The sequence below is a fragment of the Mesocricetus auratus genome, unplaced genomic scaffold (genome assembly GCF_017639785.1).
Source record: "Mesocricetus auratus isolate SY011 unplaced genomic scaffold, BCM_Maur_2.0 Super-Scaffold_6730, whole genome shotgun sequence".
In the NCBI taxonomy this organism is placed as follows: domain Eukaryota; kingdom Metazoa; phylum Chordata; class Mammalia; order Rodentia; family Cricetidae; genus Mesocricetus; species Mesocricetus auratus.
This window is the reverse complement of record NW_024429184.1, coordinates 108,321,966-108,394,054: the sequence shown is the minus strand read 5'-3', so window position 1 is coordinate 108,394,054 and position 72,089 is coordinate 108,321,966. Positions and strand designations below refer to the sequence as shown.

The 72,089-nt window shown below is 41.4% G+C and overlaps 1 protein-coding gene across 2 annotated transcripts; it reads left to right on the top strand.

The window, feature by feature from the left end:
• Window positions 1–12,353: 12,353 nt before the first annotated feature.
• Lvrn (laeverin) lies at window positions 12,354–67,532 on the top strand. 2 transcript variants are annotated; one of them, XM_040741840.1, is made up of 21 exons: window positions 12,354–13,192; window positions 24,223–24,365; window positions 26,010–26,149; window positions 32,640–32,766; window positions 35,472–35,626; window positions 36,402–36,515; window positions 38,488–38,631; window positions 39,481–39,546; window positions 39,636–39,701; window positions 40,402–40,574; window positions 42,334–42,410; window positions 43,215–43,354; window positions 45,287–45,342; window positions 47,471–47,624; window positions 48,945–49,039; window positions 51,177–51,284; window positions 52,111–52,290; window positions 52,699–52,836; window positions 59,888–59,902; window positions 60,453–60,528; window positions 64,957–67,532. In XM_040741840.1, exons 1-21 carry the CDS (start codon window positions 12,492–12,494, stop codon window positions 65,095–65,097), a joined length of 3,009 nt encoding a protein of 1,002 aa, XP_040597774.1. In that variant the 5' UTR covers window positions 12,354–12,491; the 3' UTR covers window positions 65,098–67,532. The 2 variants fall into 2 exon arrangements, with proteins under 2 accessions (XP_040597774.1, XP_005069193.1); XM_005069136.3 differs by lacking the exon at window positions 59,888–59,902.
• The last annotated feature ends 4,557 nt before the right edge of the window (window positions 67,533–72,089 follow it).

Genomic DNA, 72,089 nt, shown 5'->3' with positions numbered 1-72,089 from the left:
TTAGCAGTGCCCCAGCAGAGAGTCTCATTAATTTATGAGAATGCCAAAGGGGCTGTTGGTCCTGCTCAAGGCTTGTTGCCTTGAACACCATTCATCTAACTTAGATGAGCCAGAATACCAGGCTGTTTAATGCGGAGACGGAAAGGTCATACATTTCAAAGAAAATCAAGCTGTGGGCAAGTGGTTTAATCAGTAAGAGTTTGTCCTGATGTAATATTTGAAGGCTTCCTTCGCTTCTCAGAAAAGTCTATCTGTGACATAGTATTGAGCTACTTAAATATCATTTGTAACATGAAGTAGCTGCCATAGCTGAGGGCAATATTGCTTTTCCGATAGAAATATTCAAATTTCCAGCTTCTAAATGAGGTTAGCCGAATGACTTCAGCATTTGAACAAACTCTGAAAGCCCCTTCAATAAAACTCCTGCCATAGTATCTGCCTTTGGTCTTATTGTCTGAATTATGTCAGGATCTACAAATGCTGGCTGTTGCTCCCAACAATCTGTACTTAGGCACTATGGTATTTTAATTTAGGAACCATGAAAAGATGTAAATTTGACCGCCAGCTGGGAGTGATACAGATAGGAAAGAAAGGAGTGAAAGTATCTTTATTTGAAGGATGATATAATTTCATACATAAGACCTTAAAGAGTCCACCAGAAACTTCCCACAGCTGATAAACTCATTCAGCAAAGAAGCAGGATACAAAATTCACACACAAAAATCAGTAGCCTTCTGATATGCAAGCAGGAAACATACTGAGAAAGAAATCAAGGAGATGATAGCCTCAAAAAAAAAAACCCTTGGAATACACATATAAATTCAAAGAAGCCGTGACAGCATTCCCAGGACCTGTACAAGAGCAAACCAGACAAAATCCCAACACAGAGGAGAGGAAGTAGACACCACGTCCCATGTCTAGCCAACAAGCTGTTTGCAATTGCTACCTACTGGGAAAGGTTAAATCAGTTTTCTCCAGTGGAATGTCACTAGGTGTATTAACCACATTCCAGGGCAGGCACTGTGCCCAGGAGTAGTGGCCAACAGAAAATAGACTTCATGGTTAATGGTGTGTGTGTGTGTGTGTGTGTGTGTGTGTGTGTGTGTGTGTGTGTGTGTGTGTGTGTGTGATTTTAGTATCGTTTGTCTTACTGGATTTTGCTTCTAAAGCAACAGTATCAATACACATATGAACTCACAGAGAATGAGGCAGCATGCACAAGGACTGCGTGGGTCCACACCAGATAGGGGTCTAGAGCTGAGGAAGTGAGCATATGCTCTCATCATTAACCCAGAGCTATCTCCAATTGATAGCCACTTGCAAATGATCACTGAGTTCCTCCAAGGGAGTCTCACAGGGTAAACTGCATGCCCAGCAGAAAACAAACTCAATGGCATTTTTGGAAGTTCCTTCTCTTATAACATTGTATCAGGGATTTTCCTTTGTCTTTTAATTTTATCTTATTTTTAATTTAAAAATAATTGTATTTATATTTTTCTTCTCTTTTTTTTAACCCTACAGGTTCTTTGTGTATGTGTTGTGGCTTCCGTTTAGTGTTTTTATGGGGTTCCTGAGTGTGCAAAGAAGTGGGTCTCTGCATCTGTATCTGTTTCTTGTGCCTTTTCTTGGGTTCTTTTCCTTCATTTTTGTTTGTTTTGTCCTATTGTGATGTGTTAGTTTTTGTTTTGTCTTATTATATTTTATTTGATTATTATCCCTTAAGAATCTGTTTGTTTTGTAATGAGGGACAGAAAGGGACTGTATCCTAATGGGAATAGAGATGAGAAGATATGAGAGTAGGGAGAGGAGTAATTGTAATCAGGGTATATTGTGGGAGAAAAAAATCTATTTGAAAAACAGGAAAAATATAAAACAATGAAAAACCCCAATGAACACTGCTACTGAGTAAAGGCATACAATGTCCCACACCAAAAGCACAGCAGAAAGGAATAAACGATCCCTGTGGGTATAAATACTCTGTTCCACAACACCTACTGCCTTGTTTGTCATTCTATCAAAGGAACAGAAAAAAGGACCATCTCAAGAGACCCAGTCACAACCACGACATAAGTGTCAAAACTCAAGTGTCACAAATCTGGCGTCTTCAGCTGTGATTAATATGTTTGTTGATGGACCCAGGGAAGTCAGACAACAGGTTCAAAGAAAGTTTCCCTTTTAGCAGAGATGGCAGACATAGAAGAGAGGTCAGTGTGTGCTTCATCATGTTAAATAGGCACCCAGGTTAGCCATTTGTCCTGGGTTTCCTTGAGACCAAACACAGCTATACACAGCCATAGCCATGTTTGAGAGTCTATTTCCCAGAACAATTCCTGATGAAATTACTGTGTCAGGTCCCAACAGAAAATGAGTGACAGATTCATGGCTTAATTGAATAAAATTTAGTAAATGGACTAATCCTGAAAGCATGAACAGAATTAAGGGAACAGAAAAAGAAAACAGTGCAAAGCAGGGACTAGCAGCAGCATTGAGAAATCACTATCCCACTCAGACCTTAAGGAGTAAGAAGAAATAGGATTGCCAGAGCCTGGAGGAGGCTGGATGTGTAAGGCAGCTACTCAGCCTGAGCGGTGGCCACAGGAGGATGCTGCACTCACAGACTCACTGTAGGAGGTGTGGGGGAGCCAGGAAGGGGGGGGGCTCAATTGGCTTCTCTTTGACCATCTGCCTTCTCACAGTGATAACCAGCTACTAAGCATGGAGGCAAGGTTCTTAGAGCCTAGCTAGTGCAATTGTATTTCTCAGTGTTCAGACTCCCGGCTGGAAAGTGCCAGTGGGGTTTGGGGAGGTTTAGTGGGGAGCACAGGGGAGTGATTACTGTGGGAACTTGAGTAATTAGCAACCAAAAAAGGTGCTTGGAGTAGGCAATGACACCTACTTGTAGCCCCTGTTTGTGTGGATCTACCTATGACAGCTGGTGGGATGCTGGTGATTGTGAGAGCTAAAACACACAAACACTAGATCAACCCTTTTTCATTATTGATCTTGTTTTGATTCTTAAAAAAGTCACAGAAAAGCTCGTTAGTGAGGGGATAATAAAACCAGGAAGAAACACATCTACTTGTTGGCCATTCTCTCCTTTCTCTACTTGGATGCCAGAACCTTTCCACTTTTATTTTTGCATTGTCTTGATTTACAGAATTTCTGAAATGTCCCTTGGTGCAGACTGGGTGAGGTGCCTCCCACAGCACCTCCTCAAAACACTGGGAGCTGGGTTGATTGGTAACCTCAGAGCAGGAGCTGAAACTGCACCGGGCAAGTTTGATACCCTTGTAGGCCAAAATTATTTTCTTATGGTGCATATCCTGTGTGACTAACAATAGTGACCCAGAGTGTTCTGTACATCTCTAGAGAAAAAGAGTATTCAGCACTACAGCATGTTCTCTGAGGTTTGTTGTAGATTGCTCTCTCTCTCTCTCTCTCTGTCTGTCTCTCTCTCCCTCCCTCCCCCCCTCAAATTCCAAGACAAGAATGATGGTATCGCTCGCTATTCCTTCAAGCATGGTGAAGATATAATTTATTATGGTGTCTGCCTTTCCCTTCTCCCTTCACTGATACGCCTTCCACACAACAGTGGAGGCATGTAAACATGCAGCTCACCCCAGAGTTTCTTTAGAGCAACAGTCCTATACCATTGGAATAGGAGCAAGAGAGACTTGCACAACAGTGTCACTTCCCTAGTGGAAAATATGCATCCCACACTTTCTTTCTCTTTCTTCCTTTCCCGGGACCAAGCTGCAGGTGTGATACTGGGGTGTGCATGTTGGCGCGTTTGATTGATGGTGGCTATGCAAGAGCCTGCCTGCATCTTAGGTATGCCGCGTACCTCTGGATTATTGCTTACAATATAACCTTCTGCCTAGGTTTGAGCCACTGTTTACTGGGGCTCTTTATGGCTGAATCTTAACCAAAAGGCAAGTGGCAGCAAGAGCAGATCAGGCAGCTTTGTCTGAGGTGTCCTGCTGCATTAATCTCTCATCTGAATAATCAGGTGACCAAACAGGATATTTAATTGAAATAAAGTTTTACTTGATCTTGTGTAGTAACATGGAGAGCTAAAAGGAATGAGTGCATATTTAAATACGACGTTGGCATTGTTACCTACGGTGTTTACTTTTTCATGTGTTTTCTTTTTCTGGTTTTAGAGGGTTTTTCATATTTGTGGTTAGCATACCAGATTGTGTGCAAGATATTACAGAGAAGAAAACAATTATGATTATATCATCTCTTTAGAAATAATATTTGAGCTGCCAAAGCCAGACTGTATATTTTCCAGTTAAGTAAACAGTATTGATTAATGCAGAATTCATCTTCATTTTAAGTACATTAATTCAGTAGCACTAAAATTTCATATCAATGTTGTGTTGTAGGAAATAAACTCCTTGATCACTTGAATTCCATTGTTCTTTCTATAAATCATTATTTAACTTGTTCCGCTGCTGCAGTGTTATGTATGGTGCTGAATCCACACTTAGGCCATGGTTTCTGTGCTAGATGCCTTTAAATATGTCCCTTGATGCTGACTGGGGGTGGCTGGACTATGGGCAGACTGGGTGAGGTGTCGCTCACAGCACCTCCTCAAACCACGAGGAACTGGGTTGAACTATATGCATGTTTTGTGAAACATAAGACCTTCAACTTGTTGCTAAAATATCAAATCAACTTAGGAGCCAGGGAAGATGAGTCTGTGAGGAAATTCATTTTCTGTAGAAGCCTGATGATCTGAGTTTAAGTAGATGGCCAGATGTGGTAGCATGTATCTGTAATCCCAACACTCCTATGGTGAGATGGGAAAAGGATACCTAGCAATGGCATTAGGTAACCTGAATTTAGTTTGAGTCTTCCATCACAATAAACCCAATCTAGATCCATCCTCATAGACACAGTCAGAAGTTTGTCTCTTACATGCTACCAAGTTGATGATTAGTATTACTGCTACACTTGCATATCCATCCTATAATAGAATGAATTGTTGGATATGAGTGCATTAGAGAACTACATAGGGTTAAAATAAATTCAAAATTGAACACAGCATTATGCATGAATTTTACTAATGTCACAGCTAAAAGAGTCAGCCATTACATAGTACACCCTAGGTTCTATTCTAATTAAAGTTCAAAAACAGCAAAAGTGCCATAAATACCCATATATATGGAAGGAAAATAAAGATCAGAGAGCAGGTGAATATCATCAAATTAGATAATTGTATTTGGGGGGAATATTGTTTATAATTCAGAAGTAGATACTGGGAGTTTCTGAAGCACTAAGTACCTACATCAAAAAATTGAGAGCTATCAACTAAACAATTTAATGATGCAATTAAGACCTTAGAAAAACAATAACAAAAAGCACCCTCCAAAATAGATAAGAAGAGATAATAAAAATCAGGGCTAAGGTCGGGTGGTGGTGGCACACGCCTTTAATCCCAGCACTCGGGAGGCAGAGGCAGGCGGATCTCTGTGAGTTCGAGGCCGGGCTGGACCTACAGCCTCCAAAACAATACAGAGAAACCCTGTCTCATAAAAACTAAAAAAAAAAAATCAGGGCTAAGATTAATTAAATATAAAAAAACAATGAATCAATGAAATGAAGAGTTGTTTTTTGGGAAAGATTAACAAGATTGACTAACCTTTAACCAAACTAACCAAAAGAAAGAGATGCTCAAAATTAATAATATTAGAGATGAAAAATGAGAAATTACAGGAGATATTTAGAAAATTCAGGCAATAATAAAAATCTATGTTCCAACCAGGCGTGGTGGTACATGCCTTTAATTCAAGCACTTGGAAGATAGAGGCAGGCAGATCTCTGTGAGTTCAAGACTAGCCTCATTTGCAAATTGAGTTTCAGGACTGCCAGGGATGTTACACAGAGAAACCCTGTCTCAAAAAAGAAGATAGAGGAGGAGGAGGAGGAGGGAGAGGAAGAGGAAGAGGAGAAGGAGGAGGAGAAGAAAAAGAAGAAGGAGGAGAAGAAGAAGAAGAAGAAGAAGAAGAAGAAGAAGAAGAAGAAGAAGAAGAAGAAGAAGAAGAAGAAGAAGAAGAAGAAGAAGAAGAAGAAGAAGAAGAAGAAGAGGAAGAGGAAGAAGAAGAAGAAGAAGAAAGAAGAAGAATCTATCTTCCACTAAACTGGAAAATTTTAAAGATATGAATAAATTTCTAGCTATATGTGGTCAGTCAAAATTAACTCAAGATGAAGTAAATAATTTAAATAGACCCATAATATCCAGGAAAATAGAAGCTGTAATTAAAAATATCCCAATAACAGCATCCAAGGGCAAATGGATTCAGCACAGATTTCTACTAGACCTTCAAAGAAGATCTAACATCAATACTCCTCAAGTTATTCCACAAAGTAGAAAACAAAGGAACATATCTGAATTCTTTTTACAAAGCCAGTATAACTCTGATGCCAAACCAAAGACCCAAAAAAGGAAATAATAGGTTGTCCTAGTTAGGGTTACTATTGCCATTATGAAACACCGTGACCAAAATTACTTGGGGAGGTAAGGGTTTATTTTGCTTACACTTCCTCAGCACTGTTCATCATTGAAGAAAGTCAGGACAGGAACTCAAATGGGAACCTGGAGGCAGGAGCTGATACAGAGCTGTGGGGGATTCTGTTTAACAGTTGTAAAAGATAAAAGTTCTGGAGACAAAGCAGATACAGGGGTTTATTTCAACATAATATAGGTAATATACAACAAACTTATAGCCAACATTTTGTAAAATTGAGAAGAAAATCAAAGCATTTGCACTAAAATTAGGAGCATGATAAGATGTTCACTCTATTCTTGCTCACTATAGTGTTTGAAATCTTATCTAGAGCAGTAAGACAACTGAATGAGATAGGAAGGGAAGAAATTCTATACCATATATCATATCTATATGATTCTATATGATATCTGGAGATGCCACCAGAAATCCTCCACAGTGATAAACACATTCACTAAAGTAGCAGGATACAAAATTAAAACACACACACACATCAATAGCTTTCTGATGACAAATAACACTGAGGAAGAAACTGGGGAACCAAGCCAATTCACCATACTGTCAAAAACAACTTGGGATATATCAAACGAAAGAGGTGAAAAACTTGTGTAACAAAAAATTTAAGACACTTAAAAATGAAATTAAAGAATATATTAGATGAAAGACATTCCATGCTCATGAACTAATAATAGTAATATTGTGAAAATGGATATCTTAACTAAAGAAATCAACAGATTCAGTGTAATCCCCATCAAATTTCCAACACAATTCTTCAGAAAAACTGAAAACATAATCTTAAATTTTATAAGGAAATACAACAAACTAGGATAGCCAAAGAAATCCCGAACAATTAAAAAACAAACAAACCTAATTGAAGTGGGACTAACCCCGATTTCAATCTCTACTGTGGATCTATTGTAATAAAAACAGCACAGTACTGCCATAAAGGCAGGCACATCGGGCAATAATTGAGGATCTATACATGAGCCCTGATCTTTTCTTGAAAGACACCAACAATTTAGATGGGGAAAAAAAGCCATCATCTTTAATAAATGATGCTGATCAAACTGGATAGCTATGTGTAGAAGAATGAAAATAAATGCTTTTCTCTTTCCCTGAACAACACTCAACTCCAAATGGACCTTCATAGGGCTTATGAACTCTTCACCAAAGGACTTTCTGATTAGGTCTGCAATCCAGGTTCCCTCCTGTGGAGCAAGCTTCAAATCCAATTGTAAAACAGCTGGTTACCCACACAACAGTCATGGTACTATTGTGCCAGTGGGCACATTTTGCCTGTATCGCAACTCGCAGGGATCACCACTGTAAGACCATTGATGACGTTTCTCCCCCAGTGGCCTGTGTGGCACCTCCAGGCTCTATGAAGGCTTTATTTTTCTTTGTCCTGTAAGGTGTATGATATTTTCAGCAACAGAATCTTACCATCTAGTTCTGATGGGCAACGTAGAGCAATGTAATAGCATGTATTGTTTTGGGGGAGCCGCTGGAATTAAACTGCCCAGTAATTCACAAGGAGAAAACATAGATTCTTAATTCAAAATTTCTAATATCCCCAACAAAGTCTTTAAGGGACTCTCAAATTTGCCTCTGAAACGTCACGAGCCAGGCTTCCACCATATGCAATACGTTCAGCATTAATTTTCCATGTTTCCACAACCATCCCCCCAACATAGTCAGGTGGTATCCCATAGTAACATTCCACAAGCCTGGGACCAGTATGTGTCATTAGGGTTTCTATTGCTCTGATAAACGCCATGACAAAAAGCAACTTGGAGAGCAAATGGTTTATTTCATCTTACATTCAATTCCTGGAGGCAGGAATTGAAGCAGAAGTCATGGAGGGGTGCTGCTTACTGGCTTGCTCAGCCTGCCATTTCATAGTAGCCGGGACCAGCTGCCCAAGGGTGACACCATCCACAGTGAGCTGAATTATCTCATATCAACCATCAATCAAAAAAGTGCCCACACGTCTGTCTGATGGGGAGTTTTCTCAACTGCGGCTCCTTCTCCCTAGACGACTCTAGCTTGTATCCAGTTTACAAAAACTGACCAGGACAGATGGATAACTAGCAATTCCCCTCTCCCATTCTTTACTCAACAGCATCCATTGCAGTAATAGAAGACTTGCAATTTCCTGAAGTCCCATCTGTTGATTATTGGTCTTGTTTGCTGAGCAGTCAAAGCCCTGTTTAGGAAGTCCTTATTTATGTCTGTGTTGAAGGTACTCTTTACTTTTTCCTAAAATGGTTCAGATCCTATACTGAAGTTCTTAATCTATTTTGAGTTGATTTCTGTGTAGAGTGCGAGATATAAGGGTATAGTTTCATTCTTGTACACGCAGATACCCCGTTTCCCTAGAAAAATTTGTTGAAGTGGATATCTTTTCCAATGTGTAATTTTGATGTCTGTGTCAAAAACTCAGATGACTTTAGTTGTGTTGTCACATGTCTGGGTCCTCTCTTCAATTCTATTGATCTACGTGTCTGTTTTTGTCCCAGTAAAATGCTGTTTTCATTGGTATGGCTGAATAGCAGAACTTGAAATCGGGCCACAGAGCATGCCTTTAATTCCAGCACTTGGAGGTACAGGCCAAGTGGATCTCTGTGAATTTAGGGACAGCCGGGTCTACAAAGTGAATACCAGGCCAATTGAGACACAATAATGCCTGAGGCTAGAGAAATGTCTCAGCCAGTAGGTTAGGTTCACAACCAAAAGAATCAGAAAGCAGTCACCGGACCCTCCTCTTACAGCCTTCATCTATGAGTTCCTACTCTGGGGAATGTGCCTTCTTTGCTCTGTGGACAAGATTTTTCTGTCTACATTTTCTGATGTTCCCTCCCATCTGCCTTCCCTCCCTTTCTTTATTCTTTTCTTCCTTCCACAACTTTTTGAAATATGGCATAAAAATGTACTTGCGTTTAGCCATATATGGAGGTATAACCTGTAACCATAAAAGACTCAGGCAGGGGTGGGGTGGAAATCATGATCTGGAAGAATGACTAGTCTTATCATGAGTCACTACAATGGAAGCATTAGATTCAGGCTGTTGGACATCACAACTGGCTTTCTCCCTCCAACAGGCAGTGGCTCAGTCATCTTATTCGTGTAGCTACAAAAATATATGTATCTCCTATTGGCTTTGTAAGGGTGATAAGAGAATGATGACATAAATGTGTTATGATATACTAAGTAAAAAAAAAAAAGAACTTGAAATAGGATATGGTGACATCTCCCCTAGTATTCCTTTTGCTCAAGATTGGTTTATCTACCCAGATTCTTTGTACATTTGTATTGATTTTAAGACTTATCTATTTCTTTGAAGAATTTTGTTTATAATTACACTGAATCTGTATTTTGAGTCCTCTTACACAATTTGTAACATTTATTGATTGATACATATTGAACTTTCTCTAGACCTCTGAGATAAAATGAACATGATTTTATCTCAGTGAGTGGGGTCTTTTTGATGTGTTCTTGAGTTCAGACTGTGAGTATTTCGTTGAGAATTTTTGCATCTATGTTGATCAGGGAGATTGGACTGCAACTTTATTTCCTTTTATTTTGCCCTTTTGTCCAGTTTTGGTGTTGGGGGTAGCTAACTTCACAAAAGGATTCTGGGAATGGTCTTCCTTTTCTTAATTTACACAGTCATTTGAGATACTCTGCTGTTAGCTGTTCTTTGAGATGCTGGTCAGATCCCCCAGTGAATCCATATGAAACAGAATGTTTTCAGTTGGGAGATTTTAAATTATTGCTTCAGTTTCACTGGTTTTTATGAAGTTTTGTATCATTTTACACACATAAAGGTGTAATCTATGACATTAATAGAAGGAATAGACAGAGTTAACTAGGACCAGAATCTTTGTGTTCTCTGAAATTAAATGAATATAAATTGAAAATAGTTATATCACCTAGAAACATCAAACATAAAGTGCATAATAACCTCAAAAAATACCTGCAGATATGTATATACAAATGAGAAGGAATGGCCATTGTGTCTATGCCTGTAATCCTAGGATTCTCTCTCTCTCTCTCTCTCCCTCTCCCTCTCCCTCTCTCTCTCTCCTTCCCTCCCTTCCTCCCTTCCTCCCTCCCCCCTCCTCTCCCCACATATCATTTAAGCAACTTCTCAAAACTTTCCCAGGCACACTTGGCAGTTATGCCTTAGCCATCACGTTAAGCCGCAGAAGTGCCTCAGGTGAGAGCTCAGGGCTGTTGCGGGAATCATAGCCCCGAACGTTTGAGTACCCTAGGAACACACATTTTCTAGTAGTTTCCTATGCACAATGGAGGAGGCCCCCTCCAGTGTTTTTTGACTCCTCCCTCTACTCCCTTCTTTGCTTTTACCTTTCCTGGGCCCCCAACAATATGTCCTGGGAATGTAGTGCAGTGGTGTGGTACTCTTGTTCAGTCCGGGCGGTGGGTGGGTGGGTGGGAGGGAGAAATGGGGAAGGTAAAGCCAGTATAATTAATTAGCTTAGTCACAAGTTCCGTCTGGTGACCTAAGCCCAGAAAGCCTGTTGTGACCTTAGGTCACAATTCCAGTGGCATAACTGAAGGTTCAGGGGAGCTTCTCCTCACTGCCACCCAGATCTTCTGAATATCAAGCACATGGTCACAATTATTTTTAACAGGACTTTTCCTTTTCTGAAGAAGCACACCCAAGCAAGGGGGGGAAAGGGGGCTGGCCCACAGATGACAGGACACCCTTCTGAGCTTCCTGTTAAATTGGCTTCCACCTCTCTTTCTTAGTGGTGTTGATGTGATTGGTTTCCGTGGGAGGAGAGAGGAAACACACATTTCCCGCGAGGTTCACCATCGTCCACCCTCATCTGGAAGGATTTTATCACTGGAAAAATTAGGGCACCACAGGATGCTAATTCTCTTCTATAGCTACCAGGCAACAGCCTTTTCCCCAACGGGCTCTGGAGGGGAAAAGAAGAGACTGGATACTCTGAAGTGAATCTTCAGCCTTCAACAGATCTTTAACCATGTTTTGTTTGTTTGTTTGTTTGTTTTTCCAATTGGCCCACCAGCTTTGTGCCTGCCGACCCAGGATTGGACAGGACTCACGAGCAGTGAACCCACCCAGGCGGACAGGACTCACGAGCAGTGAACCCACCCAGGCACACAGGCTAAATAGCAAACAGATGCCTGACGTGCCAAAGAGCTCACTAATCTGGGCTCCGCCAAAAAACAGTTCAGCCTCTCGGTTTCTGGGTGGAGAGATGGCTTTATCTTCTTTGTTTGTGGGATCGGATTTTACAAGCAGGAGTTCCTTTTCTCTTGAGGGGAAGCAGAGATCCAGATTCTGCTCCAGGCAAAGTTGCGGACCTAAGGTGTTGGAGGCTGTCATCAACTTGCCTCCCTCCTATAGCTCCCTGCTCCCTAGTTTCGTTTGTTTGATTTGCTTCGATTTTGGTCCCCAGAGCCAGCAAAACTTCCAAGCTCACGCTTGCTGTCTGAGCACGTGCGTTCGCTGTTTAATCTAATAGGGACTTGGGGACTTCAGCTTTGGTTCAGATGTTACTACGCCTACTACGCCGTGGTTGCTCTTTACAGTTCAGAGAACATCATCAAAACCCCATCCCAGCCCCTCACTCACGAACCTGATCCTTTCCTACACCTGCAAGTGACAGCTCACACTCCAGCCGGTTCCTTAATCCCCAAAACGTGTCGACGGTTTGATGGTGCCTCCCCCGCAAGGACCAAAGAGGCGTGCGCCCTGGTGAGGGTCCGCCCTTCCTCCCTGTCTCTGGTGGGGCGGGGGTAGGTAGGCAGGGATCTGGATCTGGTTAGAGGAGGGGAAAACCATGGTCCTAGCCGCCTTCTTCAGTCCCAGTCTTCCCGAGGAGGAGGAGGGACTAGGAAGGGGTCCCATTGCTGCACATCCCGTCCTGGGTTTGACCTGCTGCCGCCGCCTCAAGTCTCCCATCTCGCCCACCCCAGACTCCCGACATGAGCCCCCCTTCCAGCTCGGGCATCTATGTGAGCCGCGGGGTGGCTCTCCTGCTGGCCGGGCTGACGGCTGCGCTCTTGCTGGTGCTGGTGGCTCTGGCTGCCCTGTATGGCAACTGCGCACGCGTCCAGCCTTTGGAGCAGCATAGCCCGGGGGTGAAGGACACTGAGTTAATCACTTTTGGCGGCCAGGAGCAGGCGCCACCAACCCCAACACCAGATGCTGCGCGTGAGCCAGCGGTGGCCACCACCTCGAAAGACTGGAGACCCCCATCGGGGCCCTGGGAACATCTGCGCCTGCCTCCCTGGCTTGTCCCGCTTCACTATGATCTGGAGCTGTGGCCCCGGCTACGGCCGGATGACCTGTCCACGTCGAGTTTGACTTTCACAGGTCGCGTGAACATCACTGTACGCTGCACAGTGGCCACCTCGAGACTGTTGCTGCACAGCTTCTTACTGGAATACAAGCGAGTGGAAGTGTGGGGTCCCCTGGCCTTAGGCACTAGGAACGCCGGTGCAGGTCGAGTGCCTGTGGACAATGTGTGGTTCGCTCTGGACACGCAGTACATGGTGCTGGACTTGGGCCGGGCCTTGCAGCCAGGGAGCAGATATGAGCTGGACCTCTCTTTCTCTGGCCGAGTGCTTCAGCACGCTTCAGAGGGGCTCTTCCTGAACTTCTACTTCGACCAGGGCGAGCACAGGTAAGGGTTTGTGGCACAGTCCCGCATGCATCCCCACCCAGCAGTGTTCATCTGTGTGATGCACCTTCTGCCCCGAGAAAAGACGTTTTCTCCTCTCCCAGAGCCCAAGGCAAAGGGTTCCTTGTTCCTCTTCCTCTGCAACTGCTAGGAATAAAGATGGTTGAGAACCCGCTCTTCTCTTGTTACTTCCCAGCCCATCCACACTGAGGTTGTTTTCACCTCCGGAGTTTATCACTTTGTTGTTGTTTTAAGAGAGCCTTTATCAGGCCGGGCGGTGGTGGCGCACGCCTTTAATACCAGCACTCGGGAGGCAGAGACAGGCGGATCTCTGTGAGTTCGAGACCAGCCTGGTCTACAAGAGCTAGTTCCAGGACAGTCTCCAAAGCCACAGAGAAACCCTGTCTCCAAAAACAAAAAGCAAAAACAAAACAAAAAGCCTTTGTAACTACCTAGAAAATTCTAGCTGTCTAAACACATTCTTCCCCTTTTAAGGATTAGTACTTTGACCAACAACTGTTAATCCCTGAGAACTGCCTAGAAACACAACTGTTGGAACCCATGCCCCACCAAAGGGTGAAACTGCCTTCTGGCCTTAGAGCTGGAGGAGCTAGAAGGAGCTAGAAGCATCCCTCTTCCGTGTAAGATTCTCTGCTCCCTGAGCCCTGGGCACTAAGCTTTGCTCTGCCTCGCTCCATCTAACCAGGCTAGCCGTGGCTCTACAAACACAGCCACAGCAGGTTGCCTGTCCCCGTATCCTATCCTGTTTGTTGTTGGTTTTACTAAGGTTTCCCCAAAACTTCAGAATAACAATTCATTTATCTGTTCCACGACTGCCAGGCCCTCATTTCCTTTTGCTGGCCATGTGTGGCAGCTGGTGCATTCTGCCAAACTTCAGAGCCCGGCACTTCTGGAATTCCTCTGTTGGGATTTGCCAGCCCATGTAACTGTAAATATGTTCTTATACTCACTCGCTTGTGAGAATGTCTCCGACAGGGGGCGTTTCCAGACACTCCCCGAGAAGCTTCTCTTGGCGCCCTGAGGTCACACTAGGAAACCCTGCCAATGTTGTGAAAATGAACGATAACTTCCTCCCTTCACCCATTGGAGGGTTGATCATTTGCTGTCCTCACACCTTCCTGCACTTGACCCTTTATTAGAGAAAAACGTTCTTAGATGCTGGGGGCGGGAACCACACGGAAGTACATGCTAATCCGCCTCTTACACATGCTTCAAAGCTTCAAAGGTCTTAAATAAAGTCAATGAGTTGCCTAAGTGGATATGCGGTCTTAACTTTGAAAGGACAATGTGTTTGGTTTTCCGTTTTCAGTGCATCAATTTTTGAAAAACAACTTGAGATTGCCTCTTAAGAATGACAGGTCTGCTTCACTGAGAACAGTCTGACACAACTTTGCCTTAATCCCATAGAAGAAAGAGCTGAAATGCAGGGCACGGTTGGTAGGGGTTCTATTATCCACAAATCTTGGCTTGCTTCCTTCTCTCTGTCCCGGTGGGCCATGCCCAGACAAGCTAACCTAGGAGTCCCTGTCCATTTTCCTATTGTGCCAGTCAAGAGAAGCCAGATTTTTCAGAACATCGAAGCCCAGAGAGAGTTCTAGAATTGGGGTTTCTGAAGAGATATCACCAGCAAGTTGTTATTCTTCTACGTCTAGACAAAAAAAAAAATGCTTGAAGCCAGTGTCACAAAGAACCTGGACACAATGATGGCTGGTGGCGCAGAGAACTGTGGGAGCTGACCAGGCACTGTGGTTGAAAATGAGCTGTGTCAGCTGAACTTGTCACTGCACCCCAAGTCTGTTCCTCCATCTCTGGAATAGACATGATCACAGTCAACTTTAGAACATTGTGACAATGAGATGAGACAGGGAGACCTATCAGTGCCTGGCACAGGACTTGAGCTGTGTGTGGTGCCTGCAGGAGGCAGGTCAGCTTAACCCTTTCAGGGGTTACACTCCTTGTTATCCAAACACAGAAATTGGTACAAAGGAGCCTAAGAAGTCTGCGGAGGAAAACACAAGGGGCTGGAGAGTGGGGAGTTTCCAGTGAAGAGGTATGGAGTTTTAGTATAGACGCTTATATAACTGTATTTGTTATATAAGTTATCAAAGTGAGGATATTCTGTTCTGCTCTGATTTTTGTATGATATGTTTTTGTATGAATGGACGTTGAATTTTATGCAATGCTTTTTCTGCTTAAATTTTTTGTGATTATATGATTTTACTTCTTTGGACTCTAAATATAGCATATTATATTGATTGACTTTTAATAATGACCCAGCCTTAATGTCTTACCCTTTGTATTAAGAGGTTACTGAATGATGAGGTTGGTGAGCACCTTTACTGCAGGGAGGAAGGCTTAGAGGAGGGGGGGATGGAGAGAGCAAGTATCTTTACTCTCCAATCTCCTATGCTTGACAAGGACATGACCCTCAGACAAATTTCCCTGTGAAACTAATTTCTTTTATGTGTAGCATGTTTAAAATAAGCTTATTTTCTTTTATGTGTATGCATGTTTTGCCTGCACATGTCTGTGCACTATGTGCTTACCTGGTGCCCACGGAAGCCAGAAGAGGGCATCTGGTCTCCGAGGACTGGAGTTATAAATGCTGACCACCTGGGCGCCTGGAATCAAACCCAGGTCCTCTGGAAAAGCAGCCTGCTGCTCAGTCCTTTATCACTCCTGTCCCCCGATGGTAGTTTCTTTTTTTTTGGTTTTTCGAGACAGGGTTTCTCTGTAGCTTTGGAGGCTGTCCTGGAACTCACTCTGTAGACCAGGCTGGCCTCAAACTCACAGAGCGATGGTAGTTTCTTAGAAAGTGTTTCCAGGCAATGAACCAACACAGACTGGGGGAGTCTGAGTAGGAAGACAGTCACAATATGAAAATAAATGAAGGCCTGAGCCACACCTCAGAACATGTTTGCTTCCTCCATGTTGACTGTAGACGAACCTTGAGGTCAGAGTAATCCAGAACTATGTACGAGTACAGGCAAAGCAGTTCCAACGGAGCCTTGTTAGCCTGGTGCTACCAGAGTGGCTTCTCATTCACAGAATAGAAGTGTGGTAGGTCATGGGCCGTAAACAATGCAAATGGTTCCTGTGGTTCCTTAGACGTCTGAAGGGTCTAGAATTTCTCATGTGGGTGGAGGGTACTGGCTGGATAGTTACACTGTGCCAAGAATGAAAACAACCATTGTGGCAGACACTATAGAAGTCATTGTCAAAGATAGCTTCAAAGGCAGTTTATCTAGGCTTAGGGGATGGGCTGAACACATAGGAGCCCAGAAGAGGGTCTTAGCACTGTTGGGAACCACTGAGCCTTGATCATTGTGAAGGAATGATACTCAAGTCACACCAGTCCAGAAAATGCAATCATATCAATCTGGTAGTATGAGAATTCTTCACGTTTTGAGAATTCTCCTCTTTCTTTTTCTTTTTCACTGTGACATCTGGGAGTAGAAAGATGGAGCTTAGATTTCTTATCCTAAAGAACTGGTAAGTCCTTGAAAAGAAGTTTGGGTTTGGAATTGACTTTTCGCAGGAAGAAGGTTGATTTACACAGTAGCAACAAAGATCCTCTAATTGATGAGCTTGCATTCTTTTCTGTGTCATGAGTGAAAATACAGATTCCAGACTCTGAAGAAATTGGTTTCAGACAGTTTGTTTTATACTTTTGAGTTCTGGAAAGTAAATTTTGGTGACAGCCTACCAGTATCTAACCACCCAGCATGAAACCTGAGTGATAGCAGTCTGTTTCAACACAGCTTCTAAGCAATTATCGAGAACTCCATAAAACAATCCTGCTACCAACTCTGCATTGTACACATGCTGCTGACCTTTGGAGCCCATTGAAGAGGATGTATATTATGTCTGTATATGGAAAGACATTGGTTCAGTTGGTGATGGTCACTTCATCATAAAAATCTGTTTTTTGTTTGTTTTTGTATGTACTACATGTGTCAACCAAACATTCTAAACCTATTCTAAAGAACAGAATAGGTACAACGTGACTCTGGTCATTTGAAAGAAGAAACCCTTTATGAAGTAAGTTCCTGCAGATAAAATCCCACCAGTCAAACAATACTGGGAATCCTTTCTGCTCCTTGAAGATGACCTTGCCCCACACTTGTTTGTATCACGAAGTAAACCCTTGTTTGTATCACTAATTCCTGGTGGACCAGCGGGAGCCATTGAAGTAACTTTGGTAGGGTGATACTGTAACAATATTTGTTATGACAGTCTTTGTAGCTGCTTCTGTACTGATGGTTTGCAAGGCATATGTAAGGCAAGAATGGATGCTAGAAGGTATTTTTTAATTTTGTTTTGAGACAGGCTTTTACTGTTCTGTCAAGACTGGCCTACAGTTCGCTATCCTCTCACCTCATCTTTCCAAGTGCTGGAATTACAGGCAGGCACTGAGGAAATAATATTTAAAACAATACCAGCTGCTTGTGGTCACCTTCTGTTGTAGCATATACAACAAGAATGCCAGTTCCACCTTTAACTCAGGAGGCAGAGGCAGATGGATCTCTGTGAGTTCGAGGCCAGCCTGGTCTACCAACCAGAGCTGTTACACAGAGAAACCCTGTCTCAAAAAACAAAGCAAACAAAAATGCCAGCTCCTTCTTGACCTGCCCACAGAAGCTTCCAAAAGGCTGCCCAGGGCAGAACACATTCTACACCTGCCTTCTCCAGTGTTTCTCACCCCAGCTTTCTAATTCCTGATGTTTCCACCATGTATCTTTTACTTTTAACCCACATATGGTAATATTAAGGAGTTTCCATTTGTTCTCACACACACATTATTTCCAGTTGTGGCTATTACAAAGAAATCTTCCAGAAATATCCACATACAAATCTTTATGTAATTTCACCTCTTTTGAGTAAATACTATATCAAAGGTAGAATGGCTGGATTGTATGGTAGGGAGATGTTTGAAGAACCTAAGTTGTTTTCCAAGGTATTTGACCACTTACAATTTTCATCAGTAGTATCAGAGAATTCTAGTTGCTCCATATATTTGCCAACACTTGGTATTGGCAGGCCTTTCTGTCTAAGTCATTTCAATTAGGAGTGCTGGTTTTTCTGTATCTATCTCACTCAGACACGAGTTACTTGGTGGCCTCTTTGAACTTCTTGAGCCTTGTTTTCAAGCTGACTGAGACCAAGCCTTGTTTTCAAGCTGACTCTACAACTTTTTTTTAACAGTAGGGCCTCTTTAGTTCACTAACTTATTTAAGTCTTCTTTAGCTAGCTTTCAGAGCTAGGCGTGGCAGTATATCCTTTTAATTCCAGCACTCTGGAGGCAGAGACAGGCAGATTTCTGTGAATTCAAGGCCGGCCAGGGCTACATAATGAGACCCCGTCTTAAAAAAAAATCAATTACCTTTAGAAATGTTTTATTCATAAGCATGCTTTACTATTTTTATTCCCAATTACGTCGTACCTGGAAGCAGAAGCATCGATGCTGGCATCCACTTGCTTGTTCTAAGTTCCTTGGGATGAGAGTCATATCTGTAAATTAAGATGTTGGACTTTCAAAAATTCTTTTGTACTTTAAAACCATTCAAGTTTCTTTTTTAAAAATTAAATTTATTTACTCCGTGCATGTGTTTGTGTGTGTATGAAGCTCAGGAAATGACTTTTGGGAGTTGGCTTTCTTCCACTTATGAGTCCTGGGGATGAAACTAGTGTCATCTGGCTTGGCAGTGAATATCTTAACCTACTGAGTCACCTCACTGGTCCCCACTTTTCCATTTGATTAGAACAAACGTACAACCATAGTCTTGGATTCTTAGAAACATTCCTGCATTCTGAAAATGCTATTCACCTGATAAAAGATAAGAAGCAGATGGGAGAAAGTTAGAGAAAGGAAATGAGAAAGCTCTAGGGAAGAAATTCCAGAAGAGTTGTACAAAATTCTGATCTTCATTGCGATCAAATAAAGGGGACAGTAACATGATCAGAATAAGGCAGGGTGAACAGGGTTTTAAAAGACTTCCTTGAAATTGTGTTTTACGCTAAGAAATCTTACACAGTGCTGAAAGTATGAGGCACTCTCAGAATAGGAAATTGAGCAATACTGGGAAAGAATTTGCATATCTCAAAACAAAGTCAGTGAGCTATTAATGCCAGGCACATGATGTTGATGAAGAAGGAGGAAGGAGGTAATTTCATAGCTGGGATAAGTGTTGAACTCATATTTTGTGTGACTAATGGTTTTTCTGGGAGGTAATTTTGCTAGCCATCCTGCAGCTTTTGAAAACAAACGTGGTTAGCATATCTCCACTGTTCTTCACAGTTTAATGTATGGAGTTACATTTCCATCTTTTCACCTTGTGAAGCTCATATGGTTCTGTGTTTCTTTTTAAAATTAATTTATTCTTTTCCCATATATTGCATTATGACTGCAGTCCCCGCCCTACTGCCCGCCACTTCTCCCATTCCCCACCACCCTACTTCACCTCTGTACCAGATCCATTCCTCCTCCATTCCCCTTCAGAAAAGGGCAGTCCTCCCAGGGATATCAACCAAACACGGCATAGCAAGTTACAACAAGACAAACCCTCATATCAAGGTTGGATGAGGCAACCCAGTAGGTAGAAAGGGTTCCAAGAGCAGGCAGAGAGTCAGAGACACCCCCACTCCCACTGTTAGGAGCCTCACAAGAACATCAAGCTGCGTAATCATAGCATATATGCAGAAGACCCACAGGCTCCCTGACTATCGATTTAGTCTCTGTGAGTCTCTCTGAAGCCAGGTTAGCTTATTCTGTGGACCGTGTTCTTTTGGTATCCTTGACCCCTCTGGCTCCAAGCGACAGATGATTGGCAATCACTAAGTAATAGATATAGTCAGAAACAAAACCTAGAGAGGCTTACAGTAAATGTATTTGCTGTTGATGCTGCCCTCTCCCCCAGCATCCTTCCTCCCAGCTCCAGGACCTGATTCGTGATGGGTGCCTGCAGTGGGGCAGGTGCAGCTATCCATCTCTTGATTTTATGCTTCCATTCCTCCTTGTCCATCTTAATAACCGCTGTTCCAACATCATAGCGGTCTGGTGAGGCAGGCACTGCAAGAAGAGGTTACAGAGTATGTACTTTTTACTGGAACTAGTCTTCTTGTCATTTGCTTGCTCTGGCCTAGCAGATGCCTTATTTTCCTAACACATATATCTCTTTTGACACTTCCTAGCTTTCTTTGCCATTTGTCTTTCTCCCATACATCCCTTGGCTTAGCTGGAGATTCTCTTATTGGTCTGTCTGTGTAGTCACTTCACTGGTTCCTCAGTCCAAAAAGCGGGCAATGTGTCTTTTCACTGCTTCATCCTCTTCTAGGTGGCTCTATTGGACAGGATCCCAGGAAGCACCCACTATGGTTCACAGTGTCTGGGGCCCCAAAGTTCTACTGACGGCATTCATCCTTCCCTTGCCTAGCACTGCCATGTATCTGGAGACAGCAGTCTGCTTCCGGCTCTGCCTCTGAAGCAGCCAGCTGTTCAGTCTCCTCTTAGTGGGTAGGAGCAGAGCCCAGGCTCTGGGCAGCTTCAGTTGTTTTTAGGGTGAGTGAGCACCAGCCTTCCCTCTTTCAGCTTTAAGGAATATTGGTCCTGCTTTCTGAGTGTCTCCTCTCCATTAGCCCAAGGGTAGAGCTTGGTGCCTCCTTCCAACTCCTGGACCCATTGCCTGCTAAGACTTCTCTTTCCTGGCTCCTCTTCACTCCTTGACTCTACTGTGGCCTCTTATGTCTGAGCTGTCCAAAGATGAACTTTCTGACTCTCATGGCCATTTGCTTTGAAGAGCTTCCTAACTTAATTTGGCATCTTTCTTTGGAATTCTGCAGCTGTTATATTTTGTTGCTTGGTAAAAACTATAGTCTCCAGATTCACTTACACAAGTAACAAACAAACATGATTCATGGGAAAACCCTTGAACCACAGTCCAGTGGTTGAACATCTGGCTCTACTAAACATTTTGATTTCTGGGTGTGTGTTACATGAAAATATTTTAGGAGTGTGGTATCATAACTCTTAAGAATTTTACTTAATCTCTGACCAGCTCTGTTATTTAGCACTTATTAACAGAAGATGTAGACATATGGAGTTAATAAAATAATTTGGAATGAAATGATTTACTGAGTGCATGCAATTGGTATCTTTTCAATGGAAATAGACTCATTCTCCAAGTGCATAAAGAAGATCTTGACCATAAAGATGCCTTCTAGCTCCAGAGAGTGGTGAGGTCATGATTCTAGAGCAAGGCAATAAGAAGGGAAAGATATTCTACAGTACTGAATCTCTAGAAAACAAATCCCCCTACAGTAATTCCTTCACCAGCTGACCACTGCAAACAGAGACTTATTAGACACCCTAATAGTATGATTCCATGAAACTTAGAGGGAAGACAGAATGGTAGATCATCTTGTGCTAGGAAAGGCTTGACACTTCTCTCTCCACCGACGGAGCCAGAAGGTAAAGACACTCACTGTGAGATTCCCAGGTGTGGCATACAAGATCACATGGCTGCTGCTTGCCTCTGGCCTTTGCAGCAAAGATGAAGAGTCACAAGGGCTGTGAGTAGTAGGGACTTTTCTCCAGCTGTTTCCAGGGCAACAGAAAAGCCCAGGAGAAGCCCTTTCCTTTCACTCCTCGGGAGGCTTGAGTCACGGACTTAGAGCATTTGCTGTGCTTAGTTGCTAACGTGGAGCTGTTCTTCCTGTTACCCATCTTGCAGCCTCCTTGATTGTCATAAACTTTGTGAAGTCATGGCAGAGGACATGCTGTCAGATTTCTCTTTTTGTGGCTTGTGTTCAGCACTTGGCTTCCAGGTTATCTGAAGATGCACTCTATAAAGAGATGTGCCTTTGGTACTAATACAGCACCGTATGTTCAGTCTGTTCTACAGCTTTAGGGTATGGACTTTCCAAGGAGCATGGGTGAACCCTTGAGGGGGCTCCTCCTGTGGTCTCCAGGTGACTTAAACAGGGCCACTTCATAGGCTTTGTCTACATTTTGTTAGGTAAGTTTAGCCCTCTTTTCATCCTGCCTCTCAGAATCATGCTGTTAGAAATCTCAGTGGCCATTCAGATCATTTCATCCCATCCACATATTTTATTAAAAAAAAGGTCCCTAGAGACTTTAAGCACATTTCTTAAAGTTGCATGGCTTTAATTATTTTTATTTTGCTCATAGGAATGGAGAACTCAGGTGACTGAAAAACAATACACAATGTTATTTCATTGTTTCTCCACTCAAACACAGCAATCCAAGTCTTAAGACAGGCAATTTTGACTGTAGCACACACGGCAAAAGTACTTCATGGTCCCTGTATATATTAATAAAGCTGCCTATATTCTATAACAGCCCCAGAGCGGTGCTAATTAGCAGCTGCTAATTCAACTTCTCTGTTGTAAATGACACAAACAAAAACGAAAAAGAAAGACAGAACTGCTCCCTCCTCCCAGCTTCTGGTCATTTGTAGTTGGGGAGAGAAAGATGATTTGTGTTCAGTTTGTGATCAGCTGTAATTTTGACAACTTTGGGGCTGAGTTTGTCACTAATGATCAACTCACCCATAAGTTAGTGACTCTTGGGTCTCTTCTAAACGTTATCAGTATTGAGGATGGCTTGTCAGGTTGGAAGATGGAGGGATCACAGGTGATTTCTTATTAAGTTGTCTACTAATAATACATGAAATAATATGTGCACTCAAGTAACAACACCTTTAGTAGAGTGTTAAGCTCCAATATGTGACTTCCCCACAATGGCTCAGTCGGTAGCAGAATGACCAGGTCTTGTAGCCAAACTGGCTACTGTGGAACCACAGGCTTCCTTCCAGCCTGCACAAGCAAGGCTATAATAAAATGAGGGAAATGAGCAGGACAAAACAGGCTGGTTGCAAATTATAGCTTTGCCACAGTAAAGTTGGACATCTCCAGTGGGCTGTCTGTAAGATGGGTTTTTCTTATTTTTCATGAAAGGTTTCTGAATGTCTCCGCTACTTTAATGCCCCTCCTAGAGCTGTGCATTTTTTTTAATTAAGTGGAGAGGCTCTTTTGCAGTGGAAGATTGATTTGCAAAGGTGAAAAATGAGTGGAGCAGGCCCTCTCAAGATGTTTGGCTTTATTTATCTATGAATTGGGCCTGAAGCAAGAGTCAACATATGACAGATGGCAGCCTGGGACCTCAGTTGGAAGGGAGGTTCACATTCACCATTGTCCTCTCCAGCCAGGTTCCCGGGTCACCAAGTCTTGGCAAATGGAATTAACACGACTGAGGAGAAAGCTGTTTGCTGAGAGCCATGCCCTTCAGACACTCAGGAAGGATGTGCTGGGAGTGAACCTGACATCATGGATTTGTTCCTAACTTTCTGCTATAAATCACCAGTGCACCACGGCAGTGTGTCATTCTTTGTATCTTTCCATGGACGTAGGAGAAGCCAGAGTAGGGATGTGGAAAATCTATCTGTAACTGAAGGACATAATGTTCAGTGGGTGTGCCCATACGGTTTACCCCCAGAGGGGTCCAAAATAGAACTGTAAGTTTTCAATTAGAAGGAAGCGGGAACATTTGAGAAAGAGGGGAAAAAAGAAAAAAAAAACCACATTCTTCAGACTGACTCGCCCCTTGGTGACAGATGAAAGCAACAAACAATTCTCAAAGAAGCCATCCTAGTTTTCCAAAGACTGACATTCCATGCTTATGTTTGTTCCTGTTTTCCTTATAAAAGGTTTGTGATGCAAGAATACAAAATTTATTTTGTGGTTGAAAGTTAAAGAGATCATTTTTATTTTGTGTTGTAAACCCTAAGAACCCTAAGATGCTATAGGAATTGGATATATATATATATATATGTATACATATATATATGAATTGGATATATATACATACATATATACATACACATACATATATATGAATATACATATACATATATATATATATAGAGAGAGAGAGTGTGTGTATGTGTTTGTGTATTTCCATTGATCTAAGAAAAAATTCCCCAAATGTATTTCAGAGCCTTGATTGCATCTCAAATGGAGCCGACGTTTGCCAGGAGTGTTTTCCCCTGTTTCGATGAGCCAGCTCTGAAGGCAACGTTTAACATTACAATTATTCACCATCCTGGGTATGTGGCTCTTTCCAATATGCCACAGCTAGGTAAGTGATGTGTCCTGCCATTGTACAAACATGAGAAAACATTAGCTTTCATGTCTGCTTCTCTAGGAAGTGTGTTAGTAGCTTTCATCTGTTGTAACTGTGGAGAGCGGTCACATGAGACAAGTATGGAACCTTCACACCTAGAGAAGATAAATACCTATTCTTTCTGTACGGAGATCTGGGGACATGATACTGTCTCTACATGCTGAGGACCTGCCCGTTACTTAGTGCTTCAACTGTGGGCCCTTACTGATAACAGGCTGGTGTAGTTGATCTCAGCACATACATACATGTGTTTTATTCACCTTGGGTGGTTTGCTTATCTTGACTGCATTGGTTTTAACTTTTAGAGATCCAGAGATATAATGTAAAAATCTAGACCTTTGTTTCCTTGGTAACTCTAATGCTCAACTAACACTGGACCTGCAGCATTTATATGACTATAATGAATGAAAGCTGAGAACAGGTAGCTTCTAAAAGACTGGGCCTGAGCCACCATAAGCTGCCTCAGTTTCCTTGTTACTATATACTACGCAGTGACATCTCAGATGACTTCTAAAAGACTGGGCCTGAGCCACCATAAGCTGCCTCAGTTTCCTTGTTACTATATACTACGCAGTGACATCTCAGATGACTGGTCCTCACCAACATTTGAGTTTGCGATTCCAGCTTTAGGCTCCAGACTGCTGCTGCTGCTGCTGCTGCTACCTCTGAAACCCGATAAAGGTGGAATTGTAGTTTCTGATTCACTTGGACTCAGGCAGCTCTAGATTAAATGCTGCGGGAAGTGTGCTAAACTAGGAGATGGAAATAGATGGACAGAAATGGAATCAACTGGGCAGAAAATTTACAGTGCTCATGGCTTTGACATTCATTTTGTTAAGCTCTCATCACTCAGGATGCTGATTCAGGCCTACGATCCCATCTTTGGGTCCTTCAAATGTACTTTTTATTTATTTAAAAATCATTATAACAACTGTATAGCTTTATGGGATAAAGTATGATGATTTGATATATATATGCAGTAGGTAATGGTAATAGTGGAGTAGTCATCATTATAATAGAAAATATTGGTCAGCAAGTGCTTACCACACAAGCAGAAGGATCTGAGTTTGATCTCCAGCACTCATGTAAAAAGCTGGGCATGGTGGAGTACAACTGTAATTTCAGTGCTGGGGAGGCAGAGGTGGCGGGTTCCCTGGGGTCTTGCTGGCAGTCAGTCTAGCTGAACTGGGGAGCTCCAGGTTTAGAGTCCCTGTCTCAAAAGGCAAGATGGAGAACATCTGAGCAAGATGTCCAGTGCTGACCTCTATAAACACATGTACACACATACACAAACTCAGATGTACACACATAAATACTCCTGAACAATGTGATAATCTTGCATATTTTTGATTCATAGTGTATATTTCAGGGTAATTAACATTTGTATTGCCTCATTGTTAACTTTGTGTTTAGATCCTGGGATGACAAAGGTTCAGGGTGACCTGATGTAGTGTTGATGGCTTAGATAGACAAACCCGATCTCCCAGACTACAGGGAATATCTAGGAAGGAGTGGTTGGTTGACAGCTGTCGTGACAAATTGTTTCTAGGTTGTGTATTATCTAGGTTTACAGCGGTTTGAACTACAATATTCGTCCAGGTCAGTCTGAAAGAGTCAGTGTGAATGGAAGTAGATGGACGGTCACTGCCTTCCGCACCACACCCCGCATGCCAACTTACCTCGTCGCTCTTGCCGTGTGTGATTTCGACCACGTCAGCAGAACTGAGAGAGGCAAGGAGGTGAGTAGGGAAGAGCCTGTAGATAAGGAACAATGGGCTGGCTGCATGGTGCTCGCCTACTGTACCTATGTAACCTCTTCCCCCTGACCCTGACCCTGACCCTGACCCTGACCCTGACCCTAACTCTGACCTTGACCCTGACCCTAGCCCTGACCCTAGCCCTGACCCTAGCCCTGACCCTTACCCTGACCCTAACCCTGACCCTGACCCTGACCCTGACCCTGACACTTACCCTGATCCTGACCCTAACCCTAACCCTGACCCTGACCCTAACCCTAGCCCTGACCCTGACCCTGGCCCTAACTCTGACCTTGACCCTGACCCTGACCCTAACCCTAACCCTGACCCTTACCCTAACCCTAACCCTCTTCCCTTTAACCCTAACCCTAATCCTAACCCTAACCATAACCCTGACTCTAACCCTAACCCTAACCCTAACCATAACCATAACCCTGACCCTAACCCTAACACTAACCCTGTAGATAAGGAACAATGGGCTGGCTGCATGGTGCTCGCCTACTGTACCTATGTAACGTCTTCACCCTAACCCTAACCCTGACCCTAACCCTAACCCTAACCATAACCATAACCCTGACCCTGACCCAACCCTAACCTTCCAAGTCCCATGGAAATGTGGCTTCTCAGAATGTGATGTAACAAGCTGTGTATGGTAACACACTTGTAATTCCAGCACCTGAGACATCAAGGATCATGAGTTTGAGGCCATCCTGGGCTACATAGTAAGATTCTGTTTCCTCCCCTTTCACTAAATTTAGAAATGGGGTGGTAGGGAGGGGTAAGATGCTTTTTCCCATGATAGCTCTATGTAACTGTTTCTATGGTAGACTGTACATTAAGCCCAGTCCTCAAGGTAGGTTCTAAGCACCCACTTCCTGTTTTTGCTTTCCTAGAGGGCAGGGGTATACAGACAATGGTTGGGCTAGCCCTGGGAGATATGTTGCTTACTAGATCAGATTCGAAGTGTTTAGCAACCTGGATGGCCTCAGCCCGAACAATAAAAGCAAGGCACTCATGAGTCACTGGAGGGGTGTGTGCAGGCTAACTGTCATTCCCTTTAAGGAGCTAGGCCCTGTGGGTGTTCCATAGCTTTGGGCACACAAGACTTCTCTAGAGTCACGTAAAGTGGGATGAGCAGGTTTTGTCCTGAAATTCTTAGTTTTTGTCTAGCTGTATTCTCATGACAGCCTAAGATTTTCAGAAAGCATCACGGATGCTGTCTTCCACGCTTGCTTATTCCCTACTATGGGATATGGAGGCAACTAAGGCCAGTGTCTTATGCCCACCAGTTCGTTCTGATTTCTTGGCTTGCTCGAGAGAAAGGTCAAGCCGTGCAGTTATCTGAGCATCCCTCTGGCTGGCCTGAGATCTTCCAGGCTCAAATCATTGACATGTGGAGACAAGAGGGCTGGTGGTGAGTCAGGCTCATCAAGGGAGTGAGAACGAGCCAAGGCACTACCCCAGGCCTCCTAGCCTAATGAATCACTTACACAGTGTTGGATGCAAGCAGCAGCTTATCATCTTCCTGAACTGCTGGCTCCCAGCCCTGGTCCTCTTGCTGAATAATTACTAGGAGGTCCTTGACATTCACAGATGTAACACTGGTCTAGTCAGAAATCCATGGCATAGATCAGTGAATCTGCTTGGGCATGATTTAGAAGCATGGCTTGAGCCTAGCAAGAAGTAGCAGACCTCTTATTTCCCATAGTGAGAGACCCAGGGTGGTCCCTCACACCCACACCAAATAGCTTCTGGTCAGTCCTCTTCTCAATTAGTAATTCTTGTGAAAGGATAAAATCAGTTTCTTCCCCAAAGATCGCCCTATTTTAAAGAATGCCAGCTGCCATAGAAACTAAAAGGAACAAGAGAAAGTTAATGCTCTTGGCCCAGAAAGTGAGTCTTGGGACGAGTTTATCAGTGGAATGCTGTGCTTGGCCACGGCTGAGCACTACAAAGTGACTGAATCTAACGTGTGTTCTTTGAGGTAAACAAAACTCAAGCCTGGGATGGTGTCCAGCTTATCCCTGAATTACCCATTCGGTAAGATATTTAGTGTGACTATGTAAAGCATAAACAGAGCACACTGTAGGGATGGGAACGGCTAACGTGGAGGACTTGGGCAGCATGGATATTGGCAAAAACAATCCTCTCTGATGTCTAGGTCTGCCACATCCAGTGACGGCTATTAGATCACACAGGTGGGGCAGGTGGGATTTTGAAAGAACTTTTCAGATACATCTAAGATGGTCCTTATTGGCCTGTGTTTCTTGCTTCATCGTTGGGGCTACCCACCCTCCCAATTCTATATGAAATTCCCATTATTTGTCTTTCTTTAGGGGAGTGCAGAATGGTCATTTTGGGAGGAGGTTCTTAAACTTAAAATTAATGAGCAAGTATTCATTGATGAGGCTATTATTTTGAAAAAGACTACAGCTAAAACACAGATTGTATCCACTATCTCCATCCTGTAGAATGTTTTTTTTTTCCAAGTCGAGTGAGCTTCTTAGCTTTGTTCTCAGAAGCCATAAATTTAGTGGAAAAGCAGATTCAAGGCCTGAAGTCATCTTTCTCAACTAAATGGGGCTCTGCAGCACATGGGAGGGAGAAATCAGTGAGGGAATTCATGCTGGAGCCTCAAAAACAGGTGGTTGCATTTTGTGAACTAGGAACATTCCCAAACTCTGATATAACTAAAAACTCCCATAATTCAAGACAAACTTTCCAGAGAAATAAAAGCACAGTGAGATAAATCTGTTCTTGGAAAGCATGTGCCTGTATTATGCTGGGTTTTTTCTTTTTTCATTTTTCTTGCCCTTTTTGGATAATGTTCTACGGAGAGCATTTCCATTTATTTATTTATTTATTTGTTTATTCATTTATGGTTTTTCGAGACAGGGTTTCTCTGTATTGTTTTGGAGGCTGTCCTGGAACTCGCCCTGTAGACCAAGCTGGCCTCGAACTCACAGAGATCCTCCTGCCTCTGCCTTCTGAGTGCTGGGATTAAAGGTTTGCGCCACCACCGCCCTGCTTCATTTTATTTTTTAAGTTAACAACGCTCATGTGACACACTTGGTAATTCCCATACCTCTAACGTTTGTCCTAAGGACTTTGGTCTTCCAACGCCCTGCTGCACTTTATTTTTTAAGTTAACAACGCTCATGTGACACACTTGGTAATTCCCATACCTCTAACGTTTGTCCTAAGGACTTTGGTTTTCATGTGTCGTCCTTGGCATCAGCACTGGCAATTCTCAGTCCTATCCTATTAAAAATTACTTACAGAGAGAAAAGTTGAAGAGCATACGGTGACTCTGCGTCACTATAACCCTGCAGGTTGAAACAGGAGTGTAGTCATGAAAGCTACAGGGATTCACTCTCGGGTGCCAAACACCAGCATGCTTGTGTGAAAAGGACTTTGAATGGCAGAGATGCCTTTTACCAGCAAACATGGGAATATCATTGCAATAACTCACTAGCTTCAACAGGTTTAAAATCATAAGACTTTTCAAGGGCTTTTTAAAATTTGAGGACTTAATATGATTTTTAATAATTCTTTAAGTATTAAACCATTCTAAATTTGCAAGGCTCAAATTTGGTTATACAGTATGCCATCACTCTTAACAGTGCAATTCTGTTTTGGATCGTTGGAATGTTTTTAAAGGGAAGAAGGATGTGAGGTATTCTTTTACATGGAAGCTACAAGGAGTATTCTGCAATTACAGAATTACACATTTTAAAAATATTTATTACCTCTTATTATTTAATTTGTTCATACGCTGTATTTTGATTATATTCTTTCTTCTCTCCCAACTGTTCCCAGATCCTCCCCACCTCCCTACCCACCCAGCTTCATGTTCTTTCTCTCTCTCAAACAAGAAATCTAACCGTGGAAATGAAACAAAACAAAACCCAAAAAGGCAAAAACATCAAACCACAACAAAAGAAAAGCACACACAAAAACGTGGAATCCCTCCATAGAGTGTGATTGATAGTTCTCCCTCACTGTGGGAAAACCCGCTTTCCCTCTCCCAGGAGGTACCAGTTGAAAATACCTTCTTGACTAGGGGCAGGACTTTGTGCAGGGATTTTTGCCTGGCTTGAACCTGTGCAGGTCTTGTGCATAATGTTACAGTCTCTGTGAGTGCATACGTGTTTCTTCATGTATATTTTCAAATAGATCCCCAGGCCTTCAATAGAGGAGTGTGATGTAGACATCCCACTTAGGACCGATTACTCCATGGTCCTCACTGTTCACATGTTATCCACTTGTATGTCTTTGTGTTAATTACCATCTGCTTCTCTGATAAGAGTTCAGTGACACATTGATCTATGGGCATAGCAATATGTGTTAGCAGTTTTTTTATTAATATGGTCCTTCAGTAGAATAATAGTAGTAGGTTTTCCTATAGGGCCCATGACTTATCTAGTCCCAGGTTCTAGTGTCAGGTATGGGTTTTTGACATGGAGCAGACCCTAAAGCCAACAAAAAGCAGTTAGTTACTTCTATAACATTTGTGCCACTGGGTTCATAACTGGATGAGTTTGATGATTACTTTTCTCTTCTGATAGTCTAGTCTGTATAGTAACTTCCAGAACTATGAACATTAGTCAATAGGGGTGAAACTTCTTGTTGAGCATTAGCTCAAGTTCTTTATGTTCAGTGATGTAAGTATGTATTACCATGAACAATAAAGTCTTATTGTCAGGTTGTGGAGGGTAATCAATATAATTGGCAATAGCATGTAATGTTTGAGGGTAATCTATGGTATCCGCCTTGACTAACAACTCAAAGAGATGCCGTTCATTCATGGAGGCCTTTCAAAAGACCTTGACTATTAGCTGACCCTGCCCATATCTCTCCTTCACCCTGTTCTCCCATCACCCGTCCCATTTAATCCTCCTAGTTTAGCTTCTTCTTTGCATATAACACCATATTCTATTTCCCCTTCTTTGGAAGATCTCCTCTACTCCCTGGTTCTTTACTAGTTACCTAATCTCTGAATATTCTGAAAAAAAAATACATATCTAAATCTTAAAAGCTAACACCCACATATAAGAAAAGATCAGGCAGTGTTTGTCTTTTGGGGTCTGAGTTACCTTACGATGGTTGACTCCAGTTCTACCCATTTACCTGCAAGTTTCATAATTTCATTTTTCTTAACAGTTGAATAATGTTTCATTGTGTAAATGCGTTCCATTTTCATTATCTAGTCATCAGTCTATGGATGTATATGCTATTTCAAGCTTCTGGCTTTATGAACATTTATAAGCAAGCATCTGTGTAGTAAGATACAGAGTCCTTTTAGTATATTCTCAAGAATGGCATGGCTGGATCTCGTAGGTCTATTTTCATCTTTTTGAGGAAACTCTACACTGACTCCCATAGAGATTGTACAAGTTTTCACATCAGCCAGCAGTGAAGTATTCCCCTTTCTCCACATTCTCACCATCATGTGCTGTTGTTCGTCTTACTGATCTTCTTCATTCTGACTGGGTAAGATGAAATCTCAAAGTAGTTTTAATTTGAATTTTCCTGGGATTAAGGATATTAAACATTTAGAAAAATATTTCTCAGCCATTTGTGCTTCATCTTTTGCGAACTCTCTTATTCTATATCCCGTTTTAAAATTAGGTTATTTGTTTTCTTGATGTTCAGTTTTCTAAGTTCTTTGTATATTTCAGATGCTAACTCTGTTATAATTGGAAATTATTTTGCCTATTGTGTGGACTGCTACTTTGCTTAAAGGAATGATTATGTTCTTTTAAATCAGCATCTTTTGAGCTTCATGAGGTTCTATTTACTTAATGTCTATGCTATCAATGTTCTGTTCAGAGATCTCTTCCTGGTCAATAATTTCAAGCCTATTCTTTACTTTCTTTTCAATCGGAGTCATGATGTCTGGCCTTACATTGATATCCTTGATTCTTTTGGAATTGATTTTGTGCAGGGTGATGTATAGGGGCTTGTTTTCATTCTTCTACATGCAGCTTCTTGTCTGACCAGTAAATATAGATTTTCAAAGTAAAAATTAATGTAACATACTTCTGGGGGATTACTGCTAGTGCTGTGCCTTCTGGAATTTTCTCAGCACCTATATGAGCTTAAATATTACAAGTGCTATCCTAATTGCTTTTTTTCACTGTGACAAAACACCATAAGCAATAGGAGAACAGCGGAAAGTTCACATCTTGATCCATTAGCAGGAAGCAGAGAGAGAACACTGGAAATGTTGCAAATCTGTTGAAGCATCAAAGTTCATCCCAGAGTGACACACCTCCTCAACAAGGCACACCTCCTAATCCTTCCTAAACAATTCTACAAACTGGGGACCACGCATTCACTATATGAGACTGTGGGGACCATTCCCAAGCCACCACACACAGCTTCTTCCACAGTAGCAGGGAGTTGAAATGAGCACGTTTTGAAGCCCAATATTGCTCTACCTAATTATTGTTTAATTTTTCTAATTTAGATACGAGTCTGGGCCCGAAAAGACGACATTGCAAATGGAAATGTAGACTTTGCTGTGAACATCACAGGTCCTATCTTCTCATTTCTGGAGGATTTGTTTAATATCAGTTATCCACTTCCAAAAACAGGTGAAACGTTTAAAAAGTTTCAGTGCACAATATTTTTGTTCTGCAGGCCCTGTGTTGAAATCACATGATACATTAATGAAGCTTCAAGGGTATATTGCAGTCATTTAGCTTTTATTTTGGAATTAGCCTCATTCACCATGGTGTTTGATGTTTCCAAAACACACAGAGATCTGACTGTGCTTTCTCTGTCTGGTGCTCTGTATCTAGTGAGTCAAGACCATTTTTATTTCAGTTCCCTTGAGGGTTTCTGGTGACTCCTACTCTAGATGGAGCTTTTAAAGCTCTCTTACACTTACATATAGCACTGTGCAGTGCTGGGCTCTGTATTCTTTCAGCTAGCAAGCTTGCAAGATTTTAGATGTTCTTCAGCAGTGATTCATTGACCTAGTACTAATTGTTATCTATAGATTTCTTCGTAAAAATTAGGATCATGTGTGATATGATCCTTGAGGATTTGTGTAATTATTTTATCTCTCATAGATCTGTATGGTATGCCTGTAAAGTTTTGCAAGCCGTTCAGCTCAGAAAGTTGCACAAAGTTGCTCGATTTTTTTTCTTCTGCTTAAATTGCACGTGTCATGTAAATTTATTTTGTTCCTCCATGTTTCTGAAATCTTGAGAACGCTATGCTCTGCCTACATGGGCAGATAGCAGAAGAGGGTGGGGAGAAAATATTTGGGATGTGAGATTCTGCAGAGCCTTAGGGGGAATAAAGGGCAGAGGGCTGAGGAGCAGCTTAAGCCTGCAGAACTGCAGAAACCCCAGTTTGCCTGTCATATAACGAGCTGTCGGCAGCAGGCATCTGAGCTAGTAAGCAGGCTTCCTCGCTCTTCCATGCTGGAGGAGCTAAAGGTATCTAGTCCTTGCCAGCAAAACAAAACGAAATAAAGATATGCGCATTAAGTGAGATTCCAGGGTAACCCTTGTTCTTGCATGTCATCCTGTCCACTCACCAGACACTTTATTTTTTTCCCTGACCCCCAAGCCACTTACTGCCTTCCTACTCCTACTCGCCAGGAGTGTACATGACCATCGTCTCTAGTGGAACAGTCTTTAGGTAGTGTTACCCTCCAACCTGTCCTTTTATGTGAAGCCAGAGTCTTTGCAGAGAAGTAGCTGATCATGTTAAAGTCCTCTGTGAAATCTCTCTGCAGCTTTCCATAACCATGAGGATGCGGTCTGAACCGCAGCTGTGTTTTTACAGTGATGTGCCAACCTATCCCAAGAGTTGGGCAGTTTCCTACTAAGACTGGGGCCCGTGTAAAGTCTCTGCACTCTCCTTGGTCCTCCAGTCTCTTCACACCACATGCAATTTGCACATCATGGAATGTCTTTTAATTAAGTGGATAATTAACCCTTCCTTTTTGTTAACTCGGACACACACACACACACACACACACACACACACACACACACACACACACACAAAGGTCTTTCGTAGGAGGATTGGTGAATGGTGAGGCACCCACATACAATAGAAGATTATACAGCAATGGAAATAAAGCGCCTTTTATAAAGTTTAAAACCCAAAATGATTTTATATAATGAAATAAAATAGAATATACAATCTATTCAAAGCAAGGGAACAGTAAATACAAAATGTGACAGAAAACAGCATAAAAAGTTGGAAATTTTATCATCCGGCCTTTTACAGAAAAAGTTGGCTAATCCCAGCCAGTTATAAAGGGTTAAATGTTAGATCCATGGTTGCTTCTATTGTTATTTTGAAATAATTAGTTAAATGTTTGCATAAAATAATGCAGAATCATGTGGTAATTAGTGATGATCGTTTGTTTTCTAAAAACCCAATGATTTTGCTTAATTAAACTGTATTCATTTGAAATTTTAAAATGTTCAAAAAACAGTCATTAGAAGGGGCCTAGCAAGGTGGCTTGGTGAGTAAGGGCACCTGCTGCCAAGCTGGACAGCTGAAGTTCAGACTCCAGGATCCACAGAGTGGAGGAGAGCACTGACTCCCGTGGGTTGTCTTGTGATCACTCTGTGTGCCATATATGTGTGCCACTATACATGTACACTTGCACACACACGCATGCATGCACACATGTGTGCATGCAATTGCACAGACTCACATGCATGTAAAAAGACATAATTTCAGGAAATTTTAAAAGTAGTAAGTCTCTATAAGAATTGATTTCTTATAGCTGTCAGGGCCAGACTCTGAGTGCTGATTGCATCGAGTACAGGGTTTCCTGGGAAAGCAAACAAGATTGGTTAGCAGAGGAAATCTAGGGTCAACAAAAATAACTGAGTTGGGCAGGACAGCAGAGTTTTGTGCAAGGGAAGAGTATGGATTTGGGGTTGGGATGAGTGTTGGGGAGGAGGGGTTTAGAGGGATGGGCAGTGTCACTAAGTCTGATGCATGCTTTGAGACAGGCTGACTCACCGGGCGAGGGAAGGACCAGGATTTAGCCCATCTTGTCTTCTTATTGTTGAGTTTTGAGATTTTTCTAGATTTGAGCTATGAGTCTCTCATTAGAAGTATTTGATCTTTGTATGATTTTCATACAGTTGTCATAACTTATTTTCTGTTTTTTTAAAATACCCTTCTCTTTACTCATGTTACAAATTTCATCTAATCTTTATTTTTCAGTAACCTTATGACTTTATTTGAACATCACTTATAGCTAAAACAACATTTTATTAGAAAAGATGATTTACTTTTTTCCTTACTTAAATCCACTTAGATATACTTGCCCTGCCTGCTTTTGACAACCGTGCAATGGAAAACTGGGGGCTGCTGATATTTGATGAAGCATCCTTGTTGCTGGATCCAGATGATGAGACAACGGAGAAAAGGGCCATGGTCTTGTCCATCGTCTCCCACGAGGTTGGGCACCAGGTACCTGGTGAAATATTCTCCCTTATTTCACAGCGCGGCATTTTCTAGTTGTTTCCCTCCAAGCAGGAAAACCAAGAAATACCAGCCACACATCACAGCTGGGGCAGCACGGGAATGCTTGAAATGTGCATAGAACAAGGATTGTCCAAAGTGTCATTTCTTATTGCAACCCAGGTGATACAAGCAGCTAACAACTGCCATAAGAATTTGGTTAGATACCAAGATACAGATTTGTTGATTTGGGAGGTACTTTTCTTTCCATCTATGCTTTCTCCTGCCCTGTTCAGCTTGGATAGAAAACGACGCAGCTGCATTACATCACAGAGTATACACACGGTTGAGTGATTCATATGTGGATCAAATCACAGTCTAAAACACAGTATCTACGTACAGAGAAGTCCTAACTAGGCTATGAGGTGCAAGAATAGCAGGGGGTAAGTGAGAGCCTAGGACTTCAGCTTCATTGAACTAAACACAACTCGTGGGCAAAGCCAATGGTCTATGTTCAGCTAGCCAGCCTTGTGCTTACATATCAGTTTTAAAGCAAGGACTGCTTCCAGTGTCCAGAAATGACACAATCCTTTCTGAGAAGTGCACAACTGATATCTTCTCATGTGAAAACAGCAAGTTATGCTTGGGAATTCTGCTTTCAAGTTTTGTTATTGGTGGCAAATGACATGTACATCCTTTTGTCATCTTACCTCCTTAGTGTGTATTTGCAGTAAAGACAGCTTAAATTTTAGAAATATCTTTTTCTCTCTCACATCTCCAAAAGTGGTTCGGGAACCTGGTGACCATGAGTTGGTGGAATAATATATGGCTCAACGAGGGCTTTGCATCTTATTTTGAACTTGGAATAATTAACTACTTCTATCCCAACCTCCCAAGGGTAAGTAACTTGAGCATTTACCCCCAAGTATAAAAATAATGCATATTCATTGTTGGAAAATCTATAAAACACAGACAAATCCAATAACTACTAATTACTAAAACTATCAAAGGTGAGTCATGATGATTTTTATGTTATTTTTCTTGCAAGATTTTTACTTATTATTTTTGTTTAAGTGATATTTATACTGAAACTTCTTTTGGCTTAAATTTTTTCATATTCAGCTGTGTGGTAGTGGTGGATCTCTGTGATTTGGAGGCCAGGCTGATCTACGGAGCAAGCTCCAGGATAACAGCTCTATATAAGGAAAGGCTGTCTCATACCCCCAAATTTATATTTATTTACTTATATAAATAAATAAGCTTGTGTGTTTCAAGTTCATAGGCCATAGCATACCCGTGGAGGTCAGAAGACAACTAGTGGGAGTCCATTTTCTCCTTCCAGCACATGGGTGTGAGGCCTCGAACTCTATTAGAATTGGAGGCAAGTGTCCTTCCCCACTAAGCCATCTGGTCAACCCCATATGGAGATTTCTAATGCTGGTATAGAAGGGTGGCTTAGTGAGTAACACCATTTGCTATTTAGGAAGCTGAGGCAGGAGGATTTAAAATTTAAAAAATAACTTGTTTTATACAGCAAAGCACCATCTCAAACAACAAAGTTGTTTACCCATTATTCTATGCTATAGACTTCTCATTTCCAGAAGAGCATATTTTGCCAATAGCCTAGAGGTAACTAATACTTACTGTCAAATTGACAAGGTCTATACTTACCCAAGAGGCAGTCTTCTGGGTAAGCATAGATAAGAGTATATATAAGCATATATAAGATTAGCCTTTGGATGTACCTATGACCTAGATTAGGTTATTATCTGGTATTATTTTTAATCTAGATTAGATTATCTAGAGTGGGTTAATTATGGTGGAAAGGTCCACTTTAACTATGTGCAATACCATGCATGAGGGGCCTAATTGAATTAAAAAGAGAAAGTGAACTGAGCACTGACATCCGTTGCTCTCTGCTTCCTGACTGTTCATGAAATTTGCTTTTGGTAGTATAGTATATCTTGTCACAATAACAAATCAAGTAACTCATACAAGCCTAGTAGATGTTATTGCTAATCAAAACTTAAGATAGGAAAACAATGGAGTTGACCAGAACATTAACTGATGGAAGTAGAGAAGAATTTTAACATTTACCTGATACTGGTGTGTCATGTGGCATGAGAAGTCAGCTCAAGTTCCATTGGTAGGGGTTTTAGGCTTTACAGGGCTATCAGGGGCTAACCCACCCACCAGGGTGCAGACAGCATATCCATACAACATCTCTCCTAATCTCTGTTCTTTTTTTATTCAGCCCAAATTCCTCTTTGGCTGTAAATTAGTTTTCTTTCTAGCTTCACATCAGAAAGAAATTGTTCTTGCCATGTGCCCAAGGGAAAGTCAGTGTCTTGGACAGTCCTGTGGCTCCCAGTACAGTGTAATAAAATGCTGTCTCAGAACACATGAACTGCAAACACTTGGATCTAGTCTGTGGATGTCTTTCCAGTTACTATGTCAGCATCATTGTCAATTTATAAGTCTAGTGTGATTTTTGCTTTGTGAAAATGCATGGAAAAATACCAATCAGTTTTAAAGATTCATTGAGTCAATCGACAACACAATGTAGTGGATTGGAGCTACATAGAGACGGTGCAGGGAACCTATTTTAAGAGAAATACATGACTCTTAGGAATCACACTTCTACAATTAACTTATTAAAAATCAAAACAAAAGCAAGAAAGCAGGAAGGAGGATGGCCTGTCGTTTTGTTGCCCAAGGAATTCTGGTATTTGGGTCATTTTGTAATTCAGACACTTTTCAATTATTCTTTCACCATTTCAATGTGGGTTTTGGAAGCTATCTTAGGGATTTTGGATTTTATATTTCTGTAACCCTCTGAAGTTAACGTGACTCAATCTTTTCCTTTATAGAATGAAATCTTCTTTTTTAACTTTTTACATGGAGTCCTCAGAGAAGATCATGCCCTGGAGTCTAGAGCTGTGTCCACTGAGGTGGAAAGTTTCACAGAAACAAGGGAAATAAATGAACTTTTTGACATATATACGTACAACAAGGTAAAAACATATTCGGGCTTTCTTCTCTTCTAATGCAGAGAGTTGTGTAGAATGGAGTCCAAGGACAATAAAATGCTACATGGTTAAAGTAACTTTAATCTTATTGCCTAATAGATGTCAGAAAATGCCTTAGTCAGCCTTCACTTAGCAAATAATTTTAGTGAGGTCATATTAGATATTGGGGACATGTACTATTATAAACAGATTTACATACCTCAATGCATTGAAAGTAAACTTTTCTGGGTTTCTGTGGCGGGGGGGGGGGACTTGCACGCATGCACGTTCGGATGCCAGAGGACAACTTTGTGTGTTGTACCTCTGGAACCATCAACCTTGTTTTTGTGAGACATACTCTCTCATTGGTTTTTGTGAGACATACTCTCTCATTGGCCTGGGGCTTGCTGATTGGTTAAGCAGGTAGTCATCTAGAACTAGGAATCTCCTGTTTTTCTTCCCAGTTCTAGGATTACAAACAAACACATATGCTTAGCTTTTTTGTACATGGATTCTAAGGATGGAGCTCAAGTCCTCCTGCTTTCTTGCATAGTGAGCACTTTACTGGCTGAGCCATCATCCCAGCTCCAAACTTGTGCTTTGTAGAATCTTATTCTTACATGCAAATATCAAAATTCAAATATTTTTGTATACCCCAGCTCTTTGTATGTAGGACATTTGTTTGCTCTTCACTCATTGCTATTTTATTAACATATCTGAGGATAATTTAAACAGGGAATTCAAGAACAAATTGGGATCAAGAAGTATAGCTTGAACAGTGTTTATAAAAGTGGAAAGTGTCTGTGTTGAAACACTGAGTTTTGTTCAGCTGATGAGTGGCTTTGCATGTCTTAGGGCGCATGTATGGCCCGGATGCTCCACAGTTTCCTGGACCAGCACTTGTTTGTCAATGCACTTAAGGTGAGTTGCTAAGAGTGTCTCCAGGTAACAGCAAATGTTAATTGCTTCGGCATCCTATTGCTTTAACCCCAATTCCTCTCTCTCCGCAGTCATATTTGGAGACATTTTCCTACTCAAATGCTGAGCAAGATGACCTATGGAGACATTTTCAAATGGTGATTGTCCTTCTTGAGACACTTTATTTCTGAGTAGTTTTGTCTGATATCTTACAAGAGCAGGAGGCCATGATTGAATGACTGAGCCACAGCAACATGACTTTTCCCCATTTATAATGCCCCCCTTAGGTCTCAGGTGCTTCTTTAGTCTTCACTCTACTTCTGTGCCCAAATTAGAGAGTGATCTATTAGATCCCTAAATATTTGCTCAATGAACACATGGATAAGTGAACCAAGAGCCATTTGTATTGTCAGTGGTTCCCTATCTGTATATTCAAGCAATCCAAGATGAGAAATGGAGAAAGTTCTGTTTGTACTGAATATATATGGACTTATCTGGGGCCATTATTCCCCAAACAATACAATATAATAACTATTAGGTTCACATAGTATTTGCATTGTGAAGGTATTACAAGTCACCTGTAGATGTTTGCAGGGCATGCTTCCGTAGGAGCACTTTTATATAAGCACATCAGCATTCACAGATTCTGTTGCCATGAGTGTCCTGGAAAAAAAAAATCCCCTCTTAGACTCTAGAGGAAAGCTATGTAGAGACAGACAGTTCTGAGTATCAACCATTGGGGATTACCATATGAAGAAGCAATAGGATGGCTATTTCATTTCATTGGGTGAGATTGCTGCTTCAAAAGATTTTGCTGATAAACCACGTCTTTTTGTGATGCTTTTTTTTTCTGATCAGGCCATAGATGAGCAGAATATAATCCATTTGCCAACAACAGTGAAAAGCATAATGGATAGCTGGACATATCAGGGTGGCTTTCCAGTCATCACCTTAAATGTGTCTACGGGGATCATGAGACAAGAGCCGTTTTATCTTGAAAAGGCTGAAAATCAAATTCTTGTAAGCCGCAAGTAGGTTATTTTGTTCCTCTATCATCACTAGATTTGGGGTTGAGCAACAATGCAACAGAAACCAGTCAGCAGTGAGGAAGTATATTGCTTGCTGGGCACACGCCCTTCTGCTGGGCCACTCCCTGAAGGGCTGGCACTGTGTATTAGGGTGAGGCAGAACCCTAAATACTGATCAAGGCCAGAAGCCTGTAACTAGGGAGCAATGTGTGCACTTACATGGGACTCAGAGTCACATGAGTGACCTGACCATCAGAATTCTATGAGTTCCTCATTGCCCATCAGACAGATGAATCATTTGGGATTGTGGGTAATAAACAAGAAGATGATGTCACTAGTAGCACAACTTTTCAGAAAAAAAGAGGGTTCTGTTGCAGTCTTTTCCCTAGACATAGAATCGAGAGGTAGCTACATCCTTGAGGGGAGTGCTGTGCACATGTGTGCATGTTGTGGAATGCACACAAATGCATGTATATTTAAAGCCATATCTGCAACTTCAAAATCATAGCCTTCAGAACTGATTCAAATGCTGGCTTCCGCAAACGTCCGACTGTGTGTAGGTCTTACTCAAGTTCTCTGAGCTCCATATGCATTGTCTGCAACATAAGGAGAATGGGGAGATGACTCAGCAGTATGCAGTAGTGAGTGGTAGCATGCTACTCATCGCCTATGTCTTCCTTCCTCCTGTTTCTTCACCTAATTGCTAACTTGCAACTGCTTTAAGTAGGTAGCTTTCATCATCACATCTCATTGTAGCGGATATCAGCATGAAAGAATGATTTTCAAATACTAGGAAACATTTCAAGAAGGGGCTGGCAAGGTTGTCCAGTGGGTTTGCCCCCAAGCTTGGCTTGATGACATGAGTTTGATTCCTGAAATCCATGTTAAAGGTAGAAAGAGAGAATAAACTCTAAAAAGTTGTTGTCCACCTCCACACATTCTACACACACACACACACACACACACACACACACACACACACACACCAATGACAATAACAAATCAAATAGTCCCACTCTTTCTTCAAAACCCAAGGGGAGAGAAACCGACGGTGAATCGACTCTGCACTCTAGTGTCCCGAGTCTTGTGAGAAGCGGGCAGTCTTAGGTATGCAGACAGATGCGGACTCACAGCTAAAGGACTAAGATGCCAGATGTGAGAACAGGAAGAAGGCTGGAAACAGTTGCCTGCACTGCACCTTCCCTAAAGACTAATGCAGTCCTCGTGGTCAGCTGACTCACCCAGTTCACAGCCACCAGTGAGGGAGGAAAAAGTAGACGTCCAGTAAATGCAAACGTCGTGGCTGATGCCTGTGGTCTTGCTTCAGATGGGGAGAAAGCTCGAGGCTGAGAGGCATTCTGAAATGTTGGCAAGCTTTTCCTTTTGAAATTACCCTTCCACTTGCCAGGCATGGACAGATTTGGGTCTGCCTGAAGCATCTGAGTAACCCAGAGTGAGGCCAGGTGGCTATAATTTAGTAAAATCAGCCCTTCAGTATTGCAGACAGAGGAAGTCTCAGCAATTGTTTGTGTTATAAGAGGTAAACCTATAAGAGACAGCAAGAGGGAGGGATAATAATGAATCAAAGCAACATTGGCTAACAGAAGCAGCAGCAAGTAACCCCAAGGGGCAAAACCCCGGGTGCCTGCTGGGTTTGACCGTGGACTTAGAGGTCTGGTATTTTGACATCTCTTTAATTTGGGCCGAGTGTGTATATTCTTGTGTGTGAAAATAACTAATTCTTTTCTTTTCTTCCAAAAAGTAACACATGGATTGTGCCTATTTTTTGGATGAAAAATGGAACCACACAACCTTTAGTGTGGCTAGACAAAAGCAGCAGTAAGTAAACATATGTGTGCATTATATGTGCATATAAGTACATCTTCATGTATACATGTCTACGAAAACAGAGACGAACATGTTAAAAACGTCGAGTGTTTGAAACCTGATTATTGAACAGAGCTTTAAAGACATACTTCAAATTAAAAGTAATCATACATGAAAATTTAGTTAGCAGGGCAGTGGTAGGACACACCTTTAATACCAGAACTTGGGAGGCAGAGGCAGGTAGATCTCTGTGAACTTGAGGCCTGGTCTACAGAGAATTACAGGATAGGCAGAGCGGTTATACAGAGAAAACCTGTTTCAAAGGAAGGAAGGGGGGGAGGGATGGAGGAAGGAAGGAATGTTAGTCATATGGCTGATCAGTATCTACTTAAGAGCTATCTTAACTTTTATCTTACTGGCTTATTTTCTAGAAGTATGAACATGTTATATTAAAAATGTACTGAGGCCGGATGATAAAATTTCCAACTTTTTATGCTGTTTTCTGTCACATTTTGTATTTACTGTTCCCTTGCTTTGAATAGATTGTATATTCTATTTTATATCATTATATAAAATCATTTTGGGTTTTAAACTTTATAAAAGGCACTTCATTTCCATTGCTGTATAGTCTTCTATTGTGTGGTGGTACATGCCTTTAATCCCAGCACTCGGGAGGCAGAGGCAGGTGAATCTCTGTGAGTTCGAGGTCAGCCTGGTCTACATATCGAGTGCCAGTATAGGCTCTAAAGCTACACAGAGAGATCCTGTCTCAAAAGTCAAACAAACAAACGAAGTACTGAATTTTTTTTTTGATAGTGGTGTTCCCTGAGATGCAAATTGCAGATTCTGATGACGGCTGGGTGATTCTAAACCTCAATGTGACTGGATATTACAGAGTGAATTATGACAAGTTAGGTTGGAAGAAATTAAGCCAACAGCTTGAAAAAGATCCTAAGGTATGCGCTGGTTTTGGTGTTTTAATCAAGTGTCGTCCATTGTCATTTGGAGGATGGGCTTTCTGACCGAGAGCACCTTGTCTACCACCCATGATAGAGACAGTTTTATTCTCATTCTTGGGAAGGACTGATTTTGTCTGAATGTGTATTTTGAACATTCTTCTTGCCTTTCCAAAATAAGTTTACCTTTTGAAATGAGACAGAATATGTTTTCCGAAGTTACTTCGATGCTCAGCTCCATTTTTCACTTTGCAATGAAAATATCATTGTTTTGAGTCCATGAGTATTAGAGACCAAGTAGGTAAAGACATACCTAAAATTTCTAAGCTTGCAATTGGTACACAGTATACACTGAAAATTACTAATTTTATTCTTGAAAATTAGTCTTCTCAATCAGAGGAGCAAATTTACTTTGTAAAATATCAATAGTCCACTATCACTTTAAGTTATTTTTTAAAAATCTGTGAATCATGATGAAATCTATACATGGTAAAATGTTGACCAGGTCATATCAGTCAGTCTTTAGTTGACTGATGTAAGCCAAGTTCCGTGTGTAGACAGAGATGCTGGCTTGGGTGTCCACATGACTTCATGTGGACCTTTGGACAGTCTACTTAGCTGAAGTAAAATCTGTCCTAAGCTTCTCTGTTGGAGACACAGCAGCCTTCATAGTAGAGGCAGCCCATGGCACACTGGCCCAGCATTTGGGCTACAGGTCAGGGGACATCAGCTCACATTTTTTGCTTGCCTTAAGTGTGATTGTGGGCTGGCAATTGACTAGTGTTCCAATTTCCTCATCTATATAATGGTTTCAATAGACTAATCTTACTTTAAGGTTTAGGCTAACCTTAAACTGTTTCCATGGAAATGAGGTCAGATGGTCCATTATGTTAAATGGAGGACAGGCACAAGTCAGGCACTCAGAATATCCTTGGCAACTTAAGAAAATGTTATTGATATTTGAATTAAAGCTATGAAGGCTACATATAGTATTTTCTCTTAAAGTGCCCTTCAGATTAATTAAATTCTTAGTGGCTTCTAATGGTACTATAAGACATAAAGGCACGAGGTTCCATCCTTAGGGAAATCATTCTCTGACACCGTAGTAGACTGATTTATTGAAACACCTAAGCAGACTACTTTGGCAACACAATTGGTGAGCAAATAAGACAAAATTTGTGTTACCCAAATTCATCTAGAAAATGTAAACGTTGCAGTTAACCACAATGAAATGAGACTATTAGCAAAGAGAGAATTAGGATTGGTGTACTCAAACACTTGGGAGTATTGGGAAGATAGATTCCCTTGGACCAAATATATGAATGTGCTGGGAGCTGTTGGAGGGAGGGCAGAGGGCTTTGGGAGCCTCAGAGGGCCTAAGCTGAGACTGCAGTTTGTGGGCTGTCAATGTTGACACAACGAGAGAAGGCTATAGACTTAGGCTGCTAACTGGCCTCTGCCTCTCCATGAAAATGGAGGCACTGGGTCACATCACTGAAATCCTGAGAGTGCAGATACCATTTAAAATAACCCCCAGCACTACAAAATAGTGCTAAGTAACATTTGTTTATGATCTGCTAGGCCAAAGCTTTCCTGAAAACGAGACATTATAATAGCATTCAATACATACATTCTCTTTTGGAGAAGTGTTTAAACATCACTTTGGAGCTTTGTTTTTTTTAACATAGTATGTTTTAGGGGAATATTTGGCTAAAATTTCTGCCATGTTTAAGCATTATGATTGATATCAGAAGGATGTCATCAAAACCACATACATAATAAGTAAATTGTGAGCTGGTCTTTGTAGCCACTACTCTCTGTCTAGGAGACAATTTCTTAGGAAGGGATGTTTAGGCACTGATGGTCTTGAAGTTGCTGTTTTGAAAATATTTTCCTCTTTTCTTGACCATGTTTACGTTTTTTTTTCTGCAGGCCATCCCTGTCATTCACAGGCTGCAGCTGGTGAGCGATGCTTTTGCCTTGTCTAAGTAAGTGTCCTTTCTCCTCTCACTGTCAAAGGGGATATCTTAAAAACTTTATGAAAACAGTAGTCTTGTGACTATGACATTTGTTCTTTAGTGTGCAGAGGCCTTAACTGATTAAGAATAGGGTCAAAAGCAGGGCATGGTTGCTTAAACCTGTAACAGCCCCTGAGAGACTGATGCAGGAGGATTGCTATGAAACAGCAACACACACACACACACACACACACAAGATTAGGGCCAGATTCTATGTTCTCAGTGGAATTTTATAGCATAAATTGTCAGATATAAATAGACTAAGAACTGAGATTTTTAAATTACTCAAAGGTGATGGCTGGCAGCTAATGGTAGTAATACCTGGGTTACATTTTGATATACTGCAGAACTATAAATTTTACATGTTTGTACTAGATTTGTTTAGTATAAGCCATGCCACTGTTTAGCCAGAAATATTATTATATGTTTAGTATTTAAATTTTCAGGCAATAAAAGAATGTATATATATGTACATATATATATGTAATAAATTACCTAAAGTGTCCTCCTTTATGTCTGTCATAAGTATTGAGTATTTGTCATTTCTTTATATTTTCCTCTGATACCTGTTGTTCTGTGCTTGGCTGAAACACCTCTCTAGAGTCACTGTGGCTTAGATACTACTGGATACACCACCCAAGAATCACCCTTTTGGCTTCTTGATACTTTTCCATGGAAATTTGACCTTCTGACTTTACTTCTTCCTATCACTGTGAACATCCTTAAGCACAATTATGCTTATGTGGTCTTCCTTCTTTCCATGGGATGACTCATTTGGTCTTATAATTTAAGTGGCTGTTCCATTAAGTGCAAGTCTCAGAAAGATGCTAAGATGTTACAATCTAAGATGCTAATTATGTTCTAAATGGACATCTCTCCCTCTTTTCAGCCTTGTCTCATGTTTGTTCTGTAGTCATTTCAACCTATTACTTTAACCACTGGATGCTATTTTGGTCTTTAAGTTGTTTATAATTCTCTCTCTCTCTCTCTCCTGTGTGTGTATATGTGTGTGTGACGTGTATCACTCTTCTCCCCACTGTCAAAACTTGAAACCTCAGGGCATCCCATTGTCCCCCTTTCCGCATCTCATGCTCAGCTGCTCACCATGTTGTCTGTCCACTCTTCTGAATTCTCACCTTACTGCTTCTACTACTTACGCTCCAAGCCATTTCCAGCACCTTTCATCCCGTCTCTTTCCTTAGCTTTCAGCCTTTAGTTCCTTTGAGTTCCATTAGGACTTTCAGCATTGCAGCAGTAGAAGATCTAGGCGTCAATTTGATCACATTATTTTAGTTGCCAAAAAAGCTAGATTTCCTTCCGAAGAAATCTTAACTCCTTATTCTAATTTTCAATGATCTCCTCTTGTTCTGATCAATTATCTTTGTCTCTCACTAGACACATTAGTTTTACCTCTCACTAGGCACAGAAACACCCTGCCTATGAGCTCTGCCAGCCCACCGCAGTGCTCCCTGCTGTTTCCCCATTGTCCTGTGCTGCCTTCTCTGACTGTCTCAACTACACATGGCCTTTGGTGCTCTCCTCCAGTGTTTCTTCCTTGAGGCCTCTGACTTTCCCTTTACCCTGGGGTGCTTTCATGTGTATGTTTTTGCCTTGGGAACCTTATTCTCAGTAGTCCTCACCCTTTCTGAGACTCCTCCCTGACTTCCTAGGTACCAGCTGAACTCCTCAGTTATGCTCGTAGCTGCAGACAACTGCTGTGTCATATTCTGGCTTCTCTGCCCACCAGCAGCTGGCAGAGCATTTCACTGAGAATGCTCATGATTGATAGCTGTTGAATAGAACATCTATTGTCGTAAGAATACATAACAAATACTTATTATTTCATAACCAACCATTGGTCTGGGGTTTCTACAGCTTCTGATGTGGATGTGTGAATGAACCGAGTGAACACACAAGCCTGGCAGCATTTGTTGAGTTCTGTGTTGCAGATGTGGTGGAACCTCTGTCACCCTTCCACTTGACTTTGTTTACACATCTTGTTGAAGTTAGATGTTGAAAAGTGGAGCAGATATGGAAAGAGAGAAGATCTTTTAGCAGGTCAAGGTTTTTTGAGTGTGTGTTTTTTTAAACCAAACAGAAACAATTATATTGAAATTGAGACAGCACTTGATTTAACCAAGTACCTTGCTGAAGAAGATGAAATCCTAGTGTGGTTTGAAGTCTTGGTAAACTTGATAAACAGGGATGCTATTTCTGATGTGAACAACTTTGCTATATACCCATTATTGAAGGTAATTTCATGCTTTGTTCTATGGCTTTTAAATCAACCCTCTTTGCCTCTTTCTATGTTCTGGCCAGCGTTTGTTGGGCAGGCCTTTCCAAAAGCAATGTTCTATTCATTCCAGATGTTTGGTGGTTTATTTCTTTTTACTCACAACTGATTATTATTAGAAGAAAATCCATTAGCCATAGACCTGGCCTTAGAGATGAGTGAGGGAGAAGCTTGGCAGGGTTTTTATTCTTAGTGAAGTGAGGGTGTATCCAGAAAGAGGGAGAGAGAGAGAGAGAGAGAGAGAGAGAGAGACAGAGAGACAGAGAGACAGAGAGACAGAGAGACAGAGAGACAGACAGAGACAGAGACAGAGACAGAGACAGAGAGAGGATGAAAGAGAAAGAAGGGAAGAATGAAAAACCCAGAAATGACAGAAATTATATATCTTCTTATAGAAAAACAGTATATATTAGGAATAATTTTCCAAAGAGATTTTTAGGAAAACCAATAGTTTTTATCAACCCTGTGTTCATGATTCTAATACTCATGTCTTAAGGAATTAGCAATTTCATCCTAGGAAATAAGAGTTTCAAAGCCTCTGTCACTGTTAGAAAGAGAAAGACAGACATTGGCATTTATGAATGAAACAACCACAAGCTGCCATCAGTGAGACACCAGAAAATGGAAAATACCCATCAGTAGCTCTTCAGTTAGATTTGGAAGGAAGAAGTCAAGAGTAAGATCAGAGTAGATGTTTAGAACCAACACTTTGGACAGTCCAGTTCCACAAGCAAACCAGAGAGTGATGATTACAAGAGAGTTTTTAGATCATGCTGAGGGTGATGTTGTAAACACCTCTGGTTCCAGATGCTCCTTTTTCTAGTATCCAAAGTAATGTTGGGAGCTTAACCGAGTGTAGGGAGGGTGACTTACAGGAGGGTTTCTGGACTCTGATGACTGGTTTGGGTCAAATCAGTATAAGCTGACACTTTTACTGCCTCAGAGAGTTTCAGTGGGTGGATGGCATCTATGGTTCTCAGTAATGTTAATGAATGCCTGACTTTTGTATTTATCAACTGATGCATTTGGGCTGATAGCAAATGATTGTAATTTCTAACATTTACTAAGCTCTCACTTTGTGCCACTTTTTGTGGTTTTATGTGTGAAGCAACTGAACCTGGAGTAGTTTAAAAATAAATCTGTATATTTAGTAACAAAGATCATTTCTGAAAAAAACATCTGTTGTTTCTCTATTAATATCTTTCAGACAAATAATAATATACTTGGAATTCAGTGTTGTGTGACAGAAATAATGGTAACTTTTCTTTGTGGTTTATAGAAGTATTTGCTAAAGAGAATTAGCTCAATATGGAATACTTATTCAGCTATAATTCGAGAAAATGTGGCAGCACTACAAGACAATTATTTAGCTCTGTAAGTATTTTTAAGTGGTCATAATTTAATAAAATGACTTATCTTAGTAGATGGGCTTCTACATTTGTGAAAGAGAATCTTTTTTAATAACTAAAATATTAGTAATCTATTACTCAGAGAGTTTGTATGCTATATGAGAATTATAACTCCAGACCTGGTGAACTATGTGTGTCTTCAGAGGAAGCAATATCTTGAATTCTTAATTGATCTGCAATGTACATATATTTGCATAAGTTAACTTGCTGATTGAAATTTTAAATGAGTACTGTTATGGGTTGTGCTAAGGACACCCCGACTCTACACCAGCAAATCAAAGGCATGGGAAAACCAGCAGGGGAAAAGTTGACTTGCCATTAGGATTTAGCTCTGGACACTTCTCAGCTTCCCAGTCTTTGTATTTTCCACAGAAAGCAATTAGACAAGACACACAGGACTTAGTGTAGAAGACAGAGTTTTTTGCAGAGCCAAGTGGAGTAATCTTAAGGGATGAAAGTAGACAATGTCAAGAGAGATGATTGTGCCAACCTACATGTTAGCATATGCTGTGAACTAAACCTTATCTGAGGGGCCATTTCCATGGCCAGTCTGTTTGGAATAACCCTCAAGGGAAGACCTAATGATTTGTCTTTGCTCTTTACCAGAAAACCTCCTGCTGGATAGGATTTTTTCTGGCAGTTCATAAAGTCAGCTCTACATAGGGCCAGAGACACAATTCTTATCCTACTCTTTTGACTAAAACTTACATAGCAGGGCAGATAAAAGAAAATTATGGAAAAATCTATAAAAATACACATATTTATCAGAAAGAAACAACCTTATTAATGGATAGGCCTCAGCAAAGCCCTGTTACCCCCATCTTCTTCCCCTTCATACGATATCTTAAATCTTACAGAGAGACAGTTGTAACTCTTCTCTTCCTTTATCCATCACTGTAAAACTGATATGTTACTAGGGACACAGGGGATGAGGGTTTAGAGCTAATTATGCAATAAGGTCCATCCTACAGGTCCTTTGAGCTTGCTAGTTTCTAACTAATTACCTAATATTTCTCTGTATTATTATTGTTAGCAAGAATTGTACCATGATGTAAATATGAACTAGGTTGACAGTAGTACTTATCATTCACTTGTATATGATCACGTTTAATTACTGAAAATGACTGCCCAATGGGAAGTAAAAACATTTTCATGATGGTTTAGGAAAGCGTTGGAAGACAGTGTGAGGCTATGGTACCTCTGTTCCGTTGAGTATGTATGTTAAAATTCTAGACTTGGGGGTGGGTGGTAGCCAACAACAGCTTCTAGAAACATCAAGATTAAATCAATCAGATCAAATGAGAAATAAAAATACACAAAAATAAGTCATTCTTACTCAGTAGTATCTTGCTGAGGGAGTAGAAATTAGTGCCATAGTCTACAACTAGACACCCAAAAGACTGATATGAAAGTCTATAGTGTGGGGAGGGGGGGAATGTGTGAAGGATCAGGAAGACACAAATGCACTCAACGGTGCAGCACGTGTGTTAACCAGACACAGTCTAGGCTCTCCTAAGAAGACTGCAGTAGTTGACACTTGCAGCATCCTGGGCTAGGGTTTCTCCTCCAGCAACTTCTGGGAGAGGCTGATTTTCACAGAATCCCATCTTGTTGCAGCTACCCAAGTTTGGAATGGGTGGGGAGAGGGAGTGAACACATAAATAAATTTCTAAGAGTGTCTGTCAGGGGACCTCTCCAAATCTCTTATCACGACTTAAGGTCAAGCAAGATGAGAGTGAAGGGTTGGACAAAAGGCCACTGGCATTTGTATTTTCAATTAGGCTTCTTTTGCCCAGACCCCAAACTTGATGGCTGCAGCAAGATACACATTCATTGCTTTCATTGTTGCTCAGGGCGCTTCTCTGAACTCATTTTGAACAGTTACACAGACCATTGCTTAGCTATAAACATAAACCAAACTTCTCTGTTCCTCTTTGGACACGTACACGCTAATTGTCATAATAAAAGTTTTTTTAAAGAAACTTGTTACTAGAGGATATTTTGAAGTTCTCAAAGTCGTGTGAAACACACATTCTTAGAAGCAGAAAGAAATGAAGGTGGTAATTCAAAATTAACAGCTTTGCTTTGGCTTTTCCTTCAAGACTATCACTGGAAAAGTTTTTTGAAACTGCCTGTTGGTTGGGTCTTGAAGACTGTCTGCAGCTGTCCAAAGAGCTCTTCAGAAAATGGATGGAGGATCCAGAGACTGCGTAAGAGCTGCAGTGTCCCTCTGTTCCAGGGGAGTGCTGGCTACAGTGTCCCTCTGTCCCAGGGCTGTGCTTATAGTTAGGAGTGATCATTTTTACTTTCACTTGGTTGAGCATCTCAATTCCTTTTCAGACACCCTTTCCTGAAAAAAGATTATCTTTTTTGTTGTTGTTTTTGTTTTTCGAGACAGGGTTTCTCTAGCTGTTCAGGAACAAGCTCCATAGACCAGGAGATGGCCTCGAACTACAAAGTTCTGTCTCCTGGGTGAAAAAAGATGATCTAGGTTAGGGCTGGGTATAAAAACAGTGTAGGACTTTTTCAGCAATATGTTGAGACCATGACCTTTGGCTGCTGATGTCTTATTCCCCCACTAAGCGCTTACAGATCAGCAGGTCTGGTTTGTGCCTGTTTTACATCTTAGTGGGTTGTTTGGTAATGCTGTATCTGTGAACACAATGGAACCCCCTCCCCCATCGCAGTTTGCAGTCTCATTAAGACTTGAGACTCTGGTATTTGCCACTTTTTGCCTTTCATTCACCACATCTGATGGACTCTAAGGAAATGAGATCAAGAGACCCAAGGCCAAACCACCTTATTGATGTATGTTGCGCTATTATGATTTACTTCTTTGAGAACTCAGCCTTTCTGCTAAATGAATGACCTTTTCATAACGCTAACGATAGCTCCCTCACTTGCTTCTATAGTTCTTTATCCTTTATGCCTCAGATATCAAATAATTTTACTAAATTTCTGCTTCTGAATATATGACTACTGTGACTGTGTTCCTGAAACACCATGGGAAATGCCTTCTCTTGTTATGCCTTTCAGAATACCTCATCCGATTCGAAGAGTGATTTTATGCAATGGCATTGCTTTGGGAAGTGATAAGGAGTGGGACTTCTTGCTAAGATTTTACATCAATACAACTGAGGAAGAGGAAGAGGAAGAGGGAAGGGTCCATCTTATTTATGCTCTGAGCTGCAGTAAAGAACCATGGACACTTAACAGGTGATACAGTCAACTTACCATGAACATTCTTGCTGGAGAATCTTAATCCATACCCCAAAACAGAGAAAAAAGGGACATAAACATATTTATACATTACTAACTTAGAACCATGAGCTTTTGAAAATCCCGTGAAACATGGGGAAGGGCCTAGGCCCTGCCCAGGATGAAATGACAGACTTTAAAGTCCCCCCCCAAGGAGGGTCTCACCCTCCCTGGGGAATGATGTGGGGGGCTGGGGGGCTGGTGGAGGGACAAGGGAGGAGGGGTGGGAGAGGGAGCTGGGATTGACATGGGAAACATTCAGTTTTCTAATTTAAATAAAAACATATTGAGAAAAATAATCCCATGAAAGGTTAATTTTTATGGGATTTTTAAACCTGTTTATATTTTACACCTGGACTCTTGTAGATTTATGGAGTATGCCATCACCGTGTCTCCATCCCCTTTTAATGAAACAAATATAATACAAGCTGTGGCAGCATCTGAAGTTGGCTGGTATGTTGCAAAGGACTTTCTAATCAACAATTGGCTAGCTGTGATTGACAGGTAAGAAGGAACCGAGACCTCAATTTCATTTATGTCATTAACTGTTATTTTTTCCTATTTTGATCAGAGAGTATAGTTTGGATAATTTATTTTTTGTTTGACAAGTTCAAGCACGTGTAAGATGTGTTTTGATCAAACCCATCCCCTATTCCCTCCATTTGGATTCTTCCCCTACCCACTCATGCTGTTCCCTCCCATTTCATGTGTTCTTTTTCTTTTTAAATCCACTTGGTGCTGCCATTACATGCGTGAATGTAGGCCTTTCTTCATCGGGCAGCGACGCTCCTTTCAGACACCATAGGCTAGCAAATTAAAAGCCCAGTGCCAGGTATGAGTTATCTCTCTTCAAAGTTGGTCAGCGGGGTCCAATGAGCACCCCAAACATTATAGGCATTGCTGTTGCTCATGGTACCTCAGTTACTGACTATGGAGGAGTTCATCTTCAGTCTGGCTATGTAAAAAAAGTTCTTTCACTCACTAGAAAGGTGATGATTTTTCCCTGTATTTTGTCTCACTACAAACTAGAAAACATAAAAGATTAGTTATCCTTAATTTTGGCTTTTTATATGAAAATGATTCACATGTTATTATCTACCTCAGTTTCCCCATTATACCCATCAAAAAGTTTCCCTTAAGAAATCCTAATTTGAGTAAGTCATATTTTTGGTATGAGAATACATCATCCATTCAGTATTTTATGAAGCCCACACATGACTTTAAGAAACAGCATCACAACATTAACCTGAATGCTGCAGATGTTACTAATGTTGGCTAGATTTCTTTATCTGTATTATTGAATTTTTACACCTTAGGATTAGAGCTGCTTGCTTCTTAGGTCTTCTTCTGTTCAACAAACTATATTTTACATGTAAAAACCAGAGAGCATTTCCTTGATGGTTGCTGCTTCTAAGATTACATAGCCATATATTTTACTAATAATCCCTGCATGTACTTGGACACTATAGATTTAGCAGATAAGACATGGATAAGGCCTAAGCACTTGAAAAGTTAGAAGACACCTTTTGCAAAGAAGTTTATTCCTTCAGAACAAATACATATTCAGGTTATAAAATTTTTGTTTTTGAAACAGGGTCTTGTGTAAGCCCACGTCCTTGAATTCACTATGTAGCTGAAAACCTTCAAGTCTTCAATTTCATGTGTAACTTCCAAAGTGCTAGGATTGCAACCATTCCCAGATGAGTGGACTGTAAACGCTGAAGGCCATAGATATGTGTGAATATCTCATAGGACGAAGTAATGGATGTTTTGTAAATACTTATTGAACACCTTTAGAACATGAAAAGGGATGAGGTTTTTTGCATTAGGAAATTTAAAGTTATTAGATGAAAACTCATTTATACTACACTATTTCTTCAGCTCATATAGAAACAGCATTATAGTCATATTATGAAAATATTGTTCCTATTTTTTGGTTAAAGTTATCTAACTCTTGGTTTACTGTGTTAGCAGAACACATAATTTTCTATTTACACTTTCTGATACCCCTCAGAAATGGGTATGAGTTATGGCTTCCATTTTTAATCATAATGATAGTCCTCTTCTTACTTAGTAATCCCTTACTGAGGATTTAGAAGTTGAATTTTAAGTTAGGATTACATACACACCTCTTCTTTTATTTTTTACATGGTTTCAGAGATCAAGCCTCACCAGCCCATCTGATATTCCCTGTTCTCTGTTCCTTGACCTTGTAAGAAAAGCTCACTGTCCTCAGGCCAGCCCTAGGTCTCACCAGTCTGACTCTGCCGTGTCTGTGAACCCATTGTTGACCTTTCTCATCTTGCTTAGAGTCCTTAGACTTTCTTCCGTGGCTTCTTTCTTTTTCTTTTCTTTCTTTTTTTTTTTTTTTGGTTTTTCGAGACAGGGTTTCTCTGTATTGTCTTGGAAGTTGTCCTGGAACTCGCTTTGTAGACCAGGCTGGCCTTGAACTCACAGAGATCCGCCTGCCTCTGCCTCCCGAGTGCTGGGATTAAAGGCGGGCGCCATCAACGCCCGGCCCGTGGCTTCTTTCTAACTTCCCTAGTGGCCATTAAAGACGACACCAAAGAACACACCCAACTGAATGAAGAAAAGCCCATGAGTCCTCAACACAAAGAACTATGGGCAACTCCTCAAAGCTGGGAGCAGGAGAGGGGGTCCTCTCGGTTGGTTGTCCAGTGCCAAACGGTCAGCCCTGAAAACACACATCAAAGTAATACGTGGACTGAACTGTTTTCATTTATGAATATATATGACCATGTATACGTATATATGGTGAATCTGCACCTAGGGGCTGGAAGGAGGGATTGTACTGTGCCCTTAGAATCATCAGCTTGATAGCACCTGTGCAGTCTTGAACAATCGGTTATAGTGGGTTCTTAAATTATTAATTTAACTGAATTTATTCTAGTTTGGATAAATTTGATTAAGATGTTTATCATACAGGGCCCAATAAGGAAGGCCAAAAAGAACAGCACAGGGGTCCAGCTAGGGAAGTCAATAAGGCTGTCAACCATGGTGACCAATTGTCTTTGGACTGCAAACTCTATTCCTGAATCTGGACCTGTTTGATACTGTCGGAGACCCCAAGTGCGCCCTCCTTTCCAAGGTGGATCTTACCGCATGTTTTTAGGGTTGTAGTGATGGGGTTACATTGGTCAGGTGCTTTGCATGTCTTATTGGCCTCTGGGCAATGGAAGATATAAGGGTCTCTACCTGTCCCCATCTCGATGCCCATGTTTTGTAACCCCAGTAATGAATATATATACATACATATATGTATATATATAAAACTAATAGGCACACACACACACACACACCTGGGTGTAGCTCAGTGGTAGAACACGTGCTTAGCACACATGAGCTTCTGGATTCAGTTACCACCATCCAAGTCTATAAATAATTAAATAAACAATAAACACAAACAAACCCACCAAGGGTAAGTCATGACTTGCCTGAGGATGCACGTGCCATGGTCTGCATCCCTTCTGACACACAGCTGTGTGCTGAAGAAGACGAAGGTCACAGATCCCTCCCAGGCTAGTGCTAAACAATGTCTGGCTACTGAGCACTTAAACCACTTACAGATGCTAAGGACAGAATGTACTGTTTTGGCTCACTGAGGTTGTGCCTCTCACCCCTAGTGTGATCCCCATGGACAAATGAGCTAGAGGAAGTGACTCTCAAATTTGGCAAAGCCTCAGAGTCACACAGAGTGGCTACTAAAAAGCAAGCTTCCAAGCCCACCCGCCCCTTGGAAACTGGGATAGGATGGGAAGTCTCTACCTTTTACTTGTTTCCCAAAAGCCAAGTTTATCTTAGTCCCAGTTGGTACAGTCTTTAAAATTATATAAAGCTGAATTGAGTGTGGTGTCTCATGCTGGATTCCCAGGGCTTGGGCGGCTGAAGCAGGAGGATGGCCATTACTTCACAGCAAACTTGAACTACATAATGATTTCCAAGCCATTCTGGGCTACAATGTAAGATCCTAACAAACAAACAACAAACCGGATTAGGCTACCTGGCTCAACCTCATAGCCACTAGCTAACATGTAGATATTTAAATTTACATTAATTAACTTTTTGTTTGTTTGTTTTCCGAGACAGTGGATCTCTGTATTGTTTTGGAGGCTGTCCTGGAACTCGCTCTGTAGACCAGGCTGGCCTCTAACTCACAGAGATCCACCTGCCTCTGCCTCCCGAGTGCTGGGATTAAAGGAGTGCACCACCAGCCCCCCGCCCTGCTTAATTAACATTTTTAAAAATTAAAAATCAGTGTCCATTCTGTTATCCCTGTTTGAAGTGTCCAGTGGTCCAGTGTGCCTAGAGGTTACCATATCGGACAGCCGGCTAAAGAACATCTCCATCATGGTACAGAAGTCAGTGGGGCAACACTGATGAATCTACACCAGCACCTTGTTTCACACAAAGCTCAGGTGCAAATTAAAACTTCAGATGGCATTAAACAACTCACTAAGTCCAGAGATAAATAACTGGTGTCACCTGGGCCTTGGCGAGAGCGCGTGTCCTGCTGTGAGGCAGTCCTCACATTGGCACTTCTTTAGCCGCTGAAGTCGCTAGACTGGAAAATAAGTGATGAGAGCTTGTTTCTAGCTGAGTAGATTTCTCACTTCAGAATAAAAGGATGGTTGGTTCAGTCATCCTGACACATGTGTCACAGTCATATGAAGTATAAGAGAAAGTGGGTTCAGGGTAAAGGCGTATGATGATGTTTCTCTGACACTTGTGCAATTGTTTTCTGCACGGAGTCTATGCCCTACCTCGCGGGCCTTAATCATGGGAAAGGCTGCTTTTAATTTAGGTGGGCTCGCATGTAATTTTTTTTCTTCACAAGAATTTTTCTTGCCTAAGTGAACAGGAAAATGTTGGCAATTTCCTACTAAGTCTTAAATTTCCACTCCCTAAAGAGTTCATTTTCTCACTGTTGAATTAATTGACCTATATAAGCACATTAAATACAGCCATATAAGGAATCCCTAAAAACAACTTCTAAATGGGTCTTATTATCTTCTTGAGGTTTGTAGGATTATTAGTGCATGAACTTTAACTGTGGCTTTCATTACTTTTATATTTTATTCCAGAGAACACCAAATTCGTAGATCATATATTTATGATAAATCAAATTTAGTTCACTCCTTTTACACATTAGACTACATTGAATATTTTATGTTCAATTAAATTTGCTTTAGAAATTGAATACATTTCTTTTTATGGCTTAATTTATATTAGAAGGCTTGTTGAATTTTGCCTGAATAAACAGTAAAATTTATGAGTTGTTGAAAGCAGAAGTTCAAATTGAAAGCTACAAACACTTAAATGACACAGGAATGTTTAATTAGCTCTTTACATATCAGAATATCTATGGCTTATTGAAGTTATAGTCTGCATTGAGCATGAATATATCAGCAATCTTCATGACAAAGCAGATTCAAAAGGCACACCCTTGAAAATTTTTGCAATCCAATACTTATTTTTATAAACGTATCTTTTATTTTAGCATCATAAAATTTCCAAGATTGAAACCCAGAGTTTTCTGCCATTTCAGCTCCCTAATATCTTGGAGTCACAGACTGTCTGAGCCTATTCATAAATACACCAATGCCAGTAAAGTATACATTTGCTGCTAGACTAGTTATCCCAGGGGAAAGAGAGATACGAGAGACAATGCTTTCCAACTCTGTCATCTCAAACTTCAAGTGAAACAACACTGGTCTATTGTCTGATTGCTAATTGATGAGTAGGGTTTGGTTTTGTCTTCTATGAAATGACAGCTATTGTTTTTGATGAAGCCTAAGAATTTCCTTCCTAGTCTAAAAGTGAAGTTGGGCAAACTCAGAGTTATCAATAATACATCAGTGTTGAATTAGGGGAAGAAATTAAACCTTCCTCTTGGTGTCATTTAACCAAGAGTGAACCCACATTTGATTCCTCTACTTCCCTTATTTGTATCTTTTATCCTCTTCTGTCTCTTGAACAAGACTTAATCTGTCCCTGTCTTGTGAATTTGTCCTTGTGTCTGCTTCTGTCTCAGTGTGTCTGTCCATCTGAGTGTATCTGTGTCTATCCCTAACAAAGGGTTTTTGTCTATATTTATTGAGCAGCACAGAAAGCAACACATGGGGAGGAAAGAATGAGGGATACTTTATAGAAATTTTTACAGAGTTTACAAGGGATTAAGTCACTGGCTCCCATAGACTCAGAAAGCAAATATATTACAAACATAATTGTTTATCAAGTAATATCTATATGTTGCTTTCAATATTTATGGTAGATATTCATTTTATAATACCACCTTCAGCCTATATTTTCTGGTTTTAGCAAATGATTATCATAACACAAGTACAAATATGCATACATTTCTCTTGAGTCAGGGCATGAAAGGTTCCTGGATATGTCCCTTCATTGTCTCAAGAACTCATGAATACATGTTAACTCAGTTTCCTACTCCTTGTTTTTTTATGGTTAACTACCTGGTTTTGGTAGTTAATCCCAGCACGTGGGAAGCAGAAGCAGGCAGAAATCTGTGCATTTGAGGCCAGTCTGCTCTTTGGAGATTTCTAGCACAGTCTGGTACACATAGTGAGATCCTGTCTCAAAGTCAGTAATTAAGTAAAAATAAGACAACTATATTGGCACGCATTGGCTTTTGTCTTCATAACAGTTAGACTATGTTGGAAACTGGCAAGGGTAAACCATTTATAGTGCATATGTTTTGATCATCAATATTGCAAGAGATATTCTCTCAAGCAGAGCAGTAAACCATGTGTGTCTCAAAAGGAGATCTTGAGGTTGGTGAGTGAGGAGTGGGATGAGGTAGGGAGTGGGATGAGGTAGGGACCCCAGCAGATGCTCCCAGACCTGGTGACTGGCCGAATCCTCAGGGTGATGCTTCCATGTTAGTTTCATTTTACAATTGAACAGTTGCTCAAGGTCACTGCAAACTCACCCCTGCCTCTTGTTGTCAGCCAGCAAGGGCCAGGGCCAGCTCTACTATGACCACAACCACAGCCATCAGAGTAACTCTCACCCCTGCGTTTTGGTGTCAGTTTTCTCTGGTGTCTGGTGGAGAAGTCACGGCTGTATCTCAGGAGACAGATTTCTTGTTTGGAACTTGGCTTGTGCTGTTGTTTGTTTGGAAACTTGTTTCTTGTATTGTCTCGTAAGTTTCTACTTGGCTAGTTAGGATGGAGAGCAAGAGCTGCTGATCCTGGCCACAGCCCAGCTTTGCCCACCTGATTACACACAGAGCCCTGTTCACTCAGACAGCCTCAGCTTCCGTCACATCTAGGACGCAGAGAGGCCAAGGTGCCAGTTTCTCTCACTCTGATTCCTATAGATAGGTAACTCTTATAGTAACTTACAATTTGGAAATTCACAATTACAGTTTTTGAAGTTAATCAATTACATATATTAACTACCAAAGCAACTTGACCATTTCTTGTTTAGTCCACTATAATACTCCATAATAATCCTATTTCCATTTTGTTTTCTTTTTTAATGCATCCAAAATTTCTTTTTTCTTTACATGCTACAGCCGTACTTTGCACTGGTATGTACCTGTTCTTTCTTTGAACACTTGACAATCTTTCCTAAATGGAGTTAGAGCATTCATGATACTGAGACATTTTGGGACTCAGAAGACAGAAATGAACACTCCAAAAAAGAAAATATATATATATATATATATAAAACTTTAAATATACCTCCGGGCATTTTAGTCAGTGGTTTTGAAATTTATTCCATATTTTTAATATTATTTCTGGAGGGACATCATTTACTTATTTACACCCTTATAAATCATAACTGCCTATAGAATAGATGCATATAATTATTGCTTTAAATAAATTAATTAATATTTCAATAATACCGAAAACTTTGGTGCACAAAACAGTATATATAAGTATTTCTTTAGTGTTACTAGTTCTCTACATAAGAGATTTCCTACTTAAAGGTGAAGCTGAAAATTTCATCCATGGTTTCACTTAGGTTTGTGAGGGTGTCTCGATGGGGCTACATATTAACTGTTTATCTACTGCTGAAGCATGTAGCTGTTTTGCCAGGCACTGTTGTCCTTTGACTGGAACTTTGTTACTTTGCAGGTATGGACCAGAATCACTAGATGATCTGGTGTGGGTCATAGGGAGGACTGTAAGTACAGACCTACAGGTTATGGAGGTAAGCACTAAGAGTATTGGGAAGTATACGGATATTTGGAAAGCACTTTTGATATATTTCACTTGCTGAAATTAAAAACCATATGCTCATCTAAATCATCCATCTCATGCTTAGCACTATTGGTATTGTATTAGCCCGATTTCTCTAAAGGAACAAAACTGATAGAATTTTACATTCATTCTCTCTCTCTCTCTCTCTCTCTCTCTCTCTCTCTCTCTCTCTCTCTCTCTCTCTCTCGTCTCACACACACACACACACACACACACACACACACACACACACACACGGAATTTATCAATCTATCAGAGTGGTTTACAAGTTGTAGTTCAAGTATTCTATTGTGGCTGTATGTCTGTCTCCCGATGGAAAGGCCAAGGATCCCATAGTTGCTCGGGTCACATGACTGGATGTCTCAACAGCTGCAGTCTGGTGCTGGAGTCCCAAGAAAGTCCTAGAGGGCTGCCGGGATGCAATCTGCATTGGAACCCCGAAGCGGCAGATTCTAACACAAGGGAAGGAAAGCCTCAGAACAGGATGAACTTGACCCTGAGGGTGAGGGCAAGCAAACACTGCCTTCTCCCATGTCCTTTTATGTGGCCTGCCATTGGAAGGCGTGGCCCACATGTAGGATGGATCATTCCACCTCAAATAATTCAACTATGAAAAAACCCTCACAAGGAGTTCCCCGGCTCTTGGGTTTTAGTTAATTCTGGATGTATTCAGGTGTACAACCAAGAATAGCTATTACATGTCCACTTTTTGCTAACTGGAAACACAGTATCTCCTTCGTCATGCTTAATTTCTAAGTAAAAGCAATAACCAAGTCATAATTATGTCTAACATGATATAACTATGTCATATAAAACCACAAATGCATTATATATTTGAGACTAGGTGGTAATGTCACCTGGGGGACATTCTTTTAGTGTCATAACTTAAATATGATAACAATGGATACTACTTAAATTGATATTACATGATAAAAACATAGAGGAAACAAAACACAAATATCATATATATATATATATACATGCATATATACATATACATATATATATGCACAACACATTCTTACCGAAATAAAACAGACACACTCAAGTCAATTATAATTATTGCTTCTGCACCTGGTCACAAGGTCTTAGCTGGATTTATAACTACCTTCTTTCCACTACTGCCCATTCCCTATTTCCTCCACCCTCAGCAAGCCCCTCAGCAGGTCTGAGCTCTTTTCCTGCAGGAGTGATCCATGCCTTCATTCCTGAAGGGTCTGGGCCTTTCGTCATCCTGCCTGGATTGGTTTACTGTAGTTTTCCTTTGACTTTAATCATGGGACATGATAACATCAAGAGATGCTCTAAAGTAGCAGTTCTCAATGTGTGGGCCACATGCCAGATATCCTTCATATCAGATATTTATATTCACAACAGTAGCAAAATTACAGTATACAGTATCAATGAAATAATTTTATGGTTGGGGGTCACCACAACAGGAGGAACTGTATTAAAGGGTCACAGCATTACGAAGGCTAAGAGCCACTGGCTTAAAGGATCTCCTGCACTCCAGGCATAATCTTCCTCAGCTCCATTGCAGAAACAACCCAAGATCCCCTTAGTAGTCTGGATCAATGACTTCTAACATCATTACTCCTGTTGACTTAAGGTCATCAGAAGCCCAAAGTGGACAGGGGGACATCTGACCCTCTAGTTCAATGGAATGTTGTATCTTCAAGCAGGAGTGCTCTTCCATCTGCAACCAAAACTTCTAGGCCAGAAGAACTTAAGGAAAAACTTCCCTAGTAGGCCAGTAGGGTGACAGTGAATGAAACCAGTCAGTCCCTTTACCACCCCTTCCTTGGTTTCTGGACCCATACATATTGGCTACAAGAGAAATCATACCATTTATTTGGCATGTATTCAAAGCACACACTGCCTTCTGGAGAATCTTTTTCCAGCCCTCCAGGATACTGCCACTTAATTGGTTCTGTAACTGTTTCTTCAAAAGGCTAGTCCATCATTCTATTAAACAAGTTGCTTCACGATGATGGGGGAACATGGTAGGGCCAGTGAATTCTGTGACTGTAGGACCACTGTCACACTTCTCTGGCTGTAAAATGAGTTCCTTGGTGAGAAGCCAAGATGTGTGGAATGACCACAATGGTGGATAAGGCATTCTGTCAAGTCCATGGATGGTTGTTTGGGCAGAAGCAGTATTGCAACAAAGGCAAATACATAACCAGAACAGGCTCTTAGTGGTGTAGTGCACCTCCTCATGGACTACATACACTTTCTATGCCCTCTCTAGGAGCCTGCTCAGCCTTAAGTCGTTACAGGTATGCAGGCAACTATGGAGGTCCTTCTCTTGTCTGGCATCTCCTTCAGGGAAGATTACTGGTTGGGCATACAATAAGGGTTAATTTCCTCAGGCAAAGGCAGAGAAGTCAATATTACAGGACAAGGGAGTGGAGATGCATCCTCTGCTAAGGGTGTAGAGATGACTTCTTCAGGTGAGATAAACCCTTCAGGATCTGAAGTTCAAAGTCTTCCGTCACAGTAGGATCTTCTTACACATCTCCATCCCATGCCACAGGATCCTATTCCTTACCAGTCAATGCTCTTACTTTAGCAACTTATACATTCTAAGGTTCAGACTTGAGTTTTTGGTGTGATTCAGCCGACCGTATAATGAGGGCTTTGGTTTGATTCTCTGAAATTTGAGTTCTGTGGCTGCAGGAGAAAAGATTCTCTTCCAGGGCACACTCAGAGACATTTAGACTGGTTCTGTGCGTCTGGAGCCAATCAATTGTATCACTGAGTTCATTCCTTTCTTGCCACTATATCCAGAGATGCTATAAATTATTTAATTTGACCACAGAGTTTGTTCTTTTCCTTTACCATGGTATCCTGAGATACAAGAAGTTGGTTGGTTAATTTTTATCATAAACTCATTCTTTCCTTTGCCAATTTGTCCAGAGATGTTAAAAGTAACAAGCCAATATTATTATTTTTCTACAAGTTTTCAAAAGTTATATGTACAGTTGGTAAATTCCGCCCCCCCCATATTTTTAACAATGGGCTTTCAGTGCTCTTCATATTACCAACGGAGTCTTACAGAACTGTAAATGTTGGTGAATTCTAAAGTCTGTTCTGGATACTTAACAAATTTACCCTTACATTCTGTTTCTCTGGAGCAATTCCCTTTGTTATTTCTTAGTTGCTTTTCTGTTGCCGTGATAAGACACGATGACCAAGGTGACCTACAGAAGCATTTATCAGGAGCTTGTTTACAGCAAGTTAGAGTCCATGACCATCATGGCAGGGACCATGGCAGAGGCAGGCATGGCACTGGAGCAGTAACTGAGAACTTACATCTAGATCCACAAGCACAAGGCAGAAAAAGAGAGAGCTATTTGGAAATTTCATGGGCTTTTGAAATCTCAAAGCCCACCCCCAGTGACACACGCTTCCAACAAGACCACACCTCCTAATCCTTTCCAAACAGTTCCATCAACTGGGCACCAAGCATTCAAATATATGAGCCTATGCGGGCCACCCTCACTTAAACCACCACATCTGCTTCCTGGCCCCCATAGGCTTGTGACCATATCACAATAAAAAATGCATTTAGTTCAACTTCAAAAGTCTCCATTGTTGCTCAGTTTCAACACTGTTTAAAAGTCCCAAGGTAAAGTCTCTTCTAAGACTCAAGGCATTCTCTTAATCATAATGTCCTGTAAAATCAAGAAGCAAATTACATGATTCTGGTCTACAATGGCACAGAATATACAGCACATTACAAAAGGGAGGAGTTGGGACATAACAAAGAAATAGTGGATCAAAGAAGAAGAGTAACCCAGCAGGGCAGACTCCAAATTCTGAAGCTGTAGGTACAGTGTCAAATGGGACAGGTGTTTGCCCATCAGTACTGGTGTTTGCATATTAATTTTCTGAAACTCTACTGAATTGTTTATTAGTTCAGATAAATAAAAGATGATGCCATCTACAAACTTCCAACTTGACTAAAACATGCAGAGATGAAGGATAACATCTGTAAAGACAGATAAAAGATTCATTGATATTGATACCAAGTTCCTCTGTAAAGGCTCTCACTGTGTCTCTGTTCACAAACCTTGTGCAATAGCCAATACACATTCAGCAACTATTTGTTGGAAGCTATGATGTTCTTTGGAAATAAAGGAATTAGTAAGACCCAGTTCTGACTTCATGGACATTCCATCCTTCTGGGGAAGTATGGTCTTAATCACACTGTCTCAGTAATAGCCTCCCCAGGGACACATGATGGAGGTTTACATGTAGGTATTCCTTCCAACCACCGTTGCCTCTTTGCAAAGTCATTTTGCTTTGTACTGGGAACTCTTGTTTTCTTCTGTGAAGTTTGGTGGCACTGATCAATTTTTCTGTGTCCTTCCAGTTGCAGAGGTTCCTGGGTAATGTGCTGGAGGAGCACCAGAGGACTGTGGCTCACGCCAAATTACAGGCAATAAAGACAGAGAATCTGAAAAACAAGAAGAGAATTGCCAGGCTGGCCGAGTGGCTTCGGAAAAACACATAATTTGTGGCCACTTGTTGCATGCTTCTTGCATTTTATAATCTTGTTTGCTCACAGCTCTGTCTTCCATGTTTAGTGACTGGAGAGCTGCATGTCTACTTTTATTTTGGTTATGTTTTTTCTACTTAGTCATGTCCTTCCTGTCTTCACGCCTTGCCCCAAGGGTCAGTGATTGCTGAGGATCTTGTCAACACTGCCATGTATCTGGACAAATTTCTGTTTCCCATCAAACAATAAAGTCACCAAATGTAAGCGCCTTGCAAAAAATTGAAAACCAAAAAAGAAAACTAAACCAAACCAAACAAACAAACAAAAACAGATTGACCTAAGAAAGTCTGGCTTATTTTGATGTGGAGGCCAGAGGAGCACTGAATCAGTGGCATTAATGGAAAGAATGTTCTATTCAGATAGAAATCCAGACCTGAGGACCTGAAATAACTCTATGCCTTATTTAGTTTGAAAATGAAAAAGCGATGGGAACATAACATGGCAGTGTAAAGAAAGAGAAGACAGACATAAATAAGATCGTCAGGAGATAGAACAACCAAATAAAGCCAAGTCTAGCCAAGGCAGAAAAGGAGGCATGGCCAATTTCAGGAGTCATATCAAATGTCCCAAATGCAAAAAATTAACAAGATAGTAAAAAGAGTCTTCTTTCTTGGTCTCTCTCCTGAAGTGTCTACAACATTGGCTGTTACTCCTCTGTTAGATGGTGTCACAAACGCACAGATGTTTGTAGACTCTAAACAGCCCTCAGCATCACTCTGAGGGGAGGATGAAAGCTCTGAGAGGATGCTCTGCGCAGTCACCTGTGGATGGATGCTCTTTAGTCAGAGTCCCTAGGGGAAAATAGTGATGTCAAGGGCAGTAACATTTTTGGACTAATCTTCTGGACTAAGGAAAATCTCCAAATAAAGAGAACCAAATGTTAAGTCGGAGCACAGTTATCGCCATTTTGTACTCAACAGAGCAAATTCAGTTGGCCAAGGTGAACCTGCTTGCAATGTGGAGCAATGGGCTTTCAAGAGTCGCTGACCGTGGACATATGCCACGAGCCTGGTTTCCTTACACAGGATGAAAAACAGGACAGGGAGGCACGCTGCTCCTGCTTCAGATGCTGTGTATCTCATCCAGTCTCTTCCCTGTACATCGTGTTGGTGCTTTTGCAGAATGAGGGTAAAAATCACTTATCTCCTATCTACCTCACAGTAGTATTGTAAAGATGAAAGAATATGTCACCAAAGAAAAGTCTTTAGACCTACCAGGCAAGACTGGAAGCTTAGAAGTTTTTTTTTCGTGTGACTTTATTAATGGGAGGAGTCACGGGAAGACTGTATATTCCAGGGACTGAAGAAAGGAAGAGCATCAGGGATCAAGAAGAGGACAGGACTGGTAAACAGCACCGAGAAATAGAAAGGGGTGGAAAGAAGAACAGGTCTGCTATTTCATCCATGTGCACAGGCCACAGACACATCAAAATTAACACTGCATAAACAGAAACATACACATCAAAACTAACATTACGTAAACAGAAACATAAGTCATCGTACATTCAAACGCTTGTTTGAGATTCGTAGCATCTCACGTTACTAAAATTTAAAACCTCAGTTTTCTGGAGAAGGCTTTGTATACCTCCATGGTAAATGCGAAATCAGGTCACTGTGCTAATGACCCAACTCCATCTACTCCATAGTAATGCCTAAGTAGCACCCTGCTAACTCATACAGCCAACGAGGAACCGTCATCAACCCAGAAGACTTAATTTTACAACAGCAGCGCATGGCTGTGCATTCCTGTGGCTAATGTGACTTAATGGATGCAGATCAAAACTTCCATGCTGAGTATCTAGGTCCAGATTCCACAGGCTTCTTTACCACCTTCCTTTGTGGAGGAGAAAATCTAAGAGATGAATACAAGTTATTTTGATTTCTTTTTAAAAGTATTTTGTTTTCAATTTTTAATTCTGCACGTGTGTGTATGTGCATGTGCGTGTGCGCGCGCGTGTGTGTGTGTGTGTGTGTGTGTGTGTGTGTTATGAGTGCAGTGCTCACGCAGGCCAGGATGGGTGTCAGGCCTCCTGCGGCTGGAGGTATAGGTGTGTGTGTGAGCTGTCTAATGTGTGTGCTCAGAGTTGAACTGAGTAAACTCTTAACCACTGAGCCATCTCTCCAGCCCCATAACCTGATTTCAATTAAGTGATTTTTAAATTGTAAATAAAATTTAAAGACACAGACTGAAAAATACTGAGACGTTTGTGTTGTACTTAAAATGGATATCCTTGCATCTGGATTTTCAAAGTAACAAATTGCAAGTTTTTAAAGAAGATTTTCCCATACCAGGCTCATTTTGAAAAATACAATGTTTTCTTTTGTAAAAAGTATACTTTGTGGAGGAGGCTATTTCTGTAAGTGCATTTGTGTATAAATCACACAACACAATTCTCTCTGGCTGTCTGTGTCTCTGCTCCCCCTGTACTCCCCCCCCCCGTTTTCCTTCCACTTACACCTAAACAAGTGGAATGAGATGCAACTATCACGTCTGCTGAAGAAAATGGCTATTCTGATGAGATGACGGGTCCTGGACCTGGAATTCTTAAGAACATGCCAGAGGAGTTAGGTGGTGCCTTTAACTACGGGATCTGTAGAACATCTGGGGTTTCTATCCTCTGCGGTGATCACACTATCACTTGGAAATGGGCCCTTAATTTTAGCATATCTCACTGGAGATAAACACAGCTGTTATCGATATCACTTCTCAGAAGCAAGAATAATTCTGTTGATAAATCTCTAGCTTCATGTAGGAGATCATCCTAGGAATGAGCACTCTGTAATAGAGAATGGACAGTTCTGGTCTCCTCAAAAGGTGATGCTCTCCTTCATCCCTACAAGCTAAACCCCATATATATTTTAGAAAGCAATTGAGAGCAGAGTCATCACCTAACTAATTACAAGTGGCATAAGGCAGCTGGCAAGTGATGTAATAGGCAGGAAAGATGACACCTTCTGCGTTTCCCGTGGGATGCCCTGAGCATGCGCTGTACACAGCTATGGCCCCTTCAGCATCACTGCTAAGCAGTGCCCATCCCTGCCCGTCAGAAAAACAAATCAGACTAATATTCTGCTCATTCGGTTTAACTAAGAGCTTGTTAGACAAATACTAGGCGCATGAGAAGCAAAAGAAAACAAAAAACAAAAAACCCAGACACAGCTCAAATGTTGCATTCTTATTCCAAACCTCAGAATCTCCCCACCTCTCAACCATTGCCCTGGTTCCCATACTGGGGGCTTGACAGAGCTGTGAGATTAACTTGCATTGTACACCCTATAGAATCCCACAGAGCACTACAAAAATGCAGGACTTGCTTTGTGGGGCTCATGGGGAACAGAGAGCTGTGCAGCTGCCTCTGTTGGTGACTGTGTACCAGCTGCTGCTTCCATGTGGTTGATGGCCTCTGTGTTGAGGTAGTTGGGGAATCTGAAGTGCATCTGGCAGATTGATGGTCAGGTCACAACGGTTGAAAGTGATACGCCCGTCCATGATGCTCCCAGGCTGGAAGGGAAAGGCTGGTTCCTCTGTCCTGCAGGCTCTGCTACGCTTGCTGTTGCACACAATGGCACTGGTGGCCCCGTGGGCTTTGAAAAGGGTTGATGTGGAGGCTCCTGTTGTTGCTGTCTTTACTGACAAAGCTTTTGGCTTTGGAGGTCACCGTGCCCCAAATTCTGAGACACTCCCTAGGTTTAGGATTCAGGTTGCTGGTGACCATGGATCCGCTGTACCAGCTAACTGAAGACTGCACCTGAGAACTCAGGAATTCTTTACAATGAAACACCTTAGACAGCATCTGGCTCTCTGACCATGTCTTCGTCCTTTTCATGTTGCTACAACGTGTCCAAAACTTGGTGTTTTTATAAAGAAGTGAGGTTTATTTGGTTCACATTTTTGAAGACACGAAATTCATGATTGGGAGAATTGAGGTCAGGGTGTGCCTAACCCTAAGTTTCTTTATATTGTATAAAACTATGATTTCCCCCCCCCACCCACACACACCAGGCTGTTTCTTACTCTGAGAGATTCCATTTTATAAGCAACACCTATAGATAATTTAAATAATAAAGAAAGAGGTGCATAGGTTCCACAAGGATTCTACACAACGAACTTTAGCATGTGAAGAATTTGGTGTCTGTGGGGTCCAGGAATCAACTCCCCACAAATACTGCAGATGGCTGTATCTCACCATAACCTAACCCACTTTGAGAGCAGACATCATGCTGAATTTAGAGATGCCGATGTCACTGAGGAATCCCTTTGTGTGTTCTTATTATTTCTGAAAAGGACTCAGAAGGGATCTTGAATGTCATTTTACCAGAGAGAAAACTATCAGGGTAGGCAAGTGTAAATCTCAGCAGTTGTTGAGAGACAGAGAAGGAGAAGGGAAATCACGCTCCTTGAGTTAGGGTGGGTGACAACAGGCAGGTTCGGGAAGGAGGGAGGGAGGGAGGAAGTGGTGGTGCTGCCTTTAGAGACAGAGTGAGGGAATCCAGACGCCAGGGCAAGCGTTAGGGATGGGATGAAAAGTCGTGCTCTTTGAGTTGGAATTCAGAAGAGGGGACGGCTTCGCAGTCAAGATCTGCAAGCAACTAAATGAGGGAGGGAGGGGCCAAGTTGGATGGACTCTTAAGGGCTCTAGAGTAGACATGTCTGTGGGTTTCAGGGAGCTTGTCTCCAGGGTCACCCCGGGGGCAGAAGAAGATCTCAGATTCCCTTCTGTTGACCAGGAGGATGCAGATTTTCTTGAATGGGCTCACACGAGCCCTGACGCTTGACCCTTTCATATGGTACTGTAGTTCTGAAGAAGGGGCTGCTCTTAAAACTGGTGCACTACCAGGTTAGAGGTGGTGGGATTCAAAGCTGATTGTCAAGGTCCGTCCTTACTCGCCTCCACGTCGTCTGTTCTTATCTAAACACCTAACAGTGACACACTAGGTGACAGAGCTATGCTACTTGGAAGCTGGGGTCCAGCCTCAGTGCAAAGCCTTTTCTTGAGACTTTCTCGTGTCAGTGAGGGTCCAGTTAGGAGCTCGGAAGCCTGTCTGCTCTTTGAAAGAACTCAGTGTAAGGGATTAGTAATGGACAGCCGCAATGGCAAAGACCAACCGTGAGCTGTCACTGAGCTAGGAGCCACACGCAGCAGCTTGCTGTCCCAGTGAGGGTGTCTCAGGGAGAGAGCTGGGCTAGCTCAGCTACTCAGGGGTTCATCGGGGCTGTGGTTCAAACCTGTGGGTGAACTCTACTGCCCTGGTGAATTAGAAAATCAGAGACAAAGAGGGGGCCCTGGAGCTGCACTCAGGCCTCTGAGAAGGGTCAGCAAGTGTGGGTGTCCCAGCTGTAGATACCTGTAGTCTGAAACTCCGAGGAAAAAATCCAGCGAAATGGAATCTAACAGGTAAAGCAAGTGGGAAAAAGAATCACCTCGGGGCTAAGCTTAAAGAAGCTAGAGCAAACCTTGCTCTCCTCCGATGTTTCTATGTCCCTTGGTGCCCCCTGCTGGCAGAGTTGGGAAAGCCAAAGGATAGTTAGCCTTTTCAGTCCTTGCATCCTAAAGCAAGAGACTATGAAGGTGGATCTGGACCTGAGAACCAGGGACTAGATCACCGAACCAAGGAAGTACAGATGTCCTGACTTCTATCACGTGATATCACAGGCTCGGGTCACAGTGGTAGCAGAGGTGGGACACAGAAAGGCTTTCATCTGTCTGCTTCCTTAAGACACAAACACCGTAGTTATAAGTTGAGAAGCTTCGTCTGAAAGTTTTTAATTCCCACACATCTTTCTCTTGACCAGAAATAAATGATGTCGCATAGTAAATCTTGTAAATAACAGGCAGGACTTTGTGTAAATGTGATCCAAGAAGGAAAACTTTCTAAGAATCATTTTTAGAATGCTAAATTTGGATTTGTATCAAGAATTATTTGCTTATTTACTATGGTATGAGTGAGTGCTCTGTCTGCCTATAAGCCTGTATGCCGGAAGAGGGCATCAGATCCCATTGATGATGACTGTGAGACACTATGTGGTTGCTGGGAATTGAACTCAGAACCTCTGGAGGAGCAGCCATGCTCCTAATTGCTGAGCTATTTCCCCAGCCCCTATTTTATTTTTACATGTCCAGGTGTTTTACCTGCATGTATACAGTGTCTGAGGGGGTCATCAGAGGATGTCAGATCCCCTGTAATTGGAGTGACAGATGGTTATGAACTACCAAGTAGGTTCTGAGACCTGAACTCATGTCCTTTGCAAAAGCTACAAGTACTCTTAACCATTGTCCTACCTTTTCAGACCCTAAAAAGAAATTTTATGCAATTACATTTAAATAGGTTGTTGTATACACATTATTTATATTAATTTTTGTGGGATTTTTGATGTTATGTCATCAAGTCATTAGTTGTAATGGATTATAGCTGCATTTAAAAATTATAGTCTATAAAGAAAACAGCCAAAGGATGTTCTGCTGAATAAATAAACCGCATACATAAATTTAACTTAGGAATGTGCTTGTGTTACTCAAGAAAGCTTGAATGCTGAGGGTTTTTTAATAGTTTCTATAAGTCATATACAACCATAAAATTGACTTAAATGGTGCCAAGATTACAGGTCAAAAACTTAGTATATCACGAATGCTAATTTATTACCCACTATCAAATTTTTGAAAAGCATCATTGTGGAATTTATGGGTAGATTCCAAGCAGACTTGCTGATGGTTTTCTTTCAAAGCATCTAATGATTTTGTTCTGCTCTTTATATGTTTTAATATCTTTAATACAAAACTTCTCCAAGAAACCATTGTTCTGCATTAGCAGTTTTCTCTGGGACCTCTTGGAAGAATCTGATGGTTCATAAAAGTCTGAGTTTTTGTTGCTGTTTTTGTTTTGTTTTCCTCTTTCTCTTCATCTTTGTCAGCATTTATTCACTAATACTTTAATCTAGTGTATAAAATA

Excerpts from the sequence above, each read along its gene's own strand:
- Lvrn (XM_040741840.1), top strand. The coding sequence starts at position 12,492 with ATGAGCCCCCCTTCCAGCTCGGGCATCTATGTGAGCCGCGGGGTGGCT. Across the intron at positions 24,366-26,009 it reads TTCCAATATGCCACAGCTAG|GTCAGTCTGAAAGAGTCAGT; the intron begins GTAAGTGATGTG and ends ATATTCGTCCAG. Across the intron at positions 52,291-52,698 it reads GAACCATGGACACTTAACAG|ATTTATGGAGTATGCCATCA; the intron begins GTGATACAGTCA and ends GGACTCTTGTAG.